The sequence below is a fragment of the Elephas maximus genome, chromosome 5 (genome assembly GCF_024166365.1).
Source record: "Elephas maximus indicus isolate mEleMax1 chromosome 5, mEleMax1 primary haplotype, whole genome shotgun sequence".
Classification (NCBI taxonomy): Eukaryota; Metazoa; Chordata; class Mammalia; order Proboscidea; family Elephantidae; genus Elephas; species Elephas maximus.
Window position 1 is genome coordinate 145,892,094 of NC_064823.1, and position 72,089 is coordinate 145,964,182.

A 72,089-nucleotide genomic window follows, 5' to 3' on the forward strand; every position below is an offset into this window, starting at 1 on the left:
TGGTTTTATTATTAATTACTTCTGTGACTTCAAGGCTAGGCATTTTTCTCAGCGTCTCAGTTTATTCATCTGTAAAAATAAAGGTATTGGGTAGATGGGGAAATAGGTAGATAAGATATATAGATACATAACTGCTGTCAAATTGACTATGACTCATGGCAACGTTATGTACAAAAGAACAAAACGTTGCCCAATCCTATGCCATCTTCATGATCACCAGCGTGGCTGGGTCCATCGCTGCAGCTATTGTGCCGATCCATATCATCAAGGGACCCCCTCACCCTCGCTGGCCCTCTACTTCACCAAATGTAAAGTCCTCCTCCAGCCACTGATCACTCCTGATGATGGGTCCAAAGCAAGTGAGTCAGACAGTGTTCTGTTGTGATCAACAGGATTTTCGTTGGCTAATTTTCCAAGTAGATCACCAGGCCTTTCTTCCTAGTCTTTCTTAGTATGTAAGCGCCTTTGAAAACTGTACAGCATGGGTAACCCTGCGATATTTGAAATGCCAGTGGCATGACTTCCAGTATCACAGAATCATGCAAGTCACCACAGTATGACAAACTAACAGATGGGTGGTAGAAGGTATTGATCACATGGCAAAAATAAAAGTACACATGTTTTGAGTGTCTACTGTACAAATGGCACTATTTTATATGTCCTTTACCCATATTGGAAACCCTGCTGGTGTAGTGGTCAAGTGCTACGGCAGCTAACCAAAAGGTCAGCAGTTCGAATCTGCCAGGTTCTCCTTGGAAACTCTACAGGGCAGTTCTACTCTGTCCTATAGGGTCACTATGAGTCGGAATCGACTTGACGGCAGTGGGTTTGGTTTTTTTTTCCGTTGGTTACCCATAGTATCTTATAATAACTATATGAAGGTAGAAACTCCATTACACAGGCTAAGAAACTGAGATACAGAGGATTTGAGCAAACGATAAGTAGTAGAGTCAAAGTACGTATGTGGATCTTGTGACTCCAGGGTTTGTGCCCTTAACCCCACTAGGGTACCTGACTCATCTCAAGCAAGGTCATCTTAATGTGAGCTGCTGGAGAATAGCTAGCAGAAAGTAAAAAAGATTGGAATATGAGACACTGTTATGCAGCATATGAAAACAAGGTACTCCTTCATGATTACAAAATGCCAACGGTACTGTAATTTTGTTATTGAAATTGTTATAAAAGTAGATTTTCAAATGTTAGGGATGGAGGACCCTTTTCACATTTTATGTGTATTTTACAGGTAAAGAAAATGAAACCCACAAAAGAAAATTGATTCGTCCAAGGCCTTTCAGTTGGTGGTCCCAAAATTGGACCTGGAGCTCTGATTGCCTGGTCCCTAACACAGAGATCTTTCTAAAGCTAAAATGTAAGTCCCAACTCTAAGACAAAATGATAGTGGAGGCATCCATTACTCAATATTTTTTTTAGCACTAATAATGGTGTTGGTGTGTGTGTGTGTGTACAGAGAGAGAAAAAAAGTCAGTCTTTAATTACAGACTGAATTATGTGCTGGGGACTATGCTAGGCATTTTACATGACTTAAATCATCTCTATGATGATCCCATCATTTTACGTGCCTTTTAACTATGGTGTTGGTGATGAATATTGAATATACCATTATGATAATATAGGTTGTGTGTAAACTTGGCTGGGCCATGATTCTCAGTGGCTTGGCAGTCGTGATATAGTTTGGCAGTTAATGTAATGATGTAATCACCTCCATGATCAGATCCGCTATGAGCATCCAATCAGCTGAAAAGGAGTTTCCTTGGGGGTGTGGCCTGCATCCAATATATATGGACTTTCTGGCAAAGCTCACTGACTTTTGGTCTACTCTGGATCCCTGACAAGTGGAGTAAGGGTTATTATGGTAGCCGAGTGGAAGCCATTAGAATTGCCACCACCTAGGAAAATAGTAAACCAAAAGCAATACTGTATTACTGGGGAGATTGCAGAGATTACTTCCAACATCAATGACTTGAAGGATGCAGGGTTGGTGATTCACACAACATCCCCATTCAACTCTCCTATTTGGCCTGTGCAAAAAACAGATGGATCCTGGAGAACAACAGTGGATTATCAAAAACTTAACCAGGTGGCGGCTCCAATTGCAGCTGCTCTTCTAGGTGTGGTTTCATTCTTTGAGCAAAGTAAGATATCTCCTTATTACTGGCATACAGCTATTGATCTGGCTAATGTTTTTTTCTCCACATCTGTTTCAAAGTACCACCAGAAGCAGTTTGCCCTCATCTGGGAAGGACAGCAATACATCTTCACTGTCCTACATCAGGGGTACACCAGCTCTCTAACCCTACGTCATAATTTTGTCCATAGTGATGTTGATTGCTTTTCCCTTCCACAACGCCTCACACTGGTCCATTACACTGATGACATATGCTGATTGGACGTAGTAAGGAAGAAGTGTCGACTCTAGACTTACTGGTAAAACATTTGTGTGCTAGAGGGTAGGAAATTAATCCCACAAAAATTCAGGATTCTTCTACCTTAGTGAATTTTCTAAGGGTCCAGTGGTGTGGAGAATATCAAAATATTCTTATAAATTGAAGGATAAACTATTTCATCTGGCCTTTCCCAAAACTAAAAAAGAGGCACAACACCTGGTGGCCCTCTTTGGATTTTGGAGGCAACATATCCCTCATTTGGGTGTGCAACTCTGACCTATTTATTGCGTGATTTGAAAAGATGCTGGTTTTGAGTGGGGCACGGAACAAGGGAAGGATCTGAAACAGATTTCAGGTTGCTTTGCAAGATGTTCTGCCACTTGGGCCATATGATCTGGCTGACTCAATGATGCCTGAAGTTTCAGCGGCCTATAGAGATGCTATGTGGAATCTTTGGCAGGTTCCTATTGGTGAATCACAGGGCAGACCCTTAGAATTTTGGGGCAAATCTCTGCCATCCTCTGCAGATAATTACTCTCATTTTAAGAAACAGCTTTTGGGTTGTTACTAGGTCCCACCAGAGACTGAACACTTAACCATGGGTCACCAAGTTACCATGAAGCCTGAGCTGCCCATTATGAACTGGATGTTGTCTGACCCACAGAACCACAAAGTGGACATACACAGCAGTACTCCATCATTAAACATAAGTGATTAAAATATGAGATCAGTCCCAGGCAGGACCCGAAGCCACAAGAAACGTACATGAGGAAGTGGCCCAAATGTCCAAAGTCTCCACTCCTGTCACATTACCTTCCATTTCCCAGTCTTCACCTATGGCCTTATGGAGAGTTCCTTACGATAAGTTGACTGAGGAACAGAAAACCCATGCCTGGTTTACAGATGGTTCTGTGCAATATGCAGGCACCACTCAAAGATAGACAGCAGTAGCACTGTAGCCCCTTGCTGGGACCTCCCTGAAGGACAGTGGTGAAGGGAAATCCTCCCAATGGGTAGAAATCTGAGTAATGAACCTGCTTGTTCACTTTGCTTGGAAGGAGAAATGTCCAGATGTGTGACTGTATACTGATTTACGGCCTTGGCCGATGGTTCTAACGGATAGTCAGGGACTTGGAAGGAACATGATTGGAAAATTGGAGACAAGGAAATATGGGGAAGAGATATTTGTATAGACCTCTCTGAATGGGCCAAAGAAGTGAAGATATTTGTGTCCCATGTGAATGCTCAACAAAGGGTGACCTCAGCAGAGGAGGATTTTAACAATCAAGTGGATAGGATGATGTGTTCTGTGGAAACTAGTCATCCTCTTTCCCCAGCCACTCCCATCATTGCTCAAATGGCTCATGAAAAAAAGTGGCCATGGCGGCAGTGATGCAGGTCATGCATGGACTCAGCAACATGGACTTCCACTCACCAAGGGTGACTTAGCTACAGTCACTGCTCAGTGACCAATATGCCAGCAGCATAGATCAACACTGAGTCTCCGATAAAGCACAATTCCTCCAAGTGATCAACCAGCAACCTGGTGACAGGTTGACTATATTGGACTACTTCCATCATGAAAAGGGCAGCATTTTATTCTTACTGGAATAGACACTTACTCTGGATATGGATTTACCTCCCATCCATGCAATGTGTCTGCGAAAACTACCATTTATGGACTTACAGGATGCCTTATCCAACATCATAGTGTCCCATGCAGCATCACCTTCAATCCAAGGACTCACTTCACAGCAAATGAAGTACAGCAATGGGCCCATGCACATGGAATTCACTGGTCTTACCATGTGCTCCATCATTCTGAAGCAGCTGGCTTGGTAGAACAATGGAAGAGCCTTCTAAATTCACAATTATGGTGCCAGCTAGGTGACAGTACCTTGCAGGGTTGGGGCAGTGTTCTCCAGGAGGCTGTATATGCTCTAAATCAGCATCCAATATATAGTGCTGTTTCTCCCATAGCCAGGATTCATGGATCCAGGAGATAAGGGTAGAAATGGAAGTGGCACCACTAACTATTACCCCTAGTGACCCACGCAGAAAATTTTTGCTTCCTGTCCCCATGACTCTATGCTCTGTGGGTCTAGAGCCATTAGTTCCAAAGGGAGGAATGCTTGCACCTAGAGACACATCACTGATTCCATTGCACTGGATGTTAAGAATGCCACCCAGATACTTTGGGTTCCTTACGCCTCTGGATCAACAGGCAAAGAAGGGAATTACCATATTGACTGGTGTGATTAACCCTGATTATCAAGATGAAATCGGGTTAATATTACATAATGGAGGTAAAGAAGTGTATGTCTGGAATGCAGGAGATCACTTAGGGGGTCCCTTTGTATTACCAAGCCCTGTGATTAAATTCAATGGACAACTACACCAACCCAATTCTGACATGACCTCTAATGGCCCCAATCCTTCAGGGATGCATGTTTGGGACAGCCCACCAGGTAAAGAACCATAACCAGCTGAGATGCATGCTGAGGGTAAAGGGCATATGGAATGGGTGGGGGAAGAAGGTAGTTCTAAATAACAGCTATGACCACTTAACCACTTAACCATTTACAGAAATAAAGACTGTAATTGTTATGAATATTTCTCCCTGTATGTGTGCATCAAATGTTTTTGTTTTCTTCACTTACAAAGTATAAGATGTAAAAAGGGCTAGTGCATTTTTGGTTGTATGCATGTCAGTTGTGTCCTGTTAGGCACAAGTATGACTTTATATTTGTCTTTATTTACAGATTGTGCACGGTTTAAGGAGATGTGTATAGGTGCCAAATTGACAAGGGGTAGACTGAGATGGTTAAGGTTGTTTGTCAACTTGGCTGGGTCATGATTCTAAGTGTTTGGGCAGTTATAACACAGTTTTGCAGTTATTCAATACGTAATGACCTCTATGATGAGAGCTGATATAATGTAATCACCTCCAAGCAGCCAATCAGTTTAAGGAGAGTTTCCTTGGGGGTGTGGCTGAATCCAATATATATGAACTTTCTGGCAAAACTCACTGGCTTTTGCTCTACTCTGGATCCTGCATTCGTTCGCCATGATCTGACCACCAGTTCCTGGGACTTGAGCCAGCAGCTTGCCGTCTGATCTGCTGATCTTGAGTTCGTCAGTCTCTGAAGCTACATGAGTCGGGAGAAGTCTCCAGCCTGATGCCTGACCCATAGACATGAAATTTTCCAGCCTCTACAACTGTGTAAGCCATTTCCTTGATGTAAATCTGTGTGTATGTGTGTGTGTGTGTGTGTGTATATATATATATATATATATATACACAACCTTCGCTAGTTTTACTTCTCTAGAAGCAGAAGACAGTCTAAGACAACCATGGGCTGCCAGAAGAATGAACAAGTCTGTCTGGGAAGAAGAACATCCAGAATGCTCCTTAGAAGGGAGGAAGGTGAGATTTCATCTCACATACTTTGCACATGTTATTAGGAGGGACTAGTCCCTGGAGAAGGACATCAGACTTGGTAAAGTAGAAAAAAAAAAAAAAAGAAAAAACCCAGTGCTAAAGTAGAGGGGCAGTAAAAAAGAGAAAAGCCCTCAATAAGATGGGTTGACACAGTGGCTGCAAAAAATGGGCTCAAACATAGCAATGATTGTGAGGATAGTGCAGGACCAGACAGTGGGGCAGTGTTTCCTTCTGTTGTACGTAGAATCGCTATATTTTGGAACTGACTCAATGGCACCTAACAGCAACAACATAATAATCCCATGAGTAGGTAATATTATTGTTATTGTTTTATACACGAGGAAATTGAGTCTCAGAGAGATTAGGTAACTTAACCAAGAACACATAGCTTGTAACCGTGGAGAAGTAATTCAAACTTAGGCAGTATGATTCTGGAATCTATGTTTTTAATATTTATACTAAAATGCATCCTAAAAGGGGATGGACATTTCCCTTAAAGCCAGTACTATTGTCTTAGGTTTTCATTGTTAGCTCTAATCACTTTGGGTTATAGGCTAATCTAGAAAAGCTTTCCATGGTGAGTGACATGCCAAGGTGATGACAGCTTTATTTTATTACCCAGAAAGAGGCTATGAAAGACTTCCACAATGTGCCTCTTTCAAAGTGTTTTATGATTAAATGTATTTGAGAAATGCTGAATCAAACAAGATAAACATGTTTTGTTGGTTTGCTTTTGTTCATCTGTGGGACTTCTCATAAACCTAAATATTCTATACCCATTGCCATCTAGTTAATTCCGACTCATAGCCACCATATAGGGCAAAGTAGAACTTCCCCACAGGGTTTCCAAGGAGCAGCTGGTGGATTCAAACTGCTGACCTTTTGGCTGGTGGTTGAGCTCTTAGCCATTGTGCCACCAGAGCCTCTAGTTGTCTGTAGGTAACTTCTATTTGGTCAGGTCAATAATATTACTACCTCCAATCTCATACATTACATTATATCCATGAGAATATTAATTACTATTCATTGATCTCCATTTTGCCACAGTTTTCTGCAGGTTTTAGAGTTTGAACTGCACATCTCAGCACTTAATTCTTCATTGACTTGTGTTGTTCACTGTTGTTTCAGGATATTATAGCCTTGTGATTGTACTTGACACACCTCCTCACTGATTCTCACCTTTTTGTTGTTCATGGTACACATTCAAGTGATAGAAACTTTGGCAATGCCTTTGAGAGATTAAATTACCTTCATAGCTATTGTGCCAAATACTTGTTCACTCTTCATCCTTGTATCACTACTTAAGCAGATTATATAATTTTATTGTCTGGGCATTATAATCTTATATTCTCAAGAGGCAAAGCTCACTCTATATATCGTCATTTGTGGTGCCCATTTGAGAACTGTGATCTGCCTTATGTCTATTTTGTTGTTGTTGTGTGCTGTCAAGTCGATTCTGACTCATATGATGCCTGTATTTACTGTTAAGATTATGTACCGTAATCTGCTCTTAGCATCCTGATCCAACAAGACCGATATGATAGATGTTGTCATAAAACTAAGCATCCATAATTAGGTAAAAATACTATTATTAATTGATCAAAGTCTGACTGCACACCCAGCAAAGGGTCACAGTATATTAAATACCAATGGAGAGCCACTGCTGTAGGCATTGAGAGTGTTCTCCCTGTTTGTTTGATGACCTCCTAATCTCTTTCTCTGCCTGTGCCTGCCACTGTCTGCCTCAGGTATGCAAATTTGATAGAATTCTATAATCTTCTCATACCAATTGTACCCCCTGATTCAAGTCTTCACTTACGCCCTTTTGCTCTCATCCAACCTGTATGTCCTGTGTATCAGTCTTCAGGACTGTGTGAAATAATGGAAGTCATGCTGATACCCCATCATTTTCTAATCTTTGTTCCATTGAACATTCACTCAGGAAGATGTTAACAGATGTTTTAACAGCATGGAGAGGGAGTGTTTCATGGAGAAATGAGTGTAGGAAAAGTTGTGCACTAAATCTCCTCTTCCAGATTTGCAGTGTCTATGGAGTATTTGGAGCCCTGGTGGCGTAGTGGTTAAGTGCTACGGCTGCTACCCAAAGGGTCGGCAGTTCAAATCCACCAGGCGCTCCTTGGAAACTCTATGGGGCAGTTCTACTGTCCTATAGGGTCGCTATGAGTCGGAATCAACTCGACGGCATTGGGTTTGGTTTGTTTTTTTGTTATAGAATATTTGGAGCCCTGGTGGTACAGTGGTTAAGAGCTCGGGTTCGTTGACAGTTGACAGGTAACTAAGGTGGGTGGGTGTGGTTTAGCGGTAAAATTCTTGCCATCCAGGCAGGTGACCTTGGTTTAATTCCTAGCCAATGCACCTCATGCACAGCCACCACCCATGTGTCAATGGACATTTGTGTGTTTTTATGATGTTGAACGGATTTCAGTGGCGCTTCCAGACTAAGGTAGAATAGGAAGAAAGTCCTGTCTATCTGCTGCTTAAAATCAGCCAGTGAAAACTCTATGAACCACAAGATTTTGATTCATTGTGCATGGGGTTGCCATGCTACAGGGGCCGACTCAGTGGCTGCTAACAACAAAAACATAGGTAACTAATAGGGAATATGTTTGTCTCATTTTTTATTAATCTAGTTGTCTAGGTGGGATTTCCTGACAGTATCTGAGGCTGAAATCTGCACATACAAGATGTACTGTTGAATGCTCTTGAGAAAATCTATGAGTGTGAAAGGCACGGGATTGGTCTGAGAAACAGGTTAAACTGTAATGAAGGTGAGCTGGGGTGACCTCTAGCATTTTTCTCCCTTAAGAAAAACAGCTTATGGCCTTATTGCCCCTGCCTCAATCCACCAGTCACTGGCTGTGGATGTCTCAGGGTCAAGGGCATGGGCATGGAAATGAAGGCTCTCTTTGGCTGAGGGTAGTTACAAGAGAGGAGCTCAGCTGAGAACCATTGGCCACCACCATTCCCAGCAGCTGGGGGATGAGTTCCTGAATCCAGAAAGGGAGTATCTGGGTGATATCCTCTATACTACTCCTCTTCTCTTTCCACTGCTATTCTTTCCCAGAAGAGGATGTGGAACCAGGACATCATTGCTGATGTCAGATGGATCCTGGCTGAAAGCAAAGAATACCAGAAGAACATTTACCTCTGTTTTAGTGACTATGCGAAGGCATTTGACTGTGTGGATCATAGCAAATTATGAATAACATTGCAAAGAATGGAAGTTCCAGAACACTTAATTGTGCTCATAGGAACCTGTACATAGATCAGGAGGCAGTTGTTCGGACGGGACAAGGGGATACTGCATGGTTTAAAGTCAGGAAGAGTGTGTGTCAGGATTATATCCTTTTCCCATACCTATTCAACCTGTACGCTGAGCAAATAATCCGAGAAGCTGGACTATTTGAAGAAGGACGGGGCATCAGGATTGGAGGAAGACTCATTAACAACCTGCGTTATGCAGATGACACAACCTTGCTTGCTGAAAGTGAAAAGGACTTGAAGCACTTACTGATGAAGATCAAAGACCACAGACTTCAGTATGGATTATACCTCAACGTAAAGAAAACACAAATCTTCACAAATGGACCAATAAGCAACATCATGATAAATGGAGAAGAGATTGAAGTTGTCCAGGATTTCATTTCACTTGGATTCACAATCAACACCCATGGAAGCAGCAGTCAAGAAATCAAAAGACACATTGCATTGGGCAAATCTGCTGCAGAAAACCTCTTTAATGTGTTGAAAAGGAAAGATGTCACCTCGAAAACTAAGGTGCACCTGACCCAAGTCATGGTATTTTCAATTGTATCATATGCATGTGAAAGCTGGACAATGAACAAGGAAAACTGAAGAAGAATTGACGCCTTTGAATTGTGGTGTTGGCAAAGAATATCGAATATACTGTGGACTGACAAAAGAATGAACAAATACATCTTCGAAGAAGTACAACCAGAATGCTCCTTAGAAGCAAGGATGCTGAGACTGTGTCTTACATACTTTGGACATGTTATCAGGAGGGATCAGTCCCTGGAGAAGGACATCATGCTTGGTAAAGTACAGGGTCAGCAGAAGGAGGAAGACCCTCAATGAGGCGAATTGTCACAGTGGCTGCAACAGTGGGCTCAGGCATCACAACAACTATGAGGATGGCGCAGGACTGGGCAGTGTTTCATCTTCTTATGCATTTGTTCGCTATGTGTCAGAACTGACTCGATGACGCCTAACAACTACAGCTCTTTTCAGAAGGTGCTTGAGGCCCCATACAAGAAGAAACATCCAATAAAAAAAGCAATATAACTAGAAATGAAAAATCAATATCTAAAAATTAATGCTAATGCAAGTTATTGTAATATTTGTAAACATCAATGAAATTGAAGAATATGACACCAACATTCCTGGTAGAACCATTTGCCACTGAGTCAACTCCAACTCATGGCAACCTCATGTATGTGAGAGTAGAACTGTGTTCCTTAGGGTTTTCAGTGGCTGGTTTCTTGGAAGTAGATTACCAGGCCTTTCTTCTGAGATGTCTCTGAATGGACTTAGACTTTCAACCTTTTGGTTAGCAGCCAAGCATATTAACTGTTTGTACCACCCAGGGACTCTGATCTTCCTGGTAGTGAGTATAAAAAGGGTAACATGATATATCGTGTACTTTATCAGAGAGGAGGAAGCAAACCAGCTCTTCAGGGAAAACAAAGCTTGCTCTAGTAATAAATTACAAATTACAATTTGTACACAGTCTTTATATGGTAGAACCAATGACACAAAGGAACAATTCTCTCAACAACATTTTCTTTACAGCAGATGTTGCTGTTGTTGCTGAGTGCCATCAGGCGTGTTCCAATCCATAGCAACTCTATGCACAGCAGAATGAAACACTGCCCAGTCTTCTGCCATCCTCACAATCGTTGCTATGTTGGGGCTCATTGTTGAAGCCACTGTGCCAATCCACCTCGCTGAGGTTACAACAGATACAAAAGCACATCTTATGTAGTTGTTTCTTATACATTTGAGTGGAGGGGAATGAAGGATACTATTCAGTAAATGTTGTCTTTTCCCCAGAAGACTAGATTAACTTGGCCCAATGTGCAAGAGCTCTGGTGTTGTTGTTGTTGTTAGGCGCCGACGAGTCAGTTCTGACTCATAGCCACCCTATGTACAACAGAACGAAACATTGCCCAGTCCTGCACGATCCTTACAATCATTGTTAAGCTTGAGCTCATTGTTGCAGCCACTGTGTCAATCCACCTCATTGAGGGTCTTCATCTTTTCTACTGACCCTGTACTCTGCCAAGCATGATGTCCTCCTCCAGGGACTGACCCCTCCTGACAACATGTCCAAAGTATGTAAGACACAGTCTCACCATCTTTGCTTCTAAGAAACGTTCCGGTTGTACTTCTTCTAAGACACATTTGTTCATTCTTTTGGTAGTCCATGGTATCTTCAATATTCTTTGCCAACACCACAATTCAAAGGCATCAACTCTTCTTAGGTCTTCCTTATTCATTGTCCAGCTTTCACATGCATCTGATGAGATTGAAAATACCATTGCTTGGGTCAGGTGCACCTTAGTCTTTGGGGTGACATCTTTGCTCTTCAACACTTTGAAGAAGTCCTTTGCAGCAGATTTGCCCAATACAGTGTGTCTTTTGATTTCTTGACTGCTGCTTCCATGGCTGTTGATTGTGGATCCAAGTAAAATGAAATCCTTCACAACTTCAATCTTTTCTCCGTTTATCATGATGTTGCTTATTGGTCCAGTTGTGAGGATTTTTGTTTTCTTTATGTTGAGGTGTAATCCATACTGAAGGCTGTGGTCTTTGATCTTCATTAGTAAGTGCTTCAAGTCCTCTTCACTTTCAACAAGCAAGGTTGTGTCATCTGCATAACACAGGTTGTTAATGAGTCTCCCTCCAATCCTGATGCCCCATTCTTTTTCATATAGCCCAGCTTCTCGTATTATTTGTTCAACATACAGATTAAATAGGTATGGTGAAAGAACACAACCCTGACACACACCTTTCCTGACTTTAAACCAATCAGTATCCCCTTGTTCTGTCTGAACAACTGCCTCTTGATCTATGTAAAGGTTCCTAATAAGCATAATTAAGTGTTCTGGAGTTCCCATTCTTCGCAGTGTTATCCATAGTTTGTTATGATCCATACAGACAAATGCCTTTGCATAGTCAATAAAACACAGGTAAACATCCTTCTGGTATTCTCTGCTTTCAGCCAGGATCCACCTGACACCAGCAATGATATCCCTGGTTCCACGTCCTCTTCTGAAGCCAGCCTGCATTTCTGGCAGTTCCCTGTCGATATACTGCTGCAGCAGTTTTTGAATGATCTTCAGCAAAATTTTGCTTGCATGTGATATTAATGATAGTGTTCTATAATTTCCACATTCAGTTGGGTCAACTTTCTTGGGAATAGGCATAAATGTGGATCTCTTCCAGTCAGTTGGCCAGGAAGCTGTCTTCCATATTTCTTGGGATAGACGAGCGAGCACCTCCAGCACTGCATCTGTTTGTTGAAACAGCTCAGTTGATAGTCCATCAATTCCTGGAGCCTTGTTTTTTGTCAATGTCTTCAGAGCAGCTTGGACTTCTTCCTTCAGTACCATCGGTTCCTGATCATATGCCACCTCTTGAAATGGTTGAATATCGACTAATTCTTTTTGGTATAATGACTCTGTATATTCCTTCTGTCTTCTTTTGATGCTTCCTGCATCATTTAATATTTTCCCCATGGAATCCTTCACTATTGAAACTTGAGGCTTGAACTTTTTCTTCAGTTCTTTCAGCTTGAGAAACGCCAAGCGTGTTCTTCCCTTTTGGTTTTCCATCTCCAGCTCTTTGCACATGTCATTATAATACATTATTTTGTCTTCTCGAGCCACCCTTTGAAATCTTCTCTTCAGTTCTTTTACTTCATGAATTCTTCCTTTTGCTTTAGCTGCTCGACGCTCAAGAGCAAGTTTTAGAGTCTCCTCTGACATCCAACTTGGTCTTTTCTTTCTTTCCTGTCTTTTCAGTGACCTCTTGCTTTCTTCATGGATGATGTCCTTGATATCATTCCACAACTCGTCTGGTCTTTGGTCACTAGTGTTCAATGTGTCAAATCTATTCTTCAGATGGTCTCTAAATTCAGGTGGGATATATTCAAGGTCATATTTTGGCTCTCGTGGACTTGCTCTGATTTTCTTCAGTTTCAGCTTGAGCTTGCATATGAGCAATTGATGGTCCGTTCCACAGTCAGCCCCTGGCCTCGTTCTGACTGATGATATTGAGCTTTTCCATCGTCTCTTTCCACAGATGTAGTCAATTTGATTTCTGTGTGTTCCATCTGGCGAGGTCCATGTGTATAGTCGCTGTTTATGTTGGTGAAAAAAGGTATTTGCAATGACTAAGTCGTTGGTCTTGCAAAATTCTATCATTCGATCTCCGGCATTGTTTCTGTCACCGAGGCCATATTTTCCAACTACTGATCCTTCTTCTTTGTTTCCAACTTTCGCATTCCAATTGCCAGTAATTATCAATGCATCTTGATTGCATGTTCGATCAATTTCAGACTGCTGCAGCTGATAAAAATCTTCTATTTCTTCATCTTTGGCACTAGTGGTTGGTGCGTAAATTTGAATAATAGTCGTATTAACTGGTCTTCCTTGTAGGCATATGGATATTATCCTATCACTGACAGTGTTATACTTCAGGACAGATCTTGAAAAGTTCTTTTTGATGATGGTGGTGAACTTCAATTGTAAGGCTCAACCTTAGCATAGGGGTAGAAGCCCATCCATTTCATGGCTTTTAGAGGATTATTGCTAAACAATTTTTCCTCTAGAAAAAAACTTCTGTGTAAGAACACTCTAACCTTTTTAATGTGGTACACAGTACAGAATCAAGTGTTTGTTGAATGAATGAATGAACAATATTGTTTATCTCTCAGTACTCTCAGGCAGCATACAGACAGTTCAAGGCTGTGCTGTGTGTGTGTGTTTATGAGCAAGTAGGAAATCGTATTCTGTATGGAGTTTTGAAGGTGTTTTCAGTACACCTTGGAATCTAGACAAGCAGAAGGCAGAGTAATGGGAAATAATTTTGAATGGAACAAAATTATGGAAGGCCTTGAATAGTAGTCAAGGAGGTTTAGACTTGAAGGCATAAGAAACAAGGAGCCAATGAGGTTTCTAAGCAGGGCAGAAGACAAAAGCAGTGTCTAAGCTAAATTATCCTGGCAATGGAAAAGTGAAAAACAAATTTTTCTATGGTCAAACAAGTTTTTTCCAAGAAGGATTGTTTAATTTAACATTTTAGTTTTAAACCAAATTTAGTGGAATTAGTTGTTCTTGTGTACATGATTAATTTTAGGGGACTATTTTTTCTAATTAAAAAAAATTATGTTCAGAACTATGCATATATAAAAAACAAGAAAAAAAAATACCAGATCACCCCCAGACAAACTGATTGCTGAAATTGTTCCCACATTTTCCTTCTGTGTTTTATATTTACATAAAAAAAAGCTGAGCTCAAACCATAGAAATAATTTTATTACCTTGGTTTTCACTTTAATTTTAATATCATGTATGTTTTTTAAAACTCTTCAGAAATTTAGTGTTAATAATTGTGTAATATTCCCTTAAATTAAGAACATAATGTACTTAATCATATATTAGTTTTTGAATATATATGGTGTTTCAAATTGCCTTACTTTAATAATTAATGCCTCAATAAACATCCTGTGGATAAATCTTTGTTAATATTTCAGATTAATTGTTTAAGAAAATATTTCTGGAAGGGAAACTACTAGTATAGGAAGCATTAACATTTATGTATATTTTTTGAAATTGTTTTTCAAAAAAGTTATATCAACTTGCCCTCCGTCTACCAGTATTTTAGCAACCAGTTTCTACGTGTGCATCGGCATGAGGTATTTCTATTAAAAAGAAAAATATCACTGATTTGACAGGTAAGAAATTATGCTTCATCATGGGTTTTTTTTTTTTTTTTCATTTCCAATGGGTTTGAACATTTTACTCAAATATTTATGATGCATTTGTATATTACTTTGTAAGTTCCTTTTTCTCAGGCATTTATTTGTCTGTTTAACTAGAGGTTGCCAATTACTAGATCTTTGTGCTGTCTTCGGTCTTATATGAGCTTATTACATAATTAAACAATTACCTATTGTATAGTGGACCACCAGAAGAATGAACAAATTTGTCTTGAAAGAAGTTCAGCCAGAGTGCTCCTTAGAAGCAAGGATGATGAGACTTTGTCTCACATTCTTAGGACATATTAGCAGGGACTGGTCCCTGGGTGTGATGGTTAAGGTTGTGTGTCAACTTGGCTGGGCCATGATTCTCAGTGGTTTGGCAGTCATATGATGTTGCGATCACTTCCATGATGAGATTTGATATAATGTGGTCACCTCCATGATGGCATCTGCTGTGAGTCACCAATCAGTTGAAAGGGAATTTCCTTGGGCGTGTGTCCTGCATAGAGTGTAAGTGGACATTCTGGCAAGGCTGGAGGCTTTTGCTCCCTCTGAATTCTGCAGCTGGTTCCTGTTCGACTGACCACTGGTTCCTGGTACTTGACCCAGGAGCTACCTTTGGTCTTGCCTGCTGATCTTGGGTCTGCCAGCCCCTGTGGCTACGTGAATAAGGAAAAGCCTCCAACCTGACCCATGGACTTGGGACATTCCGGTCTCTACAACTGTGTGAGCCATTTCCTTGATATAAATCTCTCAATATGTATATTTATACACTGTACTGGTTTTGCTTCTCTGGTAAACCTAGCCTAAGACACTGGAGAAGGACAGTCAGTGAAAGAGACCCTTAACAAGATGAATTAACACAGTGGCCGCAATAATGGGCTCAAGCATTATGATTGTGAGGTTGGCACAGAACCGGCAGTGTTTCATTCTGTTGTACATAAGGTCGCAATCAGTTGCAACCGACTTGACGGCACCTAACAACAATGTTATATTTCTTAAATTATTTATTGGGAACCTTAAAAAGTATTTAATTTTTATGTATTGATCTCTCTCTTGTGATTTCTTCCATTTCTTTTAAGGTTAAGATGCCTTGTAATTCCTAGATTCGAATAGCAATTCACTTTTATTTTTCATGTATGCTTTAAAATCTAAATTTTAAAATGTTAACTCTTTAATCCACCTGGAATGTTTTTTGGTGTATGGGGATAAAATGATACATCAGTCAGGGATTGCCAACAAAAGAAAGAAGTCCAATGGTCCTGCCAACTTCCCTGCCAAAAGATTGAGTACAGCACTTGCTCACTTATTTACTTATAACCTGAGTCTTGAGCTGGTAGGTCTAATTTCTGAAGCCCAGGTCACACGCTTTTATCTACCTTTGAAGGAGGATAGAAGACAGTTCCAAATTTTAGTCTTAGAGAGAAGGAATTTATAAAATGGGAAACCTTTCAAACGTAACATGGGTGTTCAAAGATGTTGTGTTGCTAAAAAATGACAAATATCCCCTATAGGTGAGATTCAGAATCTCACCTGTAGGAGATACTTCATTGTTTCAAATAGCTTGCTGATTGTGCCAATATAATTTATTGAGTAATCTTTTATTTCTCCATGGATGTGTCATACTTTCATTATGACAGATTAAATTATTAAATGTTGTAGGGTAAGTTTCTGGTGGGCACAGTTTTTAATGGTGGTACCCTGAGCACTAGGAAGTTTAATTTAAGACTTTAAAGCCCACCAAGAGTGAGACACACAGACACACACAGCATATTACGACTCTTTACACATTATAACAACAATGACTTCCATTTGTATGTATCTTACATTTAAAACTGTGTCTCCTTATTAGATCAGTCAGCATCTCTTAACCTTCAAATAATTAAAGCTAATTATAATACACAACACTATGAGTAGGAATCAACTCGATGGCACTAGGTTTTTTTTTTCTTAGGTGTAATACACAAAGCCCCTGCTTTCAACTACTAATGCCAAAATCTTCTCCACTTCACAAATGATTGAAGAGGAGAAAACCTTATCTAACATGTTGTAGATACACGAAAACTAATAGCCACAGAAGAGAAATTCTATCAGTTGCCGTCTTCCAGTGTTGAGGACAACTATTTGGTAACAACTTCAGTAATATAATTCTTTGCCCCTATGTAGTTTATATTTCTGTTCATTCAAGATGTAGAGTAATTATTCTCATGATTACAAAATCTCTGAGCACACTGCTCCAATTTCCACCAAGATCACAGAATCGGAACATCAGATAAAACCTTCGGCCCTCAAGAACTTTACCAACTAATTTTTTCATAATATTGCTTTATTTAGCTTTTATATTTTAGCCTAACAAGTGTAATCGGCCCAATATGTAAGTTTTCCTATGGTTGCAATTACAGAGGTTATGTTGGAAAACGGAGTTCAAGGCAGAAATTAAAGATTTCACATTCTTTGGCGTTTGGAATGGAGCACATAAAAAGGCTACCTTTAATATGGGAAAGACAGGCTACCTTGCCCTACCTACTGTGGGGTAATAGTTCTCATATAGCACACTTAAAAAGCGTGAGACATCAAGGTCCCTGGGTAACACAAATGGTTTGCGCTCAGCTGGTAACCAAAAAGCTGGCTGTTCAAACTCATGCAGCAGCCGTGTAGAGAAACAGGCCTGGCGATCTGCTTCTGTAGAGATTGTTGCTGCTTTTAGGTGCCAGCAGTTAGTTCCAACTCATACTGACCTTACGTATAACAGAATGAAATGTTGCCCAGTCCCTGTAAAGGTGACATCCAAGAAAACCCTATGAATAAACTCTACTCTGTAACACATGGGATCTCCTAAGTCACAAATTAACAACAAAAAGTGTGAGACACCATTACGGGCTCTTTTTAGGCCTGAAGAATAAGTGATATCATACCCATTTTTAAGGATAAGGAAGTGGGTGAAGAGATTTTTTCTAACACAGATGCCCATCTTCAAAGTCCATGCTTTTCCCACCACTGAAGATTAAAGGGCAGTCGTCAAGGAGGCAAATGTTTAACATTCCCACATCTTTTATCTTTCTCTGTGCATCCTTGATATACCCTGATGACTCACCTTAGGCATCCGTGTAGGAGCCAGTCTGTGTTGTGAGGCCTCAGGGAACAGGAAAGCTGAAGCTTTCTGACCCTAAATATCCCAGTGCTGCAGTGCTATTATGGAGTGAATTGTGTGTCTTCCAAATCTGTGTTAAGTCCTAGCTCCTGTACCTATAAATATGACCTTGTTTGGAAATAGGGTTTTTCTCTTGTTATGTTATTGAGGTCATACCATAATAGAGTGGGCACTAAACCTAATTACTACTGGAAAATACCTTACAAAAAGAGAATAGACAGAGAGACACACACATAGAGGGAAAATAGACACCAAGTGAGGGCTGTCCACAAGCAAAGGAACACCAAAGATTGCTGGCAGACACCAGAAACTAGGAGAGAGGCCCATAGAAAGAATCAACATTGCTGATACCCTCATTTGGACTTTTAGCCTCCAAAACTGTGAGACAATCATTTCTGTTCTTTAAAGCCACCCACTTTTGGTATTTCTTTTATGCCAGCATGAGCAAACCAAGACACCACTATAATTCCGTTTTTTTTTTTAATATACAGTACTATTATAATTAGAAACAGATATGCCAAGAGCTTGCAAGTTTATTAGAAGTGTAGGATGTAGTCAGAGAGAAGAGAACATTAGCAAAATATTCACAGAATTCCTATAATTTTCTATACAGCATTTCCTAAAATTAACTACATTTAATTGTAAAGATACGTATAAAAATGATAATTTGGATAATGAGTCACTGGTCACAAATGTGTGTCACTGGGATATGTTCATTGATGAGAACAATACTTGAGCAAGCCAACAGCGGCCAGCAGGGGAGTCAGTGCATTTTTCTCCAGTCTGAAAGTATCACAGGAATAAATGGGAAAAATTGACATGATGTAGAAAGCTGTGGATACACCAGAGGCCACAGCCTTTACCTTTCTCTGCCCACATCATTTCCTTCCCTGCTCCCAGAGGAGGGCTGCCCTGTTTTAGGGTATTCAGGCCACAAGGGCCTGTAGTTGACATTTGTGAAAGAAAGGGAGAGAAAGTTCCTTTAGGATAGAAGAAATCAATCCTTGGAATTTGTGGATGGAGGAGTATGGGAAAGAAAGGAGATTTTCAAAGATAAATTGACAAATTAGACCAATTGTACAGGTCCCCTTTGGTTGTTTGACAGCTATGAGTCAAGACTGAAATTTGTGGTTAGATCAAAGTACTTTAAAAGTGACACCACTTTGGACTGGACAGGGTAGGGGTGTCATGGATTTATAAAAACAAGAAGTAAAATTAACTCCCTTCTAGATTAGATATTTATGCAGTAGAAAAAAAAAAAAAAACAGATGAACTAGCAAAAGAATAAAGAGAATTCCTACAAAGCCTTTGAATATTATTTTTTTTTTAAAGCACAGACATATGTTCAAATTTGTTAATGTCATTGTTACATTTCTGAGTTGTTGGCTTTAGCAGAAATTCTGAAGCCAAATAATACCTATCATGGTGCTATTTAAAGTGATCAAGTGGTTTATTTTATTGTATTTATTTCAAAGCCTTTGCTATAAAAAAACTACCTCCCCCAAATTTGCCTAACATGGAGGGTTGCAATAGTAAAGGGGTGTAGTAGAAAGAATTACTGAAAATTTTGAAATTTTTACATCTTTTTTTTTTTTTTTTACAACTTTGACTCTATTTTTCCTAATGGAAAATAGAAAATATTAGTATTGTAATATTTTGTAATATACATTTTTTTAAATATACAATCAATTTTCCCCACTAAATAAAAGCTCAACCAAGGTTAAAAGAAAATGAATTTAACAATTAACCATTAGCGAGATTGTTGTGTACATATCAATTTTTTTTCCAATGGAACTAGTTTAGAAAGTCCACATATATATCTCCCTCACCTTCACCTCACTGCCGTCGAGTCGATTCCGATTCATAGCGACCCTATAGGGCATATATATATATATGTATATATGAGCTGATATACAAGTCAGTTACGGTAATAATCATTTATCACTTCCTTGTTTTTTGAATCATATGTATATGTCTGTGTGCATCTTTAGTCAATTTGTAGATTATTTTAATTGGAGAGTTTTGCTCTCATTTATGGGAGAAGTCACAAATTTTCAAGAAACAACAGTTTCAAACAACGAACAGTTTCTTCCTGAATCAGGCTACCTGCCTAAGCTGATCCACATTTCTTATACATGAATATATTGCTTGCTACAGTTGGTTTTGGGAAACAAAAATAATGCAACCATTTGTCAGTATGATGGATGAGAAGAGTGTCAGGTGGTTAAATTATTCTGAACTTTCAGTCTCAAATATAGCAACAGTCTCAAGCTCTCAGCAGCAGATGCAAGCAATTTGTTATTGTTGCTAGATGCCATCAAGTCAGTTCCAACTCATAGTGACCCCATGTGACAGAGTAGAACTGCCCCATAGAGTTTTTTTTTTAGCTGTAATCTTTACAGAAGCAGATCACCAGGTCTTTTTTCCATGGATCCACTTGGTGGATTCCAACTGCCAAGATTTTGTTTAGCAGTTGAGAGCTTAACCATTAGGAGACCTCCTTGGGAAATAAAGCATTGTCATGGATTGAATTGTGTCCCCCCAAAATATGTGTCAACTTGATTAGGTCATGATGCTCAGTATTACGTGGTTGTTCTCTACTTTGTGATTGTAATTTTAAGTTAAAGGGGGTTAGGGTGGAATTATAACACCCTTACTAAGGTCATATCCCTGATCCAAGGTAAAGGGAGCTTCTGTGGGGTGTGGCCTGCACCAACTTTTATCTTACAAGAGATTAAAAGAAAGGGAATTGAGCAGAGAGTGGGGACCTAATACCACCAAGAAAGCAGTTCTAGGAGCAGAGTGTGTCCTTCGGACCAGGTTCCTGCACAGAAAAGCTCCTAGTCCAGGGGAAGTTTGATGACAAGGAGCTTCCTTCAGAGCCAGCAGAGAAAGCCGTCCCCTGGAGCTGATGCCCTGAATTTGGACTTCTAGCCTACTAGACTGTGCGAGAAAAAACTTCTGTTTGTTAAAGCCATCGACTTGTGTTTTTTCTGTTACAGCAGCACTAATATGACCAAGACAAGCATCTATTAATACTTTGGAACCCATAAGAATTAAAATGTTTTCTTACAAATTATACTGATGATGCAATGTGTGAGTATGAAAGATTCCCTGCCAAATGATGAGCTGAGGGCACAACTTGGATCCATGGTGCCACAAAGCTGTAATTGATTGTGTGGCTGAATTAGATGAAGTAGAGCTACTTTTCCTTCTTTGCCAGTCTGAGGATACAGAAGTAAAGGAAATAGAGAAAGTCCTTGCCCTCAAGGATTTACAGTCCTGCAAGGAAGATAACCAGGAGGATCCTTGGTGGTACAGTGGTTAAGCACTTGCTCAACTGCTAACTGAAAGGTCAGCAGTTTGAACCCACTAACAGCTCCTCAAGAGAAAGGTGTGGTAGTCGGCTTCCATAAAGATTATAGCCCTGGAAACCCTACAGGGCAGTTCTACTCTGTCCCATAGGCTCACTATGAGTTGGATTCGACTCAGTGGCAATGAGCTTGGTTTTTTCAGATATATATATGTATAAATATGTATATGTGCTTATTTACATATAAATGGGTTTGGTTTTGGTTTAAGGAAGATAAACAAATATTTAACTATGATAGAGTTATATTAGGAAAACATTAATAAGTCAGAATTATGCAAAGATCCTCTGGACTTTGAAGAATGCATCATTGTAAATAAATATGGTTTTCTTAAATATGTGTAGCTTACACAGACCGATTCTATTATGGCTGCATACAATTAGATCAAATGTCAATAGAATAATCCAAAGAAACTGAAGAAATGTATATGTGTTGTTGTTAGGTGCCATCGAGTCAGTTCCAACTCATAGTGACTCTAAGGACAACAGAACAAAACACTGCCCAGTCTGCACCATCCCCATAATCCTTGTTACGTTTGAGTCCATTGTTACAGCAATTAGGTCAGTCCATCTCACTGACGGTCTTCCTCTTTCTTGAGACCCTCTAATTTATCAAGCATGATGTCCTTCTCCAGGGACTTGTCACTCCAGATAACATGTCCAAAGTACATGAGACAGAGTCTTGCCGTCATTGCTTCTAAGGAGCATTCTGGATGTACTTCCTCCAAGACAGATTTGTTTGTTCTTCAGGCAGTCCATGGTGTATTCAATATTCTTTGCCAACACCATAATTCAAAGGTGTCAATTCTTCTTCTGTCTTCCTTATTCATTGTCTAGCTTTCCCATGCATATGAGGCAATTGAAAATACCGTGGCTTGGGTCAAGCACACCTTACTCCTCAAAGAGACATCTTTGCTTTTTCACACTTTAAAGAGGTCTTTTGCAGCAGATTTGACCAATGCAATATGCCACTTCATTTCTTGACTGCTGCTTCCATGTGCAATGATTGTGGATCCAAGTAAAATGAAATTCTTGACAACTTCAAAATTTTCATTTCCCACGATGTTGCTTATTGGTCCAGCTTTTTCTTTATGTTGAAGTATAATCCATACTGAAAGCTGTAGTCTTAGATCTTCATCAGTAAGTGCTTCAAGTCCTCTTCACTTTCAGCAAGCAAAGTTTTATCATAGGTTGTTAATGTGTCTTCGAAGGTTGTTAATGTGTCTTCCTCCAATCCTGATGCCCCGCTCTTCTTCATATAGTCCAGCTTCTCGGATTATTCGCTTAGCACACAAAGTAAATCAGTATGGTGAAAGGATACAATCCTGATACACACCCTTCCTGATTTTAAACCATGCACTATACCCTTGTTCTGTTCGAACAACTGCCTTTTGGTCTGTGTACAAGTTCCTCATGAGCACAATTAAGTGTTCTGGAATTCCCATTTTTAATAACATTATCCATAGTTCATTATAAACCACACAGCTGAGTGCCTTTGCATATTCAATAAAACACAGATAAACATCTTTCTGGTATTCTCTGATTTCAGCCAAGATCTACCTGACATCAGCAATGATATTCCTCATTCCATGTTCTCTTCTGAAGTCAGCTTGAATTTCTGACATTTCCCTGTCAATGCACTGCTGCAACCATTTTTGTATTATCTTTAGCAAAATTTTACTTGCATGTGATACTAATGATATCGTTCAATAATTTCTGCATTCTACTGGATCACCTTTCTTTGTATATGTATATGTAGGGAATGTATATGTAGGAAAGCAGGATTTTTACACATTTCCATCATTTCATTTTCTTCTTTAACCAAATTTGAAAGAAATGCTTATGGAGTATCTACCATAGCACTGTGCTAGACAATGAGTAGAATCCTGTACAATATGTGTTACTGTTAGTGGTCAAGTAGGCTCTGATCAAAGCAACCTTACTTAGAACAAAACATCGACAGTTCCTGGGCTATCCTCATGATCTTTGGTATGTTTGAGTCCATTGTTGTGGTTATTGTGTCAAGCCATTTCATTGAGGGTTTCCGTAATTTTTGCTGACCCTCTACTTTACCAGGCATGCTGTCTTTCTCCAACAATTGGTTCCTCCTGATGACATGTCTAAAGTAAGTGAGGTAAAGTCTCACCATCCTCACTTCTAAGGAATATTTTGGTTGTATTTCTTCTAGTATTTGTTTTTTCATTCTTCTGGCAGTCCACAATTATATTCAATATTCTTCACCAACACCACTGTTTGAATGCATTAATTCTTCTTATCTTCCTTTTCCATTGTCCAACTTTCACACGCATAGAGGGCAACTGAAAAGACCATAACTTGGGTTAGGTTCATCTTAGTCATCGAAGTAACAGCTTTGTTTTTTAGAACTTTAAAGGGATATTTTGCAGCAAATTTGCCCAACGCAATATCTGTTAAAATGTTATTGATATTATTCGCTTACTTTGAGATAAACAGGTTAAGTTAGCAAGAGAATAAGCAGAAGTATGTTTCACAAAAAAGCATTTTTGAGGAAAGCATTTCTGGGGAAAGTATAAAAACACTCAGAAGTAGGTAAGAATATTTAGGAAGCAAACTTTATATGAAAAGAAACTTGGCCAGGGAACAAGTTTTTTTGTTTTGTTTTGTTTTTTTTAACAGGTAATATTTGCCAGAGATTTAATATGCTGGTGATATTGTGAATTTCAAAGAAGGTAAATAGCATGCAAAGTTTTCCAAAGTATCAAAAATATTTTGGTTAAAAAATAGTAATAATAATTTTAATCTTTATAAATTGTCAAAGGTTACAACCCTTTGGGAAAATCAAAGTCATACTTACAAAATGGTATTAGGAAAGAAGCATTTTAGAACCAAGAAAATAGCTTTATTCCAACCTTTTTCTATTTTAAGTCACCAAATTAAAGCACAAATTCTTTCCTTGCCAAAACTTGGAACAAATTCCGTAGCTTGGGAGATTTTTCCCCTCAAATATGAAGAAATATGTGTTAGTTGTTTTTGAGTAGCAGGAATGTAAAAAAATGTATACTTTTGAGGTTGAAGACTTTTTTGTCCTTGAGTAACTCAAACTGTCTTTGTTCTTCTGAATCAAATTTAGCAAGTAATTAGTGTATAATGAGAACCAGTTGTAGCATCAGACTCTAGTTAAAGTACATTTCAAAACACATAGGAAGACAGATAATCTGAATTTTCTGTCTGATGATGCTAACCTCACAAAGTGCTGTTGATTGAAGAATGTATGATGGGCTTAAAAATACTTTCTGCTGACTTTCAGAAACCCTGAGGGATTTATTTTCTCTCTAACTTTGGTTCAAGAATAGAGCTGAAGCAAATGGGAGTTTTGAATCAAAGACGAGTGGCACAAAAGCAATGAGGGTCTCTAAGAGAATCCAGTAAGATAATTAATTGATCCACCATCAGCTCACTTGTTAGCTGAATGCTTTAGCTACTGAGGAGCGATGCTGAATTCTACTAGAATCCCATTCTGAAGAAAAAAAGGTCTCACTCCTAAAGCCACACAAAGCAGACAAACTACAAAGAAGGAAATAACCAGTCACATAAAAAGCAAAAGCAGGTGAGACATAAAGGCTCAAACTATTTTAGCCCTGCCAGGATGTCCCAAAGCTGGCAGGTGTCAAGGTGGGCATAAGAGCTCAGGAGGAGAAGGACATGTTTAGGGCGACATCCAACGTTGGACTCCCCTAAAGGATCAGGGCAGAATCTGAGTGTTTTAGGATTATGCCAGATTTTTGTTTGTTTCACTTACCACTCAAGTTCTGGAACTATATTTACCTCTTATGTAAAGTCCAAAGCTTGTCATATGCCTTCTAACTGGTGATTCAGGGATCCAGACTGCTATCATCTTGTCTGCTGCGACATCTTCAATAGCAAGTTTGGCATGTATCTGCATGTAGCCACCAGAAAGAGAAAAGAGCAGAAAGAATGGCAAGTGGGAGATTCACTTCTACTCAGGGTATACTTCACTTCCTCTCACGTTATCTAGAACCCAGTCACATGGCCATACCTAACACAATTGAGAAAGATTGTACTTAGTCTAGGAATGCACCCAGGAAGAAGAAAACACTCATGTGTGCTATGCTTTTGCAATGATCTGTGCTATGTTGTTTAGTTGGCTCCTACCCATGGCGACCCTATGTATAACAGAACAAAACGTTGACCAGTCCTTTACCATTTTCATAATTTTTGTTACGTTAACTACTATTGTATAGTGCCTTTGAAACTAAGGGGCTCATCTACCAGCACTATATTGGTGAATGTTCTGTTATGACCCATAGGGTTTTCACTAGCCAATTTTGAGAAGTAGATCACCAGGCCCTTCTTAGTGTGGAAGTTTCTTTGAAACCTGTCCACCATGGTGATCCTGCTAATACTTGAAATATTGGGGGCGTATCTTCCAACACTTTAGCAAGGCACTAGCCCCCACAGTATGACAAACTGACACATAGGCGGTAGATCTGTGTTAGAATAAAAGCACAGGGAGAAACAGCTCTGAATTCTAATCCCAGGTCTACTATTTACCGCCAAAAGGCATTGAGCAATTTGCGTCATCTGTCTGAGCATTGACGCGCTCACTCCTGCCTTCCAATTCTATCTTCTATGTCATTTTCCACAGCATTTTCCAGCTGGAAGAAGGATGTATATTACAACTCAGCTTACCTGCAGTATTCAAAACATGCAATGTTAATACTTATAAAGTGACTGCTAACAGTTCTTTACAAAACTGCATAAACCAAAAAAGAAGAAGGAGGGGAGGAAAAGTTCTACCACCCTGCACCACCTCACTATAAAGAAATCTATTATCACCTTCATTTTCTTATACAACTTCTATGCAAATATCAACGATCTAACTTTTTGGTTCCCCTCTACACTTCTGAAACTCTACACTAATGCAATGGCTCTCAGACACACTGAAACAGGTGCAGGGGACCAGGTACAAAAAAGGGAACCCACACAAGCCCAGGTACCCAAACTTTGAAACAGACATCCATCCATCATGTACCCATACTGATTCTGATTCACATCTAAACTCTGTACTGAAGGGGATGGACAACGGATGAAGTCAAATTGAAACCCTTCAGTAACATAAAGAGTATTACAGTTAAAACACAAACAATAAAAGTTCCAAGGAAATTCCACCCTTAATCCTTCCTTGGATATCAATTTTGATCAAGGTTTAGCAAACTTTCTCAGTGAAACTTCCATTTCAAAGCATATACAGCATGTTTTCCTCTTAGGTGATAAAAATATCTAATAATTTGAAATGGAGGACTGAAGTGGATGTGAAAACAATTAAGCATCGTTGATCCTGCCATCTCCATTATACCACTTTCTCTTACCCCAATCAACTGTGCACCCTGCTACCTAGGTTGATCTTCTAAAACTTAGATCCTATCATGACTATTATTTGTTAACGAGGACTCGATGATTGCCCATAACATTCAAGAAAAAAAAAAAAAAAACACATTTTAAGAATATGCACCAGCTTTTTAGAATGGTGTTCCAGTCAAACTCTCTCGTCTCAATACTTGCCATGTTCTTCAGCGTGAACTATAAATGGTTCTATTCATTCCTATCCCTACATGTTATTGTGAAGATAAAAAAGTGAGAAGATGTAGGTAGAACAACCACAGACAGTTCTTGGCACTTAAAAAACCAGTTGCCATGGAGTCGATTCCAAGTCATGATGACCTCATGTTTGTAGAGTAGAACTGTGCTCCGTAAGGTTTTCAATGGCTGAGTGTACAAAAGTAGTTCACCCTGCCTTTCTACTAAGGTGCCTCTGGGTGGTCTCAAACCTCTAATCTTAGCAGCTGAACATGCAAATAAATGATCTTTAAATAGGTTCTTTACAATGTATACACATATAAGTGTTTTTTTCATATATAGTCTCCTTCAGCATACACAGGCATGCTTTGAGCAAGGTGGAGATTTTAACATTTCCTTTTTTACCAGTAAAGAAGCTGAAGCACAAGGAATTTATATGGCTTTCTAGAGGCCCTAAAGCTGGTAAGCACAGAAACTAATGCATAGACACGCTTCTGAGTGCAAATCAGTGTGTGCCTCACTCCTCTGAACTTTTTATTCCATAGATTTATGACAAGTTACATCTGGGTGAAGGTCATTCTCCTTTGCCCACTACCGTAATACCTGGTCAGGCAGTAGCCTATTTCCTCTCAGATCTATTCCCTGATCTGCCCTATCACAGTGGGCTGACCCTGCAAGCTTCTGTTCAAGCCTACTTGCCAAAGAAATCCTGGCTGTGTACAAGCAGTGGGAACCACTGATGGGAGATTGAAGGCAGGAGGGAAGGAGAATCTAGAATATTTCTCTCTGTTTCTCTCATGTGTCTTGTGGCTGCTTCTCCTTAGTGTCACCAGGCTCCTCCAGTTAACTCCAACTGATAACCTAGGTCCCACAGGGCACTGGGCTCTCAGGCCCTGGTAACACCACATTCTGATATTACTTCACGCATAAAAGGTGAGGGAAGGATGCTTGCACTTACTACTATTGCTAATCCTTGATTTGTCCCTCAGTCTCCCATTTGGCCTTTAAGTTTTTCTAAAACCCTCATATTGATGGATGAATTCCCTCGTCTTGAGCCATTATATCTGTTTCCCTGACAAGACCTTAACTGACGAAGTGGTCACACAAAGAATTTTAAATATTCTAATCCAAATTGGAACTAATTATATCCTTCACTTAAATCAAGTCATGACATTTAGACATCCAAATGTTCTTTCTAGCCTGGGGCAGACAACATCCATTTTCCTCTTTTTCTGTTGTACCAGAAACTTGATTTGTTGAGTGTGACAACATATCCAACTAAAAATCTACATTACCTAGGTACCCATGCACATAAAAGTGGCCATGCGATTAAACTGCGACCAACGGAATATACGTAGAGCTGTTGGTAGGGCTTTGGAAACAGTGCCTTAAAAACTACCCGACTTAATTAATTACCATGTGACTGTTCCCACTAACTCTTTTTTTTTTCATCTTGGTGACTAGGACATAGACATGTTACCTGGAGCTGTAGCAGTCACTTTGTGACCATGGGGAAATCTGGAGGCTCTCATTAGTTAAGGATGAAGAACGAAACTGCAGAAGCCTGGATCATTGAAAACTAAGGGGGGCATATATACTAACATGAGAAAACCTATCTCCAGGTGTCATGCTATGTGAGGAACACTGTTTTCTAGGTGTCTTAGGCAGGTTCTCTGGAGAAGCAAAACCAGTGAAGTGTAAATACACACACACACACATATATATATACACACACACATACTGTTGCTATGTTCTGTAGAGTCGATCCAACTTATAGTGACCGTATGTACAACAGAGTAAAACACTGCCTGGCCCTGAGCCATCCCCACAATTGCTATGCTTGAGCAATTATTGCAGCCTCTGTGTCAATCCATCTCATTCAGGGTTTTCCTCTTTTTTGCTGACTCTCTACTTTACCAAGCATGATATTATCCTTCTCCAGGGACTGATCCCTCCTGGTAACAGGTATAAAGTATATGAGATGTAGTCTCACCATCCTTGCTTCTAAGGATCATTCTGGCTGTGTTTCCTCCCAAACATATTTGTTCATTCATTTGGCAGTCCATGGTATATTCAATATTCTTTGCCAACACCAGAATTCAAGGGTGTCAATTCTTCTTCAGTCTTCTTTATTCATTGTCCAGCTTTCCCAGTGCATATGAGGCAACTGAAAACTCCATTGCCTGGGTCAGGCACACATTAGTTGTCAAGGTGACATCTTTGCTTTTTAACACTTTAAAGAGATCTTTTGCAGTAGATTTGCCCAATGCAATGCATAGTTTGATTTGTTGACTGATGCATCTATGTGTGTTGATTGTGGATCAAGTAAAATGAAGTCACTGACAACTTCAATCTTTTCTGTTTATCATGATGTTGCTTATTGGTCCAATTATGAGGACTTTTCTTTTTGTTGAGGTGCAATCCATACTGAAGGCTATAGTCTTTGACCTTCATCAACAAGCAAAGTTGTGCATCTGCGTAAGGCAAGTTGTTAATGAATCTTCCTCCAATCCTGATTCCCTGTTCTTCTTCACATAGTCCAGCTTCTCAGGTTATTTGCTCAGCGTACAGATCAAATAAGCATGATGAAAGGATACAACCCTGATGCACACCTTTCCTGACTTAAAACCGGTCAAAGAACTGCCTACTGGTCTATGTGCAGGTTCCTCATGAGTACAATTAAGTGTTTTGGGATTCCTATCCTTCAAAACGTTAGCCATAATTTGTTATGATCCACAGAGTCGAATGCCTTTGCATAATCAATAAAACAAAGGTAAAAGCTTTCTGGTACTCTCTGCTTTCAGTCAGTACCCATCTGACATCAGCAATGATATCCCTGGTTCCATGACCTTTTCTGAATCTGACTTGAATTTCTGTCAGTTCCTCGTCAATGTACTGCTCTAGCTGCTTTTGAATGATCTTCAGCAAAATTTTACTTGTGTGTGATATTAATGACATTGTTGGATAATTTCTGCATTCACTGGAATAATCTTCCTTTGGAATAGGTATAGATAAGGATCTCTTCCAGCTGGTTGGCCAGATAGCTGTCTTCCAGATTTCTTGGCATAGACAAGTGAGCACTTCCGGTGCTGAATTCATTTGCTGAAACATCTCAGTTGGTATTCCACCAACCCCTGGAGGCTTGTTTTTCGCCAATGCCTTCAGTGCAGCTTCAACCTCTTCCTTAGTAACATACCCCAGTTGGAGAGGTAAATTTTTCTATCAAAATATGTTTCAAACTATTTACCATCTTTAATTCACCCAGTTAGGAAAGACAGTGAGATATTGAAATTTTGGTCAAGTCATTGTAGCTTTCAGTATTTCACATCCAGGATCTAAAGCAATGCTTCTAATTATACTCAAGAAATAGTAATGTAAGTACTTCAGGGTTTTTTTTTTCCATATTAAAAATTGGAGATTATGGCTCTACCTTGGTTCTATATACTTTTTGAGGGAATACCATTTTTCTTATTAATCCTTTGCACACCAACATTACTCAACTGTCAACAAATCTTTGCTGATATGTTTATGTTATGTTTTTTTAATTGTGCTTTAGGTGAAAGTTTAGAGCTCAAGTTAATTTCTCATACAAAAGTCTATACACATATGGTTTTGTGACTTTAATTGCAACCCCTACAATGTGACAGAACACCCCCATTTTCCACCCCAGGTTCCCTGTGTCTATTCAACCAGTTCCTGTATTTTCCTGTCTTCTCATCTTGCCTCTGGACAGGAGCTGCCCATTTGGCCTCACATGTGTTTGATTGAACGAAGAAGCACACTCCTTGCTTGTATTATTTTTTGTTTTATAGTCCTATCTAATCTTTGTCTGAAGAGTGGACTTCAGGAATGGTTTCAATTCTGGTTACCCGAGTGTTCAGGGGCCATAGATTTGGGCATTCCCTAGCCCCTCTCAGACCATTAAGTCTAGACTTTTTACTAGAATTTGAGTTCTTCTCTGTATTTTTGTCCCACTTCATCTGAGACTCTCTGTTGTGTTCTCTGTCATTGGTGGTAGCTGGGTACCATCTAGTTCTTCTGGTCTCAGGTTGATGGAGCATGTGGTTTATGTGGACCTTTAGTCTCTCGGGCTAATATTTTCCTTGTATGTTTGGCTTTCTCCATTCTTCTTTTCTCCAAGTAGGATTGGACTAATTGATGCACCTTAAATGGCCACTCAAAAGCTTTTAAGACCCCCACACGCCACTCACCAAAGTGGGATGCAGAACATTTTCTTAATAAACTTTGTTTTGCCAATTGACCTAGATGTCCCCTAAAACTATGGTCCCCAGGCCCTTTCCTGATTTTGAATCGCACAGTATATCCCCTTGTTCTATTCAAACAACTGCCTCTTGGTTTATGTACAGATTCCTCATGAGCACAACTGAATGTTCTGGAATTCCCATTCTTAGCAGTGTTATCCGTAATTTATTATGATCCACACAGACGAATGCCTTTGCATAGTCAATAAAACACAGATAAACATCTTTCTGGTATCTATTGCTTTCAGCCAAGATCCATCTGACATCAGCAATGACATCCCTCTTTCTGTGTCCTCTTCTGAATCCAGCTTGATTTTCTGCCAGTTCCCTCTTGATGTAATGTTGCAACCACTTTTAAATGTTCTTCAGCAAAATTTTACTTGTGTATGATAATAATTATATTGTTTGATAATTTCTGCGTTCTGTTGGATCACTTTTTTTTGGAATGTGCATGAATATTGATCTCTTCCAATCAGTTATCCAGGTAGCTCTCTTCCGACTTTATTGGCATAGACGAGTGAACATTTCCACCATTGCATTCATTTGTTGAAACATCTCAATCGGTATTCCGTCAATTCCTGGGGCCTTGCTTCTCACCAATGCCTTCAGTGCAGCTTGAACTTCTTCCTTCAGTACCATAGGTTCTTCATCATATGCTACCTCCTGAAATGGTTGAATGACAACTAATTCTTTTTGGTTCAGTGACTGTGTTCCTTCCATCTTTAGTTATTTCCTGCATCTTTGGAAATTTTGCATATAGAATCCTTCAATATTGTAACTCGAGGCTCGAAATTTTTTCTTCAATACTTTCAGCCTGGGAAATATCAAGTGTTTTTTTCCCTTTTGGTTTTTTTAACTCCAGGTCTTTGCACGTCATTGTAATACTTTACATTTTCTTCTTGAGCCACCCTTTGAAATCTTCTGTTCAACTTTTGCTTCATCAAATCTTCCATTTGCTTTAGCTACCCTACATTCAAGAACAAATTTCACAGTGTCTTCTGACAACCTTTTTGGTCTTTTCTTTCTTTCTTTTCTTTTTAATGATCTTTTGCTTTCTTCTTGTGTGATGTCCTTGATGTCATTCCATAACTCATCTGGTCTTCCATCATTAATGCTCATTGAGTCAAATCTATTCTTGAGATGGTCTCTAAATTCAGGTGGGATATACTCAAGGTAGTATTTTGGCTCTCATGGACTTGTTTTAATTTTCTTCACTTTCAACTTGAACTTGCATGTGACCAATTGATGGTCTGTTCCTCAGTTGGCTCCTGACCTTTTTCTAACTGGTGATGCTGAGCTTCTCCATGCTCTGTTTCCACAAATGTAGTTGATTTGATTCCTATGTATTCCATCAGGTGAGCTCTATGTGTGTAGTCATCACTTAGGTTTTTGAAAAAAGGTATTTGCAGTGATTGGTCTTACAAAATTCTATCATGAGATCTGTGGCATTGTTTCTATCACCAAGGCCATGTTTTCCAACTACTAACCCTTCTTTATTTTCAGCTTTTGCATTCCAATCACCAATAATTATCAATGCATCTTGACCGCATGTTTGATCAACTTCAGACTGCAGAAATTGATAAAAATCTTTAAATTGTTCATCTTTGGCTTTACGTTTTGGTGCATAAATTTCAAAAATAGTCATACTAACTGGTCTTCCTTGTAGGTATGTGGATATTATCCTATCACTGACAGTGTTGTACTTCAGGATAGATCTTGAAATATTCTTTTTCACGATCAATGCAGTGCCATTCTTCTTCAATTTGTCATTCCCGATGTATTACACCGTTTGATTGTCATATTCAAAATGGCCAATACCAGTCCATGTCAGCTCTCTAATACATAAGATATAGCTCTTTATGCATTCCATTTCATTTTTGACAACTTTGAATTTCCCAGAATCATATTTTGTACATTCCACGTTTTGATTATTAATGGATGTTTGCAGCTTTTTAGTCTGAGAGCTCCACTGAGATCTGTCCACCTTGGATGACCCTGCTGGTATTTGAAATATCAGTGACCTAGCTTCCAGCATCATAGCAATACACAAGCCACCACAATACAACAAACTGACAGATACAGCCAGTTATCAATAAAAATGTTTTTAAACATTTATTATATACTTACCAGGCCTTGGGGCCATAATAATGAATAAAATAGTATCATATTGTTGATGGTGTATATATTCCAGTGTGCAAGACACACAAGTAAATAGATAAATTCAATGCAGTGTGTTCAGCACTAAAGTAAGTACAAGGTACTATAGAATGAATAACAGATGCAGCAAGAGATAAACACAGAAAGAGGTTAGATCGTAAAAGACCTTGTAGTCCTTATAAAAGCATTTAAAGTCTACTTGAGAGTGAGTGCCTATTGAAAAACTGTAAGCAAAAGATGAAGATGATCAGTTTCGATTTTAGAGTAATGAAACTATTATAACTTCAGCCAGATAATGGAGTGAAGGGGATAAAGAGGGGAAAAAAAAAAATTTTACCCATTACTGAATTCAAACCTTTTACCCCTTAATTTAGTCAAATTTACTCAAATCTGTGATTTCTAAGCTCGACTTTAAGCTTCTCTTAACAGAGAACTCTTTCTATTCCTCCCCACACTAGACATGTAGCTAAGAAAAAGCAAAAAATTATAAGAAGGTATGTTGAAAATATGATGTACTTAATTTATGTAGGTATTAAGTAAGTGTCCATTGTGTGCATGAAAAATCACAAAATGAGTAAAGTAGTTCATAGTCTACTTTTTTTTTTCTAGTGTATAAATAGCCCATAACTATATTACGATGCCAGAAAAATTCTGATGGAGGACTATGTAAGGAATACAATAGGTGAGAACATAACCCTACAAGTCAGAAGTTTAGGGAACGATTTCGCTCAAAAGCTGAACTTCAGCAGCATCTTGAAAGAAAAATATGAAATCAATGAAATAAGGAAAGGGACTTCTAAGCAGAGGGAATAGAACATAAAATAGAGCAGACAGAAAAAAGTAGAATGATATAGAAATATAATATCATTTGTGTTTGAGAAAAAGATGGATGTGAATTTGTACATTAACATATGTAACTGCATGAAAAATAGACTGAAAGAACGCACTTCAAAATGTTCATAGACCGTGATTTCTAAATTCTGGAAATGATAGTGCATATGGGGAACAGGAAACAAGTGGGGACCTTTTACACTTGGCTCTGTGTACCTCTGTTTGACTTGTTGCAGTGAGAATGTCTTTATCTATTACTTGTATAAAAATGAAGGATATAGCATATGCCTAAAAAAAGCTATAGGAAAAACAGCATGAGCTCATACTTGTATAGTGTGATGAGAGGAGACATGCATAAAGAGCTAGCAGGATCTTCAGGAAGATAAGCGTCTTCAGGTAATCACAGGCCACATTCTGCAAAATCTTGTGTGTGCTATTAGGGCACACAGACTTTTCTCTGTAGACACATTGCTGTTGTTGTTAGCTTCTGTCAAGTCAGCTCCTAACTCATGGTGACCCCATGCACAATTGAGGGAAACACTGCTCAGTCCTGTGCCATCCCCATAATCTCTTGTGGATCAGACCATTTTGATCCAAAGGGTTTTCACTGACCAATTTTCAAAAGATCTCCAGTTCTTTCTACCTAGTTGATTTTAGTCTGGAAGCTCTACTGAAAGCAATTTAGCATTACCATGTTGCTGTTGTTAAGTGTCATAGAGTTGGTTCTGACTCATAGCAACCCTATGTACAATAGAACAAAACACTACCCAGTCCTGTGCCAGCCTCACAATCATTGCTATGCTTGAGCCCATTGTTGTAGCTCCTGTGTCAATCCTTCTCAATGAGGGTCTTCCTCTTGACCACTGACTATGTACTAAGCATAATGTCCTTCTGATAACATGTCCAAAGTACTTGAGATGAAGTCTCGCCATCCTCACTTCTAAGGAGCATTCTGGCTGTACTTCTTCCAACACAGATTTGTTTGTTCTTCTGACAGTCCATGGTATAGTCAATATTCTTCACCAACATCATAACTCAAAGGCATCAATTCTTCTTCGGTCTTCCTTATTCATTGTCCGGCTTTTACACACATATGAGGCCATCAAAAATACTATGGCTTGAGTCAGGTGCACCTTAGTCCTCAAAGTGACAAGTTGCTTTTTTAACACTTTAAAGACTTCTTTTGAAGCAGATCTGCCCAATGCAATATGCCATTTGATTTCTCGACTGCTGTTTCCATGGGCATTGACTATGGATCCAAATAAAATGTAATCCTTGACAACTTCAGTCTTTTCTCACTTTATCATTGGTCCAGTTGTGAGGATTCTTGTTTTCTTTACGTTGAGGTATAATCCATATTGAAGACTACAGCCTTTGATCTTCATCAATAAGTGCTTCAACCCCCCTTCCCTTTCAGCAAGCAAGGTTGTGTCATCTACATATTGTAGGTTGTTAGTCAGTCTTCCTCCAATCCTGATTCCTCATTGTTTTTCATTATAGTCCAGCTTCTCAGAATATTTGCTTAGCATACAGATTGAGTAAGTATGGTGAAAGGATATAACTTTGGAATCTTCCACTGACAAATGGTTAGTGTCTGTGCATGGAGTGCATTGGCTGGGAATTAAACCTGAGTCTCCTGCATGGAAGGCAAAACTTTACCACTGAACCACCATTGTCTTATCATACATGATGTCTCCATGAGTCAGAATCAACTTGACAACAAGTCAGTTAAATCACATAAGGATCATTAAATCATATAAGAATGGTAGTGTAGTGAGGTGTTTTTAAGAAAAATAGCTGGTAATGGTGCAGGGAGTGAATCAAGAGGAAAAACTTCTGGCAATCATAAGAACAGTTAGAAAGTATATTAGTCAGGATGAGCTAAGATAGGCTGCAGTAACAAACTAACCCAGGAATCTCAGAGGTTGTTCCTATCAAGGCAGATCCATGGAAGACTGTTGCCCCTATCTAGAAGCTACACCATCTGCAACATTTGGTCTCAAATGTTACTTAGGCAGGGGAAAAAATAAGCCTGGATAAATCACTTCTGATTTTAAATTTCTCAGGCTGGAAGTGACTTATGTCACTTTCACTCAAAGTGCAGAACTAGCCTGCAGCTCTAATCTAACCAGAAGGAATGTCAGAAAATGTGGAGGAGCCTCTAGATAAAATTTCATCTCTCTGCCATAAAACGCTCTCAACTGTGTCTGTTAACTATAAGATTTATGGTGAGTATAAAAACCAGGGCACTGACTTAAAACCTATTTATAGGGAATAATTGGTAAGACCTATTAACTCTTTAGTTACTATTGGTTTAACAGTATACCAGCCACTATTTATGCCTCTGGACCACATAGATAGTACTTCATTCAGGTTCTAATGCATTTAGTGTCAAGGTGGGTCCCTTTTGAAATGTGTGAAGCTCAGTAGTCTAGAGTTTGAGCCTCATTGTTGTGTAGGTTGAGCATTCTATTATATGATGCTTCCTGGAAGTGTTAGTTTTATAAATTTTGTCTTTTTTTTTTTTCCTATATGTCTGTGAAATAGATAAGGTTTGCAAGCATACTTATGGCTCTCCTGTGTGGTAGTTAGGGGGCCCTGATGGGTTTGTTTTGGTTTTTTCATGTCATTTGGAAAACCAGAGGCTCCCCACATAACCTAATGGAAAGGCACCTGCAATAAATTCTCTATTCAGTTCTTATTGGTGTACTGCCATACCACAGATTGGTGGTGTCACAGTGCCACTCACCTTATTGGTGGCTTGTATTAGTAGATCATATTTCTCAAAATTCATGTTAGTAACCAAAAATTTAAACACACTCAATTAGTAAGCATGCATACCAATCCTGAAAACACAGGCCATGAAAATTTTTTTCAAAAATAAATATTTGGTAATGATAAGATTTTAATTGGTACCCAATGGGGCAAAATGTGAGTAAAGTAAGGAGAAAGTAGAAAAAAAGTAGAAGGGGATAGTAAGGATATGAAGAGGGTTAAAATGACAACTTAGTTTCTCAATGCACACTTAACTGCGTGGTAGTGCTACAAACTGACATCGGGGTTACAGGCAGAGGAGTATTGGTGTGTGTGATAAAGAAGTAGTAAAAAGTAAAGACCCAAGTTTGCCTGATATGGATTTATAGTTACCATTTAGAGATGCTAACACACACACATCATGATAAACAACATCATGCTAAATGCAGAAAATATTGAAGTTGTTGAGGATTTCATTTTACTTGGATCCACAATCAACACCCACAGAAGCAGCAGTCAAGAAACCAAACAGTGCATTGCCCTGGGCCAATCTGCTGCAAAAGACCTCTTGAAAGTGTTAAAAAGTGAAGATGTCACCTTGAAGACTAAGGTGAGCTTGACCCAAGCCATGGTGTTTTCCATCACCTCATATGCATGTGAAAGCTGGACAATGAAAAAGAAGACCGAAGAAGGATTGACACTTTTGAATTATGGAGTTGACAAAGAATATTGAATATACCATGAACTGCCAAGAGAATGAACAAATCTGTCTTGGAAGAGGTACAGCCACAATGCTTCTTAGAAGCAAGGATGGCAAGACTGTATCTTACATGCTTTGGACATGTTATCAGGAGGGACCAGTTCTTGGATCATGCTTGGTAAAGTACAGGGTCAGCGAAAAAGAGGAAGACCCTGAATGAGATGGATTGACACAGTGACTGCAACAATGGGATCAAGCATGACAACGATTGCGAGGATGGCCCGGCACTGGGCAATGTTTCGTTCTACTGTACATAGAGTCGCTATGAGCCAAAACCAACTAGACGGCACCTAACAACAATGACAACAACATACACACACACAAAACAGTTGCTGCCAAGTAGACTCTGATTCATGGCAACCTCTTGTGTGTCAGAGTAAAACTGTGCTACATAGGGGTTTTGATGGCTGAATTTTTGGAAGTAGATCATCAGGCCTTTCCTCTGAGGTGCCTCTGTGTTGACTTGAACCTCCAAACTTTTGGTTATCAGCCAAGCATGTTAACTGTTTGGGTCACCCAGAGACTCCAGAGATGCTAGCAAGGCAGATGGAAATATTCTTTGGGAGTCACTTAGGAGGACATGTATGTCCCTTGGGATTGATGAGAGTGGCTAGCAGGAACATGGCAATCAAGTGGTGAGTCCCAGGAGGCACATGAACCACAAAACCACATTCACAGTTTTGTTGCATTTACATATAAGAATAAAATCTTATTGGCTACAGAGAAATATTCTAAGAAGCAGAACACTGAACTGAGTGCGCTTATGGTATTTTGCAGAATGGCGATATTTTGCAAGATGAGGTACAATAAATGTGACTTACAAGTACAGGCCTATCACAATGTCCAGCTAGTTCCAAGGAATGACTAGAGGTTTGCAGAAATGAGTTAGGTATTTATTTATTTAGTGAGTCAGTAAGAGTATACAACAGAGACAATAAGCAACCTGCCTAAATAGTGATAGGGAGGCCATTCAAATAATATGAGACTTTTCTTACAGTCTGAAATATTGTGTAGCTAATTGTGTTGTCATTAGTAATGAATTTTAATACTGTCTTGAGTTTTTAAATCAATTCGAATACAATATCCCCAGATTTCCAATTTTGTAGTGTACCATAAGAAGCACACAGCCAGAAAGCTCCTTAGAAGTGAGGATGGTGAGATTTTGTCTCATTTACTTTGGACACATTGTCAGGAGGAACCAATCACTGGAGAAGGATATCATGCTTGGTAACATAGAGGGTCAACAAAAAAGAGGAAGACCCGAAGGAGGTGGATTGACACAATGTTGCAACAATGGGCTCAAACATACCCACTATTATGAGGATGGTGCAGGATCAGGTAGCATTTCATTCTGTTATACGTAGGGTCACTGTGAGTCGGAGCTGACTCTGCAGCACCTACCAGCAGCTGCAACAACATGAATCTATACACAGAAAATAGGAAATTAGGGATGCAGAGTCGGCAGAGAAGAACCTTAAAGATGAGAATCTGGAGACAGACAACATTGGAGTAGCCTGCAGAGGTGTGAAGGAGAAAGAGAAAGAGTGGCCATGGAGTAAAAAGAGAGCTAGGAGAGGGTGGCTGCATGGAAGCCGAAGGAGCAAAACAAAACAAGAGAGATGCCAACTGGGTGAATGCAGAAAGCACCTTGTAGGAGCCCACCTTCTGAAGAGACCATTAACAGCCCTGCTCAGAGCTGTTTCAGTGGAGGGTAGGGATAGGGAAGTGCCTCAGGCAGAGGGCAATGAAGTGAGCTGTGATGATAGCAAGCTTTCTAGGAAAGTGTGGCTATGCTGTGCAACAAAACAAAACAAAACAAACGCATTTCAGTCTAGTCAATGCCGACTCATAGCAGAGAGAAAACTTCCTGCTTTTTTCCTCTATTCCATACCACTCCCTATCTACCAGGAACACTACTGACTCACTTTGTTTACAAATAAGAGAGACGGCAAGAGAAAGACAATGTTTCAAACAGAGAGGGACACACAGCATATACATCTGGTTGGGTAGCACGCAGATCCGTAAAAAAGGGAGTGCTTTTTTTTTTTTAATTTAATAATATAGCTGATAATGCTCGATAGCCTTCTCTTGCTTTAAACAAGGCAAGAAAATGGATAGCCTAATGCGTTTTTGGTTTCCTCATTCACATTCCAAAATGGCAACATGTGCTTTAGGCTTTTTCCCTGCCAAAATACTAAACCTTTTATAAATGTTCATGTAAAAGTCAACAAAGTAAATGTTCACAAATAAATGAATATGGAAATTTCCAAGTTTTGATTATGCCCCAGATCAGGATCCACTTAGGAGCTATTTCCTTTCTCCTGTACAGAAATATCTTTTGGATAGGTATTTGTCAGGAAACTCATTTCATATTTCTTCCTCTAAATAAATAAAAATGTGACAATCATTTCCATCTTCCCACTAAGTCAGCATGCCAGCACCAGTGGTCAAAGACTACCGGAGCACACTGCCTTAATACACTGTCATTTATTCTGTAACATGCATTACAGATACTGGAATTGCTTCCCCTTATTTTTCTAATAAAATCTGATGTTTACCAAATATCAGTACAATGGAAAAAAGTGGTAGCAGCTGCTGTGTTTTCAACACAAATGCTTTCCATTAGTCAAGCAACAAGTTCGCAAACGTGTTTTGAGTGATGGTCACAGAGATTTGCTTTTTTACTCTTAATTGCAACATGTTTTAGTTTTCCATTTGATGTGGAGAAAAATGCCTGTGTTACTTGGATATTGTGTTTATGAATGAACTTTTTTTTTTTTCTCCTACTGGTTACCATACTGAAATCCTGGTGGCACAGTGGTTAAGAGCTTGGCTGCTAACCAAATGGTCAGCAGTTCGAATCCACCAGCTGTTCCTTGGAAACCCTATGGGGCAGTTCTACTCTGACCTATAGAGTTGCTATGAATAGAAATCAACTTGATGGCAATGGGTTTTTTTTTTTTTTTTTGGTTTACTACGCTACCCTGGATAATTTTCTTTTCTGCCCATCTCTACTAAGGTACTTTTATGGGTTTTTTTTTTTTTTTTCTCTACCCATCAATTAACTTTCAGCCCTGCCCATGAAATGAGTTCCATGACAAACATAAGGTGTTCTTTCCTTGTCCCTCTTTCCTCCCTCCTCCATTAGTGACTATATCTGTTTCCAGTGTTTCAAACTGAGTCTATATCCTCTCTAAGAAATAGTTCACTCTGTTTCACATTCCAGCCACATATCCTCAACAATCACATTAAACTTACTGCAAAGGAACATAAACTACTAATTGTCTTTACCCCCAAATCTGCCCAACCTCCAAGATAATAGCTGATAAAAGATGTCACCCTTTCCTCTAGTTCAAAAACTAGAAGTGTTAAAATTGTTTCTATTTCCCAGTCCTCTACTACAACAAACCCCTTATCAAATCCTATTGATTTTCCAAAGAATTGCCTGTCAAATTTAACTTAATCACTTCATGTTCAATACCATCCGCTTCTGAGGATTAGAATTCCTTTGTCCAGACAAGGGCAACAGTTTCCTCTCCATTATTCTCTTTTTCCACCCAACTTTCCTCTTGCCAGTCCATCATGTACACTCTCATCAGAGCTGTTTAATATAAAATAAATATGTTCAAGCATTTATCTTGAAAACCTATTGTTTCCCAATCATTCATAAAGTCCAAAACCCTTAATGTGGATTAGAAAACTCTTTACAGTCTATTCACAACTATCTCCCCAAACTCATGTGCCACTATCCTTCTTACAGTTGTCCAAAACCCCATTCCATTTTGTGAATCTGTGCCCTTTATTTATATGGTTCCTTGAGCCTGAAATATTCTTACCTACTTTGTCCCATAAGAAACATAACACAGTTTTCAAAATTGCTGATAGGTACTGCAAATACTCACCCATCATTGGTGTTCTTGTCTTCCTTGGCACAATAGTAGACATGGGACCATATGACCAAGTTCCAAACGATTTAATGTGGGCAGAACCGATATCTACCATTTCTAAGCCTGTCCCCAAAACTATCTGTATAATTCTCCATGAGGAACCTCATATTCCTCATCTTCTAACTGGGTGCACAGAATCATGTGAAGGCGTCTGAGACCTCGGAATATGCTTGGAGGAAGCCTGAATCCCTGAATGGTTCCATGGAGCAATGCTTCCCTGCTAACCGGCACTGAGCTGTGACATAATCAAGAAAAAACACTTTTACTTAGTCAATGAGATTTAGAGATTGTCGTAACTGCATGTGCTGTTACTTACTTTAACTAATATAAGGACCTACCTAAAAAGATTATCATTTTCAAAGAACTTTGAAGAGAAGGATAGCTCTTTCCAATGTATTCCTACATTAACATATTCATGTGCTCTTTCAAAAATACAACATTTTTCTTTATTTTTCCTTGTCAAGTTGCATTTCTAAATGCATTTTTCCAGGCAGCATCATCTAAGAGGAGATAATAGAGATGTTCTTAAAAATTATTTTCATGAAAAAATTGTTTTCATGATCTGGTGTTTCGCAAAGCATCGGCTTACATGAAGTTAAATAAGTGTATGTGATTGTGAGTATATTTAATTAAATCTTTCCCAGTATTTGATGTGCTAAAGAGTTTTGTGAATTTCCAAGAGGATTTAGAGTAGGCAACATTCTCCAAACTTTTTAACTAGGGTATCCCTTTTGAAAACACACATATTAATGACTCTCTAATCAAGTTTCCATACAATCAAGATGTATTGATAATTACTGGTGACTGGAATATGAAAGTTGGGAATAAAGAAGAAGGATTGGTAGTTGGAAAATATGACCTTAATGATAGAAATGACACTGGAGATCATACGATAGAATTTTGCAAGACCAGCAACTTCTTCATTGCGAACATCTTTTTCCAACAACATTAACGGTGAATGTACATGTGGACCTTGCCAGAGGGATTAAACAAGAATCAAATTCACTACATCTGTGGAAAGAGACAATGGAGAAAGTCAATATCATCACTCAGAATAGGGCCAGCGGCCAACTGCAGAACAGACCATTGCTCCTATAAAAGTTCAAGTTGAAGCTAAAGAAAAATAAACTAAGTCCATGAGAGCCAAACACGACCTTTAGTATATTCCACATGAATTTAGAGACCACATCCAGAATAGATTTTATGCATTGAGCAGTAATGACCAAGGACCAGACATGTTGTGGTTGACATCAAGCACATCATATATGAGCAAAGCAAAATGTTGTTAAAAAGACAGGAAAGAAAAAAAAAAAAAAGATCAAAATAAATGTCAGAAGAGACTCTGAGACTTTCTCTTGAACATCAAGTGGCTAAAGCAAATGGAAGAAATCATAAAGTAAAAGCACTGATCAGAAGATCTCAAAGGGCGGCTTGAGAAGACAAAATAAAGTATTATACTGAGATGTGCAAAGAGGTGGAGGTACAAAACCAAAAGGGAAGAATATGTTCGGCATTTCTCAAGCTAAAAGGACTGAAGAAAAAAAATTCAAAGCTTCAGTTACAATATTTACAGATTCTATGGGCAAAATATTGAACAAGGCAGGAAGCACCAAAATAAAATGGAAAGAATACAGAGTCACTGTACCAAAGAGAACTGGCTGACGTTCAACCATTTCAGGAGGTAGCATAAGATCAAGAACTGATGGTATTGAAGGAAGCCAAACCCACTGCATCGAGTCGAATCCGACTCATAGCAACCCTATAGGACAGAGTAGAACTGCCCCGTAGAGTTTCCAAGGAGTGCCTGGCAGATTTGAGCTGCAGATCTCTTGGTTAGCAGCCATAGCACTTAACCACTACGCCACCAGGGTTTTCCAATTGAAGGAAGAGGTCCAAGCTAAACTAAAGGCATTCACGAAAAATAAGCTACAGGGATCGTTGTTGTTGTTAGGTGCTGTTCCAATTCCTAGTGACCGTATGTGCCACAGAAGGAAACACTGCCTGATTCTGCGCCATGCTCACAATCGTTATACTTGAGCTTGCTGTTGCAGCCACTGTGTCAATCCATCTCATTGAGGGTCTTCCCTCTTCCACTGAGGCTGTACTTTACCAAACATGATGTCCTTCTCGGGAGACTGATACCTTCTGAAAACATGTCCACAGTGTGTAAGATGCAGTCTTGCCATCCTTGCTTCTAAAGAGCCCCCTGGTTGTACTTCTTCCAAGACCAATATGTTCATTCTTTTGGCAGTCCATGGTATATTCAATATTGTTCACCAACACCACAATTCAAAGGCGTCAATTCTTATTCGTTCTCCAGCTTTTGCATGCATGTGATGCAATTGAAAAAACCATGGCTTGAGTCAGGCATACCTTAGTCTTCAAGGTGATGTCTCTGCTTTTCAATACTTTAAAGAAGTCCTTTGCAGCAGATTTGCCCAATGCAATATGCCTTTTAATTTCTTGACTGCTGCTCCCATGGATGTTGACTGTGGATCCAAGTAAAATGAAATCCTTGACAATATCAATCTTTTCTCCGTTTATCGTGATGTTGCTTATTGTTCCAGTTGTGAGGATTTTTATTTTCTTTATGTTGAGGTGTAATTCATACTGAAGGCTGTGGTCTTTGATCTTCATCAGCAATTGCTTCAAGTCTTCTTCACTTTCAGCAAGCAAGGTTGTGTCATCTGCACATCACAGGTTGTTAATGAGCCTTCCACCAATCCTGATGTCCCATTCTTCTTCATATAGTCCAGCTTCTTGGATTATTTGCTCAGCATACAGATTGAATAGGTATGGTGAAAGGATGCAACCCTGACGCACACCTTTCCTGACTTTAAACCACACAGCATCCTCTTGTTCTGTCCAAAGAACTGCCTCTTGATCTATGTACAGGATCCTCACGAGCACAAGTAAGTGTTGTAGAATTCCCATTCTTCTCAATGTTATCTGTAATTTATTATGATCCACACAGTCAAAAAACTTTACATAGTCAATAAAAAGCAGGTAAACATCCTTCTGGTATTCTCTGCTTTCAGCCAGAATCCATCTGATATCAGCAATGATATCCCTGGTTTCACATCCTCTTCTGAATCCAGCCTGAATTTCTAGAATTTCCCTGTTGATGTACTGCTGCACCCACTTTTGAATGATCTTAAGCAAAATTTTGCTTGCATGTGATATTAATGATATTGTTCACTAACTTCTGCATTCAGTTGGATCATCTTTCTTGGGAATGGGCATAAATATGGATCTCTTCCAGTCAGTTGGCCAGGTAGCTGTCTTCCAAATTTCTTGACATAGACAAGTAAGTACGCCCTGCACTGCATCCGTTTGTTCAAACATCTCAATTGATATTCCTAAAATTTCTGAAGCCTTGTTTTTCATCAATGCCTTCAGTGCAGCTTGGACTTCTTACTTCAGTACCATTGTTTCCTGATTATATGTTACCTCTTGAAATGGTTGAACATGCACCATTTTTTAAATATAATGACTCTGCATATTCCTTCCATCTTCTTTTGATGCTTCCTGTGTCATTTAATATTTTCCCCATAGAATTCTTCACTATTGCAACTCGAGGCCTGAATTTTTTATTCAGTGCTTTCAGCTTGAGAAATGCCGAGCATATTCTTCCCTTTTGGTTTTCTATCTCCAGCTCTTTGCATGTGTCATTATAATACGTCATTCCTCTAGCCACCCTTTGAAATCTTCTGTTCAGTTCTTTTACTTCATCATTTCTTCCTTTTGTTTTAGCTACTAGACATTCAAGAGCAATGTTCAGAGTCTTTTCTGACATCCATTTTGATCTTTTCTTTCTTTCATGTCTTTTTAATGACCTCTTGCTTTCTTCATGTATGATGTCATTCCTTAACTCGTGTGGTCTTCAGCCGTTAGTGTTCAATGCATCAAATATGTTCTTGAGATGGTCTCTGAATTCAGGTGGGGTATACTTACTCAAGGTCATACTTTGGCTCTCCCGGACTTGTTCTAATGTTATTCAGTTTCAACTGGACCTTGTATATGAGCAATTGATGGTCTGTTCCACAGTGGGCCTCTGGTCTTGTTTTGACTGATGATATTGAGCTTTTCCATTGTATTTTTCCACAGATGTAGTCGATTTGATTTAAAATCCAGGAATTGATGGAATACAAATTGAGATGTTTCAACAAACAGATGTAGCACTGGAGGTGCTCATTCATCTATACCAGGACATTTGGAAGACAGCTACCTGGCCAACTGACTAAAAGAGATCCATATTTATGCCCATTCCCAAGAAAGTGGATCCAATCAAATGTGGAAATTAGCAAACAATTTTATCATTAATATCACTTGCAAGTGATATTTTGCTGAAGATCATTCAAAAGCAGTTGCAGCAGTAAATTGACAGAGAACTCCCGGAAACTCAAGCCAGATTCAGAAGAGGACAGGGAACAGGGGATGTCATTAATGATGTCAGATGCCTGAAAGCAGAGAATACCAGAAAGATATTTATCTTTGTTTTATTGACTATGCAACACTGTAGATAATAACAAATTATGGATAACATTGTGAAGAATGGGAATTCCAGAGCACATAATTGTGATTATGAGGAATCTGTACATAAACCAAGAGGTAGTCATTCCAACAGAACAAGGAGATACTGCATAATTTAAAATCAGGAAAGGGGTGCTTATGAGGGTTGTGTACTTTTACCATACTCATTCAATCTGCACACTGAACAAACAAGCCAAGAAGCTGGACTATATGAAGAAGAACAGGGCTTCAGGATTGGAGGAAGACTCATTAACAACTAGGGATGTGCAGATGACACAACCTTGCTTGCTGAAAGTGAAGAGGACTTGAAGCACTTACTAATGAAGATCAAAGACCACAGCCTTCAGTATGGATTACACCTCAACATAAAGAAAACAAAAACCCTCACAACTGGACCAATAAGCAACATCATGATAAATGGAGAAAAGATTGACATTGTCAAGAATTTCATTTTATTTGGATCCACAATCAACACCCATGGAAGCAGCAGTCAGAAAATCAAAGGATGTATTGTATTGGGCAAATCTGCTGCAAAAGACCTCTTTAAAGTGTTGAAAAGCAAATCGTCTCTTTGAGGACTAAGGTGCACCTGACTGAAACCATAGTATTTTCAATTGCCTCATATGAATGAGAAACCTGGCCAATGAATAAGGAAAACCAAAGAAGAATTGATGCCTTTTAATTTTGGTGATGACAAAGAATATTGAATGTACCATGGACTTCCAGAAGAACGAACAAATCTGTCTTGGAAGTAATACAGCCAGAAATCGCCTTAGAATGAGGATGGCAAGACTCTTTTTCAAGTACTTTGGACACGTTGTCATGAGGGACCAGTAACTGGAGGAGGACATCACGCTTGATAAAGTAGAGGGTCAGCCAAAAAGAGGGAGACCCTCAACAAGATAGATTGACCCAGTGGCTACAATGATGGGTTCAAGCATAGCAACTTTTGTGAGGATGACACAGGACCAGGCAGTGTTTCATTTTGTTGTGTATATGGTCGCTATTAGTTGGATTCGACTTGACACCTAACAACAACAAAAAAAAAAAAAACAGGTTTTTAAATAATACACAATAATATTTTTGAAATGTTTTACTAATGACTGTCATACTTATTTCTGTATCCACAGCAGATAGCACATTACCAAGCATACCAGAGCAGGGCAATGATGTGTTAATATGTGCCTACTATTGCAATGGGCAGCTTCTGTTTTTATACCAAACCAACCTTGAAAAAATACTTAGCCCTTTATCTCCTTCCCTCCAGAATGTATCATCTCCTCAAGTTATTAACATACAATGCAGATTTTTTAGAGTTTACTTAAAAATATTTGTGGCAAAATGTTTTTATTTGTACTATAAAGAAAATGTAATTTTGCTGTTAACTCTACTTTTGTACTGAAAATTTTTTATTGCTTTGCTTTTTAAAATTTCTTATGAACAATTTACAAATTACATACTTAGTTTCATAAAATATTTTAGCCACAAAAAAAAAAAGATTGTGGTAATTGAAGAAGAGGGCTTGCTTTGCAAACCAAACTACAAACAAATAAACAAAAAAAACCTATTCTCATCAACATCTCTCTTTAGCCACCACTTGTGGGATTTCTCTCTCTTTCTGCATTGTAGTCTTTAAATCTCACTCTCACCTTTTACAGATCAGTTTGGTAATTTTCCAGCTCTCTCTATCCAGGGCACAGTGGAAGCACAGACACTGGGGACTCAGCCTCTCAATGTTCTTTCTAAACATCTATCCTTCTCCCTAGGCGGGATGCTCCTACAAGAAAATATTTTGTCTATGTTATTCTATAGAAGAATTCTTTACTTGTATTATTCTAATGAGAATTGAGGTAGTCTCTTCCACATTGCCTCCTTAACCAGATACAAAGAAAATTTTACTTACTTTTATTAAAACATATTATTTTGTATATTTTTCCTTATCTAAGAATACATAATAGACTATACAGTATAAAGAACATATATCGTATGTAGTACAACACTTGGAAATATGAATATTAAAAAAATATTAGTCCGGGTAATATAAAAATATGTAATATAACCTTTAGAAAAACTCAAACTCATCACAGCAGATTTAATAATAATATTAACAATAATAATAATGGAGGAACTGAAAACAAACACCAAACCCAGTGCTGTCAGGAGGAAGAAGAAAACAAAGAAGTAGGAGAAGGAAGGAAAAGAAGGAAAATTAAACTGTTGATTGTTTACTATGTACCAATACTTACCTCTACTGACTGCACTATTTCATTTAATACACATATTTATAAGTTTGGTACCATTCTTTATTAGAAATTCTGAGGGCTGTGTTCACATATGTAAAAATTAATCACACTCTTTCCTCTCTCCAACTTCTGAAGTAATTAAGAAGTGGTAAAAAATGAGAGATAGCTATCAAAATATCAGAAAGGGAGTTGCAGTGACAATCCAATTTAAATACTTGCCCCCTCTTTAATTACTCTCTGCAAAGTATCAAGAGTACTACAACACAGCATTCCAGAAACATAGCAGAATGGCAAAAGAAGGGTAAAAGAGTAAGGCCAGATAGCTTCTAAGATGGCTCTTAATAATCCCCATCATCTAATGTTTACAACCTTTCATAATTCCCTCTTTAGTATCTTGTTTCTAACCAGTTGAATACCTCAATGTTCATGGGATATCAATTCTATGATTAGATTACAAAGTTTCTGACTTTTGTCTTGGTACTGCACTCTCAACCCGGCATGCTTTCATGAGCAAGTTGCCATGTTGGAAATTCCCACATGGCAAGTAACTGTGAACAGCTTCTAGCCACAGCCAGCTGAAAACGAAGTTCCTCAGTACGATAGCCTGAAATCTGGGAGCAATCACATAAATGAGCTTGGAAGCAGATCCTTCTCCAGTCGAGTCTTCTTATGAGACCTCAGCCCTTCCTGATACCTTGACTGGAGCCTGTGAGACACCCTAAAACAGAGGACCCAGGAAAGCCATGCCTGTACTCTTGACCCACAGAAACTGTGAGAACATAAATTGTTGTTTTAAGCCCCTAAATTTGTTGTAATTTGTTACACACCAATACATAACTAATACAAGGTGTCATGGATTGAATTGTGTCCCCTCAAAATATCTGCTAACTTGGCTAGGCCAGGATTCCTAGTATTGCGTGACTGCCCACCATTTTATCATCTGATGTGATTTTCCTGTGTTTTGTAAATCCTGTCTCTATGACCTTAATGAGGTGGGATTAGTGGCAGTTATGATAATGAGGCAGGGTTCAATCTATAAAATTAGCTTGTGTTTTAAGTCAATCTCTTTTGAGATAAAAAAGAGAGAAGTGAGCAGAGAGACATGGGAACCTCATACCACCAAGAAAGAAGTACTGGGAGCTTTCCCCTGGAGCTGGCACCCTGAATTCAGACTTCTAGCCTCCTCAACAAGGTGGATTGATAAGGTGGCCACAACAATGTACTCAAACACAACAACAATCCTGAGAATGGCACAGGACCAAGCAGTGTTTCATTCTGTTGTACATAGGGTTGCTATGAGTTGGAAACAACTCGATGACACCTGACAACAACAACAAAGTCTCCTAGACTGTGAAAGAATAAATTTCTCCTTGTTAAAGCCATCCACTTGTGGTATTTCTGTTACAGTGGCACCAAATAACTAAGACAGAATTTGGTACCAGCCATGAAGTGCTGTTCTAGTGGATGTCTAAAATGTGGATGTGGTTTTGAAACTGTGAATGGCTAGAGAAGTCAGAGGAAATAAGGAGAACTGTTACACTGGAGACAGCACAGACGGCAAGAAGCAGCACCAGAGAAAAGGCGGCAGCAGAGAAATGGCAGCAGCAGAATCAGGAGATCAGCCTGAGACAGCACTGGAGCCAACCCATGGAGCAAGAGATTTGAGTTCCTTTGGCAGGAGGCTTCCTGGCCAAGTGAGGTGCCTCTGGGCACTTATCAGTGGAGCTAGGCTGGCTGACCCACAGAGCAAGAAAGCTGAGTGCCTCGCAGCTGAAGTTTACTGGCAGAGTGGAGTGACTCCACGCACGTATTGGTGAAGTGAAAGAGCTTTAGAACAGTCATCCAAGCTGGGCAGATGAGGGCAGTGAGCCCCAAGGGGCCAAGAGGCCAAGGAGCCAGGAAGCAGAAACTGAAGAGACATGTGTTCCTATGAAGGAACATAAGAAGCAGAGCTGCCTCACTCTCAAAGGGTATGACCATGACCTCTGGGGTCTTAAAGGGTGAAACCATGGCCTCTGGTGTCTAAAAGGTAGAGTCACCACTTAGAGGGACTAAGAGAATAGGGCTGCCCAAAGTTGAGGGAGCAGAGCTGCAGTTCCAATGGGCCTGGAGGGTGGAGCTGAAGCCCAGGGCCCCGGGAGCTCCACTTAGAATCCAGAGAGTGAGGCCAACACCTAGTGTGGAGGGCAGGGCCATTGTGTAAATGGTCTCAGAGGACAGAGGATTATTTTTAAGACTTGAGAGCTAATGTAGTATGTTCTATTGACTTGCTTGGTGTCTGTTATCTCTTATTCCCTCCAATTTCTCCCATTTGTAATGGAAATGTCTAGCTTGTGCCTTTTCCCCGTTGTATTTTGGAAGCAGATAACTTTTATTCTAGATTTCACAGATGAAGAGGAATTTAGAATTTTAGACTCAAAGTTGAATTAAAGCTTTTGCTATGATATGATGGAATGAATATGTTTTATATGTGGCAAAGACATAAATTTGAGGGAGCCAAAGGGTGTAATGTTATGGATTGAATTGTGTCCCCCCAAAAAATCTGTCAACTTGTTTATGCCATGATTCCCAGTATTGTGTGATTGTCCACCATTTTGTCAGCTGATGTGATTTTCCTATGTGTTGTAAATCCTATCTCTATGATGTTAATGAGGCAGGATTATCGACAGTTATGTTAATTAGGCAGGACTCAATCTATAAGATTAGGTTATGTCTTAAATCAATCTCTTTTGACATATAAAAGAGAGAAGCCAGTGGAGAGACATGAGGACCTCATACCACCAAGAAAGAAGCACCAGGAATATAGGGCATCCTTTGAACCCAGGGTCCCTGGGCTGAGAAGCTCCTTGACTAGGGGAAGACCAATGACAAGGACCTTCCCCACAGAGCTGACAAAGACAGAAAGACTTCCCCTGGAGCTGGCATCCTGAATTCTGACTTCTAGCCTCCTAGACTGTGAGAGAATAAATTTATCTTTGTTAAAGCCAGTCACTTGTACTTCTGTTACAGCAACACTTGATAACTAAGACACAGGCTAGCCAGTTATCTCTGCTGGATTGTCACTTAATGCTAAATGTTATGATTTTATTGATTGTATTGTAGATATCAGTCTATGCCAGTGAAGCTTAACCAAAACATGCGTGGATGTAAGCTGTCAGATGATTTAATGTGAACCTGTCCTTGAAAGCACATAGTGATGATAATAAGCCATGCATTATCTCGTCGCTTTGTGACAGTGTTATGGATTAAACTGTGCCCCCTAAAAAATGTGTTGGAATTCTCACACCTATACCTGTGGATGTTCTTCTGTTTGGAAACAGGGTTTTGCTGTTGTTGTTGCTAGGTAAATTAGGTCATACCTGAGTAAGCTGGGTTCTAATCTAATCAATCAGTTGAGACTATATCTGTGTAAGATGGATCCTAAACCTAGTCACTTTTGAATTATAAAAAAAGAAGAATGGACAAAGAGACACAGGCATACACAGGTGAAGACAGATGCCAGGTGAGTTTCACCAAAGAACCAAGGAATGCCTGGGGCTATCAACAAGGAAGGAATTATCTGAAACCTTGATTTGGACTTAGCCTCAAGAACTGTAAAAAAATACATTTCTCTTCTTTAAAGCCACCCACTTGTGATATTTCTATTGCAGTATCAGTAGGTAACTAAGTCATACACATAAACACAGTATCCTAAACTAACAGTTTATTAAAAGTCACCAACTGTTACTTTTACTGTGTGACCTTGTTGTTGTGTTCTTAGGCGCCATTGAGTTAGCTTCAACTGATGGTGACCTTATGTATAACAGAACGAACTATTGACCCATCCTGTAACATCGTCACAATCATTGCTACTTTTGAGACCATTGTTGCAACCATTGTGTTACTCCATCTTATTGAAGGCCTCCCTCTTTTTCGCTGACCCTTTACGTTATCTAGTATGCCGTCCTTCTCCAGTGATTGGTCCCTGATGCGTGTGTCCAAAAGTTCTGAGCTTCAGTTTTCTCACCCATCAAATGAATATAGAAAGAAGATTACCAAGATACCATATGTAAAGTTTTGCTTGCTGAAAATGAAGAGGACATGAAGCACTTACTAATGAAGATCAAAAACCACAGCCTTCAGTATGGATTATACCCCAACATAAAGAAAACAAAAATCCTCACAACTAGACCAATAAGCAACATCATGATGAATGGAGAAAAGATTGAGTTTGTCAAGGATTTCATCTTACTTGGATCCAGAATCAACACCCATGAAAGCAGCAGTCAAGAAATCAAAAGGTGCACAGCATTGGGCAAATCTGCTGTAAAAGACATCTTTAAAGTGTTGAAAAGCAAAGGTGTCACCTTGAGGACAAAGGTCTGCCTGACTCAAGCCATGGTGTTTTCAATCACCTCATATGCATGTGAAAGCTGGACAATGAATAAGGAAGACAGAAGAAGAACTGACGTCTTCGAATTGTGGTGTTGGCAAAGAATATTGAATATACCATAGACTGCCAAAAGAATGAACAAATCTGTCTTGGAAGAAGTACAACCAGAATGTTCCTTAGAAGCAAGGATGGCTAGACTGCATCTCACATACTTTGGACATGTTATCAGGAGGAATCAGTCCCTGGAGAAGGACATCATGCTTGGTAAAATAGAGGGTCAGCAAAGGAGAAGACCCTCGACAAGGTAGATTGACACAGTGGCTGCAACAATGGCTCAAGCATACCAACAATTGTGAGGATGGCGCAGGACTGGGCAGTGTTTCGTTCTGTTGTGCATAGGGTCAATGTGTGTTGGAATTGACTTGTAGCACCTAACGACAACAACATATGTAGTTTTAGCACAACTTCCAGATCACAGAAATCATTTAGTAAATGTTAAATCTTACTATGGTAAAAATAATAAAAGTAATTACAGCCATCTTTTAAATCGATTTGTGCCAATAGGCTTCCCAAGTTTACAGACCTAAGGCATCTTTCCCATGACACTGCACTGACATAATTTCTGAAGCTCTACTTAATGTCTTCTAGTGAAATAGGCAAATTTTAAGATTTACCCAGAAAAAATTTCCCAGAAACCTGTAATTAACACACTCTACTGAATTATCAAAAGGGCTTTCAGTGATACTTCTAAGAGAAGCAAACTGTGGGGAGATGGGAGAAAATGGCAGGTCTGGCAAATCCTTAACTAATTAAACATACATTATCATTTCCACAAAATTAGGGCAGAATAGAAAGTCAAAGAAATCTTTCATTTGGGGGAAACAACACCCTCCCCTAAACCCAAACAAAACAGACTAATGAAGAGTTCAGAAAAATGGGAAAATCAAGAACAATCTTCAATTGTGTGTAGTCCATGGGACTCCAAAAGATGGTGGTCCCTTTATCTTCTGTGTGGGACCAGATAAAGTTCTCTTGATTCAATCAGGCATGTAAAGAACTAAACTTATTACTTAACCAGAGTACTTTATCTTTCCATATTTAGAGAATTGTTTTTGTGACCATTCCATTAAATCATGATGGTACATCTTTTCTAAATAAACACCTAACAAAAAATTCCTTAAGGTGTGTTAATAAGTATGGGATACTCTAAAACAGTTTATTGCTGAAAAGTTATTTATGACAAACACGTACTTAAGGAAAAATATAAAACAAATGACATTGAAAGTTCTCTTTTTCAAGTTTAACTATCTCAAGTTTATTTAAAGACACTGGAAAAGGTAAAAATCAAGATGGACCACTGCTGCTCTGTGCCAAGCACTATGTTAGGTGCCATCTCATTCTCAAAGTTATCTTGCAAAGATTCCTACAAATTAGGTGTTATTCCCATCCTTTTTTGACAAACTAGGAAACTACAACTCTAAGATTATTTTATTTGCTGGATATATGAAGATTTATGTTCACACATAAATCCTAAGCTTTTTGTGGGATTGCCAAAAGTAAAGGCCTCTTTACCTAGAGGCATGACAAAATATTCTGGGTTCTAATTTTATAAAGAGGGAATAAGGCTATATTTTAGCCAAGAATGCATCTCTAGAAAGGATTATTCCACATTGAATCAAATGCCTGTGAAAAGACCAAAGAATAAATAATTTAAAACTCTGAGATTTGAGATCAGAGAGTTTACCTGAGTTCCATCTTTAACTTTCCTACAGACTGTTAAGGAATTTAACCAGTTGCCATTAACTCGATTCCAACTCATGGTGCCCCATGTGTGTCAAAGTAGAACTGCACACTAGAGGATTTTCAATAGCTGGTTTTCTGGAGGAAACCCTGGTGGCGTAGTCGTTAAGTGCTATAGCTGCTAACCAAGAGGTTGGCAGTTCGAACCTGCCAGGCGCTCCTTGGAAACTCTATGGGGCAGTTCTACTCTGTCCTATAGGGTTGCTATGAGTCAGAATCAGCTCAACAGCAGTGGGTTTGGTTTGGTTTTGGATTGATTTTCTGGGAGTAGATTGCCAGTCTTTACTTCCAAGGCACCTCTGGGTGGACTTGAACCACTGACTTTTCAGTTAGCAGCAGAGTGTGTTAACTATTTGAACTACCCAGGCACTCCGTGGTGCATGAAAAGAACTCTCTTTCAGTTGATCAGGGAATGAACAGCTACAAAACACTAACAATTTGAATTTTTTAGCCTGTTGTATTCTATTGATTTTTTTTTTTTTTAGCTCATGTAACAAATTGTACAGAGCCATAACAATATTTTGCCAGCAATTTCTGAGGACCAATTCCATAAGGAAGAATGAGAGAGGCCGTGGCATGGAATTCTGTGTCTTGCTAAGGTAAGTGCCCGGTGTGTGAATAATTGCGGTCATTCTAACATAGGTGATGGCCATGGTGGCCTGACATGAGTCAGCAATTCCCAAAGAACAGTTTTCTGTGGGCTGCTGGCAACTAAATGATCTGAGGTACAAATATCATCCTAATTCCGTTTACCTGGGGCCAAGCCTCCCCATCTGCCTTTGAGAAAACTTTCTGTGATGATGAAAATTTGTTAGATTACAGTCAGGTAGACCTGTTTGCAAATCTGGTTTCTTCACTTACCTGGAGCGCTGTTCTCATTTATAAACTGTGGCTAGCATAAGCACCTACTACACCCTGACTTTGTGGTGAACAGTCATACAATAGGGACAGTAAGAGTCTTGGCATGTGTGTGGCACAAATATTAGTTATTACTATTAGTTATTTCCTCAACAGCTTACATGATTAGAGAGGCTGAACCTTGTTCAGTAAGAGCAGCAAGACAGCATCCAGCAAGAGTGGCTCTGAGACATTGACCACTTGATCTGAAATCGCAAAGCTTAAAGGAAACTTACTTATTATTTGGTCCAATTCGCCTGATCCTGCAGATGATAAGAATAGTTATGTTTTATCCGTAACTACTCTGAAAGTTGGTGACACAGCAGAAACTGAGCCCAGGGCTTCACGCTCCCTGTTTAGTTCCTAAAGTCCCCAGGTGGTACCAACAGGAAGTGCTTGACTACTAACTGAACGATTGGTGGTTCAAATCCATACAGAAGTGTATTGGAAGAAAGCCCTGGGGATCTGTTTCTCTAAAAGATCAGAGCCACTGAAACGTCTGCGGAGCACGGTTCTACTCTGAAACCTAGGGTCACAATGAGTTGGAATTAACTCAATGGCAAATGTTTTTGTGGTTGTTTTGTTTAGGTCCTACTTGTAAGAAAAGCTCATTGCTGTCGACTCAATTCCTACATCTGCCTGTTATTACTTGTCAGATGACTTATTAATGGTAATTATCTCCATTGCACATATGGGGAAATTAAAACCATGATTTTTTTTTTTTCCATTTTAGAGTGCTATTTCTAAACTGGCTCTATTTCCACAGTTATTGTTGCTATTGTTATTTGCCATCAAGTTAATTCCGACCCACGGTGACACCATATGCACAGAATAGAACTGTTCCATAGGGTTTTCAAGGTTGTGATCTTTCATGAAGCAGATTGTCAGGCCTACCTTCGGAGGTGCCTCTGGGAGGGTTTGAACCACCAACCTTTCAGCTAGTAGTCAAATGTTTAACCATTTGCGCCACCCAATGGTAATGGCTCATACTGGTCTTAGTAAATAAACACTCCCTCCCTCCCCTCCTGCTGATCACTGGTGATAAAATAAATACACATGCCAGTGTTGGCCCACTAGTGCTCTCCTCCACTGCATAGTAGAACATGTATAATTGTATCTTTGTGCTAGTAAGATCAGAAATTTTCTAATAATATTCCGTTTCATTTTTGTGCTATTATAAATTAACAAAACATTCTGTGTAAAGAATATGTTCCTGGTATTGCAAGGACAGAGTAGGGGAAGATGGAGACAGCATTAAGAGGTGAAAAGGAACAGAAGAATAGTAGCAGTATAGACATCTGAGAGTTTTCTAGGCTATGGGAGTAAGAACTTCGTTTGATCCAAATATCTTTTATTTGGACCAATATTTCAGTGGTTTGCCCCATGGGATACTATCACCTCATTTCCATGGTATAACTGCATTTGTTTTTGCTTCCATTTGCTCATAGAAATTTGTCTAGCCTGCAAGCCTTTTTATTTACTTCTAATTTCAATATAGTCATTTTTGCATTTTTCTAATCTCCCTCCTATAGTACACAATCCTTGAGGACTGAAAAGGGGTCTTTTCCTACAATGGAAAGTTTCTGAGAACAGGTCCCATTTTATCAAACCTAACACTGCTGTATCTACAAGTCAGAACACAGTGAGTTCTGAACAATTAATTGTTGAATGAGTTAATGTCCCTCTTAATTTACTAAACATTTATTAAGTTGGCCAAATACAGAAGATCACTGTGTAAAAATTCATTTTTTTATCTTCTACATAGTGCATTGCCCAAGGTAATGCTCCATTTTGTTTGCTGAATACGCCACAGAGTTTCAGAAGATTGTAAGCTCACAACCAGCTTTTCAAAACGGAGTATGGTTAACCTCATATTAAATTATCTTGATGGTTCTAAAACCACTTCTATCATAATTTAAACGTTCCTAGTTGGTAAATTTTATTTCGAGAGTTAGGGATATAATAAAAGACCTGTGGGCTAATAATGAGTTATGGCCCTAGTTTGGCCACTGCAAGTAATTTCTGGACTATAACAAAAGTCTTTTTTAACATCACCCTTCTAGCCAGGTTCAGGGAGAGGTCTACAATTGTGACTTATCCCTCACCCCTACAGGACATCTATGAAACCTGGGCAAATGTGCCAGTAGGTGGTTGGTACTGCGTCTGAGTGCCAGCCTGAGATTTGATTAAATGCGGCAATTACATTAAGACATCCCAAGGCAGAAGAATAAGAGTAAATACCCAGAATGTTCTCGGGACAGGGCTTCAAGATGTCAAATTTACCTTTATCTCAAGGGCCTGCTCATGAAATAAAATTACAAAATGAGATAGTTGAGTAAACCAAGTAATAGAATCGGTAAAAGACAGCTAGCCAACCAGGCAGGATTGTGCAGTGAGAGGCTCAGTAACACAAGATTCTCTCCTTCTGGGTACCAACAGCCCAGAGTACAGGTAAGTTGAACTAGTTTGGAAGCTGAAGGTAATTTTTCACATAAGGTTTTATGAAGGCACAATCTCTCCCTTTACTCACTCCAATGGCAGCCTGCTGGGCTGAGCTGGAGAACTCAGGCCAACTAAACCCATTGTGAAAATGCAGGCTCAGGGCCATTGGCTAGAGCAAGCTCTGGGCTTATCACCCGGGCAATTTGACTGACGTTAAAGAGCTGGAGTTGATGGAAGCCAAAGAGCAGTGGGCAAACAGCCTGACATTTTTTGGAGCAAAGACATCATTCAATTATTCCTCCTCCCTCCAGCTTTGATTTTCAGACAGTCCTACACTGTACCTTTTCAGCTCTTTGAAGTAAAGCACTAGCAGGAGATTGCATGTTGCTTCAAAATGAAAGAGACACAGTGCTGCTTTCTCCTCCCTCCTTGACTCAAGGTGGCTATTTTCCAATGTTAATAAAAAGTCTTATTTCTGTAAAACTAACTTCAAACCCTATTCTCTCCCAAGCTCCAAGGGTTTGATGACAAACTTGGCATACTAAATTTTATAGATCCAAATCAATGTTGAACACAAAACAATGCCCAGTGCCCTGTGGTAATACAAAAGCACGGTTATTTTTGGACTGAAACTGCTTAGCATGAGCCCAGCTGTGAAGGTTTCTCCCACATCCAGAGGATCGTCTTCATTTTCCAAATGGTATCCAAAAGCCATAGAAACCCAGCTCAGACAGCGTTACTAACATGAAATAAAGTTATGTCACACTTGGTTTTCAAAGATAGTAAATCCACCAACACCAGTAAAATTAAATAAATATTTGCAGTCTGAAGTTAGCATGTACAAAGAGAGCCAGGAAAAATGAAAATTTAAAAATCTGGCTTAGAAAAAAAAAAAGTCTTTTTCGTTGGTGTTTTTCCCTGACCGTTAAATATTAACTCATATTTTCATATTGACTACAGAAATGCAATGTATTCAGTGATGAAACTGCCATTTAAATTGAAGTTATTAGGAATAAATATATAGTCCTATAAAACTGCACATTGGTGTGGCATGCAGCCAGAAGGGTTTTGGGATATACCCAATCTGATCATGTCACTCCTCCGCTTCAATGTTTTACTGACACCCCGTTGAACTCTGTTTTTGGAAGAGGCCCTGGTGGCACAACAGTTAAGTGCTCAGCTGCTAACTGAAATGTTGGTAGCTCAAACCCACCCAGTGGTTCTAAGGGAGAAAGACCTGGAAATCTTCCATAAAGACTATGCCTAGAAAAATCTACGAGGGCAGCTCTGCTCTATCACGGGCTTACTGTGTGTCAGAATCAACATGATGGCACCTGACAACAACAACAATATTGAACCCAGGTTATCTTTCAGAAAGCTTTTAAGAATCTGGGTCTCTGGTTACCTATCCAACTTCCTGTCTAAATTTTCACTCATCCTTACCCTACTAACCCTCCCCAGCATCCCACCATTCTCCGTCTTCCTTCTGAGTGTGTTGTGTCTACATTGCTCTCACTTTCTAGGATTGTGATGCACCTTCACGTCTGGGCTTACTATTCCATGAAATAAATCTCTGGAATATGTTGGGAGTTCCTTTATTGAGGTACTCTGTGGTCACTGCTGTGGCACCTATTCTCACATGTTTCTTACTTCCAGATTGACTAATCTACATCCTTCACTAACTGCATGTTCCTTGATGGCAGGGACCGAAGCACTCATGCATTTCTTTGTCAACAGATGTTCAATATATAAGGGTTGAATGAATGAGTGAAAGTTATCAGAAGAGATTCATTGACCATGTCAATGAATGTAAACATTAAATGCGGTTGCAAAAAATATAAATAGATAAATAACAGAATTAAGCTGTTTTCATAAAAAAAATCACCTTCACAATAAAAGATAAAATGGTTGTGTTCTATTCTACACTGGATTAGGGTATCTCTAGAGAATTTTGCTCAATTTTGGACACTATAGGTTAATGACTTTTTTTTTCCCCCAAAGTTCCTAAGATCATGCTAGAAATCTTAGGAAAAAATATAAGCCATAACATTATAAGAAACTTCTACTTTCCTAGTATCCAGAGATAACATCTCTTGATGTTTCCATCTCTCCTTCCATTATTTTTTAAATGAACATTAACATTTAAAAGGAATGGTGACAGACTATATTCTGTTCAATGTAATATAAACATAATAGTAAAGATCCTAGAAATGATTACCAATGCAAAAAGAAGAAAAGAAGGCCTTTTTTCAGAGTCATAATAATTGTCTTCCAACACCAACAAAATCATCCTGTGGAATTGAAACTAAGCTCAAGTCTACACAACTTTTGAAAGTTAAACTAGTATCAAGGGAATAATGTTGCATTAGCTGTATTTCAGCTCAAAATAAGAAATAATGTTCTAAAAATTGGAGCTTCCTGAAAAATAGGTGAGCTTACCTTTCAGGCAATGAGTTTCTTTTTACCTAGATATAATTAAACAGATCCATATATGTGCACATTCAAAAGCAAAGTGATCCAACAGAATGTGGAAATTATCAAACAATATCATTAGTATCGCACACAAGCAAAATTTTGCCAAAGATAACTAAAAAATAGTTGCAGCAGTACATTGACAGGGAACTGCCAGAAATTCAAGTCAGATTCAGAAGATGGCATGGAATAAAGGATATCATTGCTGATGTGAGATGGGTCTTGGCTGAAAGCAGAGAATACCAGAAAGATGTTTACCTGAGTTTTATTGATGATGCAAAAGCATAATTTATTGTGAACCACAACAAATTATGGGTAACATTGTGGAGAATGGGAATTACAGAACACTTAATTGTGCTCGTGAGGAACCTGCACATAGATCAAGAGGCAGTCGTTTGGACAGAACAAGGAAATACTGTGTGGTTTAAAGTCAGGAAAGATGTGTGTCAGGGTTGTATCCTTTTACCATACCTATTCAATCTGTATGCTGAGCAAATAATCCTAGAAGCTTGACTGTATGAAGAAGAACGGGGCATCAGGATTGGAGGAAGACTCACTAACAACCTGCATTATGCATATGACACAATCTTGCTTGCTGAAAGTGAAGAGGGCTTGAAGCACTTACTAATGAAGATCAAAGACCACAGGCTTCAGTATGGTTTGCACCTCAACATAAAGAAAACAAAAATTCTCACCACTGAACCAATAAGCAACATCATGATAAACAGGCAAAAGATTGAAGTTGTCAAGGATTTCATTTAACTTGGATCCACAATCAACAGCCATGGAAGCAGCAGTCAAGAAATCAAGAGATGCATTGCTTTGGGCAAACCTGCTGCAAAAGATCTCTTTAAAGGGTTGAAAAGCAAAGATGTCACCTTGAAGACTAAGGTGAGCCTGACCCAAGCCATTGTATTTTCAATTGCATTTTTTGCATGTGAAACCTGGACAATAAATAAAGAAGACCAAAGAAGAATTGACATCTTTGAATCATGGCGTTGGTGAAAAATATTAAATATACCATGGACTGCCAAAAGAATGAACATATCTGTCTTGGAAGAAGTACAACTAGAATACTCCATAGAAGCAAGGATGGCGAGACTGTGTCTTACATAATTTGAACATCTTATCAAGAGAGATCAGCCCCTGGAAAAGGACATCATGCTTGGCAGAGTACAGGGTCAGAGAAAGAGAGGAAGACCCTCAAGAAGCTATACTGACACAGTGGCTGCAACAATGGGCTTAAGCGTAACAATGATTGTGAGCATGGCAAAGGACCGGGCAGTGTTTCGTTTGGTGGTACATACCGTCACTAGGAGTCGGAAGAGACTCGACGGGTCCTAACAAAGACATATATATATTTATATACCAAAAACCAAACTCACTGCCGTCTAGTTGATTTCAACTCATAGAGACCATATATGGCAAAGTAGAACTGCCATATGGAATATTCAAGTCTGTAATCTTTACGGAAGCAGATTGCTACATCTTCCTCCAACAGAGCACCTGATGGGTTCGGATTGCGGACCTTTCAGTTGCTAACTTGACCACTGCGCCATCATGTCTCTAACAAAAGGCATGTAATAAAATGTTCATAGGAGCACTATTCGTAATTGCCCCGATCTGGAAAAAACCTAAACATTTCTCAACAACAGAATGAATAAAAACTGTATATTCACCCAATGGAATAATTTAGCAATGAGAATGAACACACCACAACGATATGTAACAATGTGAATGAATCTCATAGACATAAGGTTGAGTACAAGACACAGAAGAGTAAATACTATGTAATTCCATATAATGAAAGTTGAAAAGCAGATTGCCAGTCTTTACTTCCTAGAATGTTTAAGCTCTTTTATTTATGGATAAAATCATATAGGCCTATCATGGTGCTTCCAAACAGCCTGACACTCACTTGGAAAAGTAGGTGCCCTGATTTATCAGGCCATAGGCCACAGTCACCCAGGCAACCTCTGCACAAACAGCACCCACCTGTAAGCTTATTTGGAATAGTGGTTAAGTGCTGTGGCTGCTAACCAAAAGGTTGGTAATTTGAATCCACCAGGCTCTCCTTGGAAGCTCTAGGGGGCAGTTCTACTCTGTCTGTCCCATAGGGTCGCTATGAGTCGGAATCAACTCAACAGCAATGGGTTTTGGTGACCAGCTTCTTTATGTATTCCAAAACTACAACTAGATCTAGATATTAAAAAAAAAAAAAAAAAAATTTTTTTTTTTTTTAGATATTACCCCTGGAAAAAAATCAATACTGTACCATGTAACTGACCAACAAAACATTATTTTAAAGAATTGGAAGCTTTGTTCAGTTTTTATTTTTCTGAAAATGGCCAGATAGTGAATATTTTAGGTTTTGCAGGTGTGCTGCACATGCAGGCTGCCTCAAAGGCAGTCCTAAGATCTCAAGATTACTAGGATGAGGACCCAACCAGTAGCGGTAATCCCACCACTGATGCTACACTCATCCTGTCTGATTGAGCCTTACATACAAGGCACTTACACGGTGTTGATGAAGTGAAAGATATTTTGCTACTAACTGAAAGCAGACAGGAAACAAATGGAACAGATTCATGTTGATCCGGTCCCTCTGGGCTCAGAAGGCTGATTAGGCAGGATGGAGACTCCTCTAGTGTGCCCCACATTGCATCACAGGAGAGGGACCCATGTGATATCAAACCAGTCCGGGGAAATCTCGCCTTCCCTTCCCTGGTCAATATAGACCCCAGCTGTTCCATACAGCCCTTTCTCTCTCACCCTCATTCACCTGGGACCAGGTTAGGGGGTACCAGTACCTTTTCTCTTTCCCATTTACCAGGGGCCAGGTTAACAGGTAGCATTCTCTATTTCTTGATGAATTCCCAATCTCTTATCCCCGGGCTGATGTTTCCACCCTGGGTCAAGGATTGGGGAGGGGAAAGATTTCTTCAGCATAGAGCTTCTATGTCTCCAAGGGATGTGCTTACCCCTCCCCCAAGAGCTGAATGTTTATTCTCTCCACCCAGAAAGCTCTAGTGAGCCTCTGTCTTCTCACCACAGGCCTCCTGAGACTTAGCATCAAGCCCCCAGGTGGTCCCTTTTGGTCCCATCATCCTCGGGTAAGGTCCTGCTTTCTGGAACCAGGAACAAAAGGCCAAATTGTTAATTGCAATCACTTATAACAATGCCTATGCATGGTTTAAACTATGTAAAAGTGTTAGCAACTATTAATAATATTTAAGTAAACAAAGAATTCAATAGTCAGCCATTCATTTAAAGAGAAAATGTTCATAAAGCACCTATTATGTGTCGTATATCTTCTATTACAATATAAACACCAGGCCGTGTTGTTTCTGTCACAACTATTCAACTCAGCCATCATAGTAAAAATAAGCCGCCTAAAGCAGTATGTAGATGAATGTGTGGTTATTCCAATAAAACTTTATTTACCAAAACCAAGAGTATGCTGGATTTGCCCAACAGGATGTAGTTTGCCAAGCCCAGTATTAGGGGGAATAAAAAATACTTTGATTTTTTTTTTTTTAATTTTGTTTTTCCCTTTTCTTATGTGGCCTGAACCAGTAGACTGTATTGTCCATATTCACTAGTTCTCAATCTGAGATGATGAGATTTTGAAACATGCTTAAGCTCTTCTCAATATTTATTAAACTTTGATGAATATAATATTTATCTAGCAAGTGTAGACTAACAGCAATGTCAGTCTCCTAGGCTTTTCACTAGAATTCCCTAGAGTCTTCTTCTTAAAATATTTTTCTCTGCCAGTTTTCTTAGTTAATTACTATTAATTCTTTAAAGTTTAGCTTAAAACTCACGTCTTTACAGAAGCCTTCCATGACACCCCAGGCTGGATCATCTCCCCTCATTTGACACCCACTACTTCTTATTTCTCCTGTATATTTTTTTATCTCTTGTTACAGTTGATAAGAAACCTGAAGAAATTGCTAATATCTCAGAATGTAGAGCCATGCTGCTTAGGATCAAATCTCAGCTCTGAATTTATGAGCTCTGCAACCTTTGGCATGTTACTTAAACTTTCTGTGCCGCAGTGTCCACATTTTCAAAATGGAGATAATAATAGTAATCTGCTATGTAGGGTCCATGTGAGTATTAAATTATTAAATACATACAAAACACAACAACGCCTATGCATGGTTTAAACTATATAAGTGTTAAACAACAACAACAAAAAGTGTTAGCTACTATTAATAATATTTAAGTAAATAAAGAATTCAATAGTTAGCCATCTATTTAAAGAGAAAATATTCATGAAGCACCTATTATGTGTCATGTATCTTCTATTACAATATAATCTTCATGAACGCGGATATTGTGCATTCCCTCAGTTTTCTATTGCTGCCTAACAAATTAACACGTGGTTAGTGGCTTATAACAACACTAATTTATTAGCTGATAATTCTGGAGGTCAGAAGCCCAACTGGGCTCAATGGAGATCTGTGCTCAGAGCATCACAAGGCTGCAATCAAGGTGTTGGCTACATTGCACACTCATATGGAGGCTGTGGGAAAGAGTCGGCTCCCAAGACCATTCTTTCTCAATCTTGTTAATGGTTCCTTGCCATCATAGAACTGAGATTTTTGCTTGATGGCTAAGAGCCAGGGCCTCTCTCAGCTTCTTGAGGCTTTTTTCCATTTCTTCTCAAGGGGTCTCTTCCATCTTCAAGCTAGCCATTACATATCAATCCCTCCTCATGCTTTGAAAGTCTCTGACTTCTTCTTCTGCCACTATTAGGAAATCTTTCTGCTTTTAAGGGCTCATGGGATTACATTGGGCCTCCCAACATAATCCAACATGATCTCCCTATTTTAAGAACAACTGTGCTGTACAGCATAGCATAATCATGGGGGTGGTATCTCACCATATTCACATGTTCCAGGGATAGGATGGGATACTTTTGGGAGGAGGTCATTTTAGAAATTCTGCTTACCACAAAGCACATGATATGTACTCAATAAATAAGTAATAAATCCACTTCATGTTGATCAGTGCCTTATATCAATTGAAAACAGGTGTTACTGAATACATGATGGTTGTTTCACATCCAAAATTTTTCTGAAATAGGAATTATGGAAGAATACTTTGTAATAGTTCTTAAAGATTCAAAGTTGGGAGCAACATTCTTAGCTATCTTGTGTCCACCTGATAAACTGTGAAAGTGAACTCCTTCATTTATTCATTCATCCAACAACACTCGTTAAATACTATTATGAACATCATGATAGGTTTTGGTGGAAAATGGTAGTAAATACATACAAAGAGTTCCTACTCTCACAAAATTTACATATGATGGGAAGATTCAAGAGATAGTGATATAAGAGCATGTAGACTGGGGCCTGACTGCCTGTCTTCAAACACAGGCCTCAACTATGACTAGCTATGTAATCTTGCATAAGTTACTAAATTCTCTTTGCCTCATTTTCTTCATCTGTAAAATGTGAATAACCATATGTCTTAGGCTAGTTTCTCTAGAGAAGAAAAACCAGTAAAGCACATAAATATATACAGAGAGAGATTTATATCAGGGAAATGGCTCACAAGATTGCAGAGACTGGATTGTCCCAAGTCTGTGGGTCAAGATAGAGGCTTCTCCTGATTCACAAAGCCACAGGGGCTGGCAAACCCAAGATCAGTAGGTCAGAGAGCCGGGCTGTTGTTCACAGGCTGCGAAGATCGGCAAATTCCAAGGATCAACAGGCAAGACTGAAGGTAAGCTGCTAGCTCAAATCCCAGGACCTGGAGGTCAGATGAACAGGAGCCAGCTGCAGGATCCAGAAGGAGGAAAAGCCCACCAGACTTGCAAGAATATCTCCTTATAGTCAATGAAGGCCACATGGCCAAGGAAATTCCCTTTAAACTGATTGGCTACTCACAGCAGATCCCATGATGGAGGTGATTACATAATACAAAATCTCATCATGGAATTGACCACACCATCATAGGACTATCAAACCATGGAGAATCATAGTCCAGCCAAGTTGACAAACAACCTTAACCATCATACCATACTACTTACTTACAAAGATATTTTGCAGATTTAATTAGTTAATTAAATTATCTGTCTAAGATTTGTTAATGTGAACTCTTAGAACTTTATCTAGTACAAGTTGTCTCAACCTCAACATTGTTGACATTTTGGGCTAGATCATTCTTTGTTGTGAGGGTCTGCCTGTGCATTGTAGGATGTTTATAGCATCCCTAGCCTCTACTCTCTGCATGCCAGTAGTATAACCCCCCGACACACACCAGAATGTCAATCAAAAAACGTCTCCAGACATTGTCAAATGTCTTCTGAAGGCAGAATTGCCTCCAGAGCTTCAAAACCACTGATCTATCATATAGTAAATTATCAATACATATTAGCTATTACTATATTTGAGCCATTGGTGGTTCAGTGGTAATATTCTCACCTTTCATGTGCGAGACCTGGGTTTGATACCCCGCCAACACACCTTACACACAGCCACCACCCATCAGTGGAGGCTCACATGTTGTTATGATGCTGAACAGGCTTTAGTGGAGCTTCCAGGCTAAGGCAAACTAGGAAGAACGGCCTGAAAATCTACTTCCAAAGTTCAGCCAAAACTCTATGGATCACGATAGTCCAACCCAAAACCAATCATTGAGATGGTGCAGGTTTGGACGGAGTTTCATTCTTTGTGCATGGGTTGCTGTGAGTTGGGATGGACTCTACAGCAGCTAAGGCAGCATTACTATATTTAACCATTATATGAATTTGAAGGGTAAAGGGAGAGATTTCTCATAGAAGGTAACTCTTGCACTTAGTATTTTATTACAAAATCTCACATGTAAAAAGCACACAGTGCAGTATCTTGTAGACATTAATTAGTCAATGCAAATTCCTCTGTCTCCTCTCCAACCCATAAAAACAAATGTAAACTCTATGTGCAGGCCCTTTCAGAACGCCTTTGTTGTACTTCTAAGGACTTCATTTTGTATTTCAGTTTTAGCTTTCTTTGCCAGTGTATTAATCAAGTCTGTAAACCTCAGTTATAATCTTCCTGTAGGTCATTGACATGGAAGAATCATTTTTTGCACAGAGTAATCTAAAAAGTAGAAGGAAACCATTCCAGAATGTGATGTTCTTGTGCCTCACTATATTCCTATCGGAAATGAACAAAGTTTCAAAGCAAAATATTTTTAGGTTTGTTTGCTTCAATGACTTATTGTTGAAAATCTTCCTAAAATGTATCAAGGTTTTGCTTTGCCTTAGTAACTACAAGCTGATAGCAATAACAGAATCTGTCTTTGATGATTGAAGATCGTTCCAGCCCTAGATGCATCACTGTTCAGAGCATTGATTCTTCTTATTCAGGACTGTAGATGTATAAGATCAAGGTGCTGAGCACAACACATAACCTGAATAAACTTTTTCCTTTCTCGATCATCAATATTGATTTGTTGTCTTGTCACTGACTTCATCCTCAAGTACCAAAAATATGCTTGCTACTGAAGGTTTCAGATTACCTGTCTCTGTTTCAAATTACAAAGAAATATTATGTTCCCTAAATTATATCTTAAGAACATCAAGTGCAAATAAATACAAAACTCTGACAAAACATGAGGAGGTTAAGAAAATGATAGTGGGTTGGAGAATTATGATTCTCTACCCCATTGAGGTCAGACTTGGTCCTTATTTAAATTGGCCAGTGAAATGTGAGCAAAAGTGAGATGGATCATTCCCAAGTAGAAACTTTCAAGCCGTTGTGGAAATCATATATCTACCCTCTTTTTTTTTTTTTTTTTTTACCCTCTTTTCCCTATGCCAAGAGCCTGGCAATACTCTAGATAGAGACTCTTCCATTAATCTGAACCCCAAAGTAAAGATGGCATGGAACAGCTAATCTGAGATGGACTTGTAGCAAGAATGAGAAATAAAACAGTGACGCTGTTTGTTACTGAAGCATAAACTAGCATATCCTGATTGACACATATAATAATAGTGATTAATTTATTTAACAGTTTTGTGTTCTCTCATTCTCTCTCTCTCTGTATATGTGTATACATACATATGCTTATGTGTATATATGTATATACACACAATATACAACAGCAAATATATACATGGTGTTGCAAAATATAAAAAATATGTATGTTGTTAGATGCCATCAACTCAATTTCGATGCCATCAACTCAATTTCGACTCATAGTGACCCCATGTGACAGAGTAGAACTGCCCCATAGGGCTTTCTAGGCCATAATTTCTACAGGAGTAGATTGTCAGGTCTTCCTTTCACAGAGCCACTAGATGGGTTAGAACTGCCAACATTTTGGATAGCAGCTGAGCACTTAAGTGATACATATAGCTATAGATATAGACACAGATATAGATAATCAGACAGAAGAGTAGAAATTTATAGCTAGAGATGTATAAGTAACACCTGTCCTTAAGGGAGTTTACAGTATAATAATCTTATTGCTTTCAAGTCAATTCTGACTCATGGTGACCCCATATGTTACAGAGCAGAACTGCTCCATAGGGTTTTCTTGGCTGTAATCTTTACAAAAGCAGATTGCCAGACCTTTCTCCTGTGTTGCCACTGGGAAGGTTCAAACCACCAATCTTTAGTTTAGTAGCTGATCACAAACCATGTGCACTGCTCAGTTACCTGCTTATGGTCTCCATACCAAAACCAAGACTGTTGCCATTGAGTCTGACTCATAGTGACCCCATAGGACAGAGTAGAACTGCCCCACAGGGTTTCCGAAGCTGTAATCTTTACAGAAGCAGACTGCCACATCTTTCTCCTCTTGGACTGGCCAGTGGGTTAGAACCACCAACCTTTTGGTTAGCAGCATAGTGCTTAACCACTGCTCCACCAGGGCAAAATTTCTTGCAGATTCCCTTCCTTGAATTTAGTGGCTGTCTATGGCAAAGCAGATAAGATGAAGTGATATGTGATGTGGTTATCTTTTCTTTTGGCAACGACAAACCATACCAGGAATCTGGATGCAAATAGGGTCAGAATCTACATCCAACTACAGTGGAAAAGCCATGAGAAAGTGTCTTGCAATGTCCTGTTCTTCCAATGCCCATGGAGAAAAAGCAGAATCTACTCTGCGGTCAACACTCTCCCAGCTCTGAACCATCAGCAACCCTTGCTGCTGACTGCACCATCCAGAAGGGCTCTCCAGAGTAAAAAACACTACTATGTATTGCAGGGCATGGAAGGCCTGTTAATGGAAGTCATAGGAATACAAAGACTACTTTATTATTTGGCTCTGGCCTACTTTTACTTTTCCAAGGAGTCTGATGTATGGAAACCAAGCAATTGAAACCAGCATGATTTGGGCCTGATGGCTGTCCTTTTCTCCTCTAACAGGAGTAGCAGCATTTTATGACCCTCATAAAAGGGTTTATGAGGCTTTGATGGGAAGTTGGCAGCCCAGGCTGCCTACAGTAACCTGATGAAAAACAGCTCTTCTCTGCACCCACGTGAAGGGTTTATGGCTGTGGTTGTTTACTCAGAGCCAAGGCAGAGCAGGGCCAGTGGAGACAAAGAGATGGGCCTTAGAAATGAAGGTAGAGGGAAGAACTAATCTCGCTTAAATCATAACTTGGAAAGGCATGATGCATTCCCAGATTCTGGGGAGGAGGAGAAGACGCAGTTCACTGAGCACCCCTCAGTTCCTAGCTATGCCTTTCCATCACCTTTACCTTCCCTCCCCCTTTACCTTCCCTCCTCCTTTACCTTCCCTCCCCCTTTACTTTCCCTCCACCTTTACCTTTTCTCTGTCTTTACCACATGACTGCTCTCTTCCGTCACTTCACATTAGGATGCTACTAGCTTGATGACTAAGAGCATGCCCTTTCAAGACACAGGACCTGACTTCAAATTCTCTTCCCATGACTTATTACCCATATACTTGGTAAGTAATGTAACCTCTTTGATCCTGTGTTTCTTACTCTTTTTTAATAACAATTACATGAGGTTATTTTTACAAAGTTCTTAAAACAACGCCAGGTACACAATGCATGTTTAGAAATTAATGGTTATTCACCGGAAGATCTGGTTTTGAGACTCAATTTTACCACCTTGGGCAAGTAACTTCACCTGTCAGATTCTGAATTTCTTCATTGACAACATGAGAGGTGGGTGGGGGTAGGAGTATGATATTGGAAGGAATCAATAAAGATGTTGTATGTAAAGATGGTTTGAAAATTTTTAAGTGGATTTGAAATTTTGAAGAGATCATGATAACTGTAAAAAGTATCTTCTTGAATAATCATCATCATAATAAAAAATAATAATAATGACCAAACATTAACATAGTTCATACCACTTGTCAGACCCAGTTCTAAGCATTTTACATTTATTAACAGATTATACTCATTACAATGCTATGAGCTTCTTACTATTATTAATTCCATTCAACTGAAGAGGAACTGAGGCACAGAAAGGTTATACAATTTGCCTAATGTAGAACAAATATAAAAACTCAGGCAGTTGGACTCATTTATCTTCAGTATATTAATTTTTATAATTTCAGTTCTTGTTATTAGGTGCCATCCAGTTAATTCTGACAAATAGAGACCCTCTGTACAACAGAACAAAACACTGCTTGGTCCAGCGCCACCCTCTCCATCATCGCTATGCTTGAGCCCATAATTGCAGATACTGTGTCAATCCATCTCGTTGAGGTTATTCCTTTCTTTAGCTGATCCTCTACCAAGCATGATGTCCTTCCCCAGGGACTGGGTCCCTCCTGATAACATGTCCAAAGTGTGTGAGACAAAGTCTCACCATTCTCACTTCTAAGGAGCTCTCTAGCTCTACTTCCAAGACAGACTTGTTCATTCTTCTGAAAGTCCACAGTATATTCAATATTCTTCACCACCACCATAATTCAAATGCATCAATTCTTCTCTAGTCTTCCTTATTCACTGTCCAGCTTTCGCATGCATATGAGATAATTGAAAATACCACGGCTTAGGTCAGGAGCACCTTAGTCGTCAAAGTGACATCTTTGCTTTTTAAAACTTTAAAGAGGTCTTTTGCAGCAGATTTGCCCAATGCAATACGTCCTTTGATTTCTTGACTGCTGCTTCCATGGGTGTTGATTGTGGATTCAAATAAAATGAAATCCTTGACAACTTCAATCTTTTCTCTATTTATCATGACATTGCTTATTGGTCCAGTCATGTGGATTTTTGTTTCTTTATGTTGAGATTAATTCATACTAAAGGCTGTAGTTTTTGATCTTCATCAGTAAGTGCTTTAAGTCCTCTTCAAACAAGGTTGTGTCATTTGCATAACGCAAGTTGTTAATGACTCTTCCTCCAATCCTGATGCCCCATTCTTCTTCATATAGTCCAGCTTCTTGGATTATTTGTTCAGCATACAGGTTGAATAAGTATGATGAAATGATATAACCCTGCCTAAATTTGGATGTACATTTTCAAATCTCAAACATGCAGAATTTTTTTTTTTTTTTTTTTCTGAATGATCCAGATGGCTGTTGCATGTGTATGGTAAGTGTAGCAATAACTAATGCCATGGAGGGAAATCTCATGGCATGTCAAGCTTATGCATATTTCTTTAATCATTGCACAGATATTGACTGTGTGTTAGGCACCACAGTAGACATTGGCAGAAA